The sequence below is a fragment of the Phymastichus coffea genome, unplaced genomic scaffold (assembly GCF_024137745.1).
Source record: "Phymastichus coffea isolate CEN01 unplaced genomic scaffold, Cenicafe_Pcof_1.1 PCOF00160, whole genome shotgun sequence".
Lineage (NCBI taxonomy): Eukaryota > Metazoa > Arthropoda > Insecta > Hymenoptera > Eulophidae > Phymastichus > Phymastichus coffea.
In genome coordinates this window covers 151,527-223,615 of record NW_026706971.1, presented here as the reverse complement: position 1 = coordinate 223,615, position 72,089 = coordinate 151,527, and the positions used below count along the sequence as shown (strand labels likewise).

General features: G+C 35.0%; 4 protein-coding genes across 4 annotated transcripts in view; 2 read left to right on the top strand and 2 right to left on the bottom strand.

Moving 5' to 3' along the window:
- Positions 1 to 8,485: 8,485 nt before the first annotated feature.
- LOC131672854 (uncharacterized) lies at positions 8,486 to 10,783 on the bottom strand. The gene has a single exon (XM_058950350.1). It carries the CDS (start codon positions 10,781 to 10,783, stop codon positions 8,486 to 8,488), a length of 2,298 nt encoding a protein of 765 aa, XP_058806333.1.
- A 32,369-nt stretch (positions 10,784 to 43,152) lies between these two features.
- Positions 43,153 to 48,927, bottom strand: LOC131672849 (uncharacterized). Its single transcript, XM_058950346.1, has 3 exons — positions 48,418 to 48,927; positions 47,970 to 48,106; positions 43,153 to 46,127 (listed from the first exon to the last, which is right to left on the bottom strand). Exons 1-3 carry the CDS (start codon positions 48,653 to 48,655, stop codon positions 44,010 to 44,012), a joined length of 2,493 nt encoding a protein of 830 aa, XP_058806329.1. The 5' UTR covers positions 48,656 to 48,927; the 3' UTR covers positions 43,153 to 44,009.
- Positions 48,928 to 49,074: 147 nt separating this feature from the next.
- LOC131672850 (uncharacterized) lies at positions 49,075 to 54,563 on the top strand. The gene is made up of 8 exons (XM_058950347.1): positions 49,075 to 49,510; positions 50,749 to 50,977; positions 51,449 to 51,841; positions 52,759 to 53,005; positions 53,295 to 53,437; positions 53,523 to 53,669; positions 53,814 to 54,057; positions 54,136 to 54,563. Exons 4-8 carry the CDS (start codon positions 52,765 to 52,767, stop codon positions 54,267 to 54,269), a joined length of 909 nt encoding a protein of 302 aa, XP_058806330.1. The 5' UTR covers positions 49,075 to 49,510; positions 50,749 to 50,977; positions 51,449 to 51,841; positions 52,759 to 52,764; the 3' UTR covers positions 54,270 to 54,563.
- Positions 54,564 to 70,569: 16,006 nt separating this feature from the next.
- LOC131672852 (uncharacterized) overlaps positions 70,570 to 72,089 on the top strand; it is a 2,520-nt gene continuing 1,000 nt past the window's right edge. Inside the window, exon 1 of the mRNA XM_058950349.1 lies at positions 70,570 to 72,089. This exon is cut by the window's right edge and continues 1,000 nt beyond it. Coding sequence (XP_058806332.1) covers positions 70,570 to 72,089 — 1,520 coding nt within the window.

Sequence of the window (72,089 nt, the reverse complement as noted above, 5' to 3'; positions counted from 1 at the left end):
TGTTTCAAACTATAGACGTACATCTACAGCAGCTTGTTTCAATGATTCATTTTGCTTAGAACAATCTATTACTATTAGAGGTGCATGCGTAATAAATTGTTTTCTATTCATAAGTGGATTGTACATACAGTCTCTGTTGTAATAATTCACTTGAAAATTAGCATACATGTCATGTAGCATAGAATATTGATTATTACTTATATCAAGATTTAAATTTCCATACGGATATTGCTGAGAATTGAGAAAAAGTTTAACATTGGTTACACTGCAATGATCAAATCTGCTGGGATTTTTAGTTTGATCAGACTTGCGTTTTGTTTGAAAACCGAATATAATATATCTTGGTTTTTCTAATTGATTGGATGTTTTTACTGTCCAAAGATGTTTTGACGTTTGTGGTAATGCTGGATACTCATAAAGTTCCCATGATCGAAAACTCATAGAAATAGGAATATCTTTTTGAATGAAATTGAATAACTGTATTTTACACTTATCTGACGTAATTACATAGGGCATCAACCATTCGATTCGTATGAGTTCTATTTTAAAAGGTTCATACTGCTCAGTATCATCAATTTTCACAAAGTTTTGTATGACTGCGTTTAAATTATCTCTTGATCGGGTAAGAATAAGTTCATGCTTTACATTCACAACAATTTTGTAATAGTCTTCAGCGAATCCTAAAATCATGGAAAGTGGTATCGACACATCAAAGTAACCATTGTTGTCAATTATTGTCTTAGTTTCTTCAATATCAAGCCATCCGGTATTTTCGAGGAATGCACTTTCATTTTGATTCAGTGAAATCAAACCTTTCATAGTACTTGTCAATCCAACATTTTTACATCTGTCTATCTCAATGGCATTAATTTCATAGCGGATATCTTCGAATAGATGGCATATAGCATTATTTATGAACTTTGTCTCAGTAACAGCATTACCATCACTTCTTCTTATTTTTCCTACAATGTGTAGAGAACTTTTCGATTGTAAGAGACATAAATCTTGATGTTGTATTAATATACGAATTTCATCGCTATTGTTAAATGTTTGTGTAAGGTTGATGTGCATGAACTTCATAATGAGCTATAGATTCATCAAAGATGATTGGTGCTTGCACACTAATTGTAAGTATTTCTTCGATCTTTGAAATGACAACAGCATATAAATATACACGTTAATTTTTTAAACTGTTGACGTTTCTTTTTCTTCTTTTTGTTGTGACGTCTCGAACAATCTTCAGCCCGAGACTTTTCAGGAACTGAATGTTTCGACGTGTTAGACCTCTGACTATCCGTCGATGACTGACTTTTTGAGCGCATAACGGTGTTGTTATATAGCCACTCCCTACTTTAGCATTATAAACTATTCCCATTATACTCTCTTTATATGTAAATGAACCGTGATTACTTCTCCACGAAAGTTTATTAAATTACCGTCTTGGTCAATTAGTCGTAGCTGTAAATGATCAATAACTCTGAGTTAGAGGTAAATATATAATCTGTTTAGGAACTACAATGATCTTTTATCCTGGTGGTACAGCTAGAAAGAATTCATGAATGATATGACCTCTATTTTGATTAATATAAGCTCCAGATGTTATATTACATTCAACGCGTAGAGCGTTTACTTTGAGAATGGTTACAGGCATGTCGGAGACATTATTTATATTGGTTGGCAACAATCTTTTAGTGAAACCTAATAAACGTCCTATAGAGTTTGTTAAAAATAGAAATGCGTAATTTTATTATTAAGTATTTATGTATTCCGTATCTATTGTAAAGTTATTTGTTTGTAATAAATTATTTAAAAACTAGTCTAATCAACAGCAATGTTGTATAATATTATAAAAATTTGCCTCGTTGAATTCACGAGCTCAAGCTAATCTTGAGGCTGCGTGTTATTCCGTGTTGTGACCGGAAAATATCGATTTTTCTGAGGGAATCTTTGAAAAATTAAATTGAAAGTCGTACTTTCCATGCCGTGTCGGGAGAATATAAGTTCTCAAAAGCTGCAGTGAGACTGTCAATTTGATTTGAGATTTTGGCCGAAAGAATCGAGAATTTTCAAAAGCTGAAACAATATCATTAAATTTCAGCAACTTTTATAATCATGGTTTGAAAGTTGCAGGTCAACAAGGTGAATAAGATATGTAGGAATAGAGTAATAAACAAATGAATTATTGATTTACAAACAAATTAAACTTTCGAAATATATATATATATAATTGTAAAGAGTCACAAATTGCTATGGAAATAATAAAACAATTTGTAAATAACTAGAAACAAAAACTATATAAACAAGTAAAACAAAAATAAATCATTGTTATCTCCATAGCAACAAAAGGATATATAAGAGAGAAAAAAACTGGCGGGAGCCAGTTTTTGCTTTGTATATCTCAGAGGCAGGTTGGTTATGTTATTTAAACAAATAAATTCTAAAATAAATTTATATCATGATAATGAATTTCATTTGCTTAGATTTAAAATAATTCTTCGGTTATTTATTTAATTATTTTCAATGGTGCCGAAACCCGGGACATTATCGACCGGATAAAAAAAAAACCGAGAATTATTTTTAGAAGTGTGAATTATAATAGAGTGTAATTCCATTTATTTTATTTTGAGTTCGAAATCAAAATGGCTCCAAGAAGGACACGATCTTCAAATACTCCAACGGATCAACCTCCAGCAAAACGGAGCAGACAAGGTGTACAAACACGGACAAGCAGAAGAAGGCCTTCTCGCGTTATTATCGCTGAAAATAATAGCAGACTTGTCAGCAATGCAACTTCATCTGCACCTCGTCAATTTTCACCTGAACCTCAACAACCCTTACCATTATCAGATGACGAGGCCATCAACACTGAAGAATTGGTCGATGTTCACGAGCGTCATGAAAACTGGGAAAATAGTACAACTTTGCCGTTATCAACACCAGCGTCTGTGAGTCATAATGACGTAATCACGCGTTTAGTTACTGCGCTTGAAAATACGTTTCAATCTATACGCGAATCGTCAATAAGCGAAGGCAACTCTCTTTTAGTAAATCGATTAACGACTGCTAAAGCTCTACCGCCTTTTAATGGAGACCCGTTAGCATTTTTACAATTCAAAACTATTTATGAACAATCAACATTATCTGGTGGGTACAGCAATAGCGAAAATGTAACTAGACTTTCTGACGCTATCAAAGGAGAAGCTCGTGAAGCAGTCGAAGCTTTAATAGCAGTAAACGCAGATCCGAAAGAAATAATGGAAAGTTTAGAATTAGAATATGGAAATATTAAAGTAGTGGCTGCTAAAATCGCGTCTGATGTAAAAACTTTACCACACATCGACTCCGAAAAGGGGAGTATTACGCGTCTTGCAACAAAATTAAAAAATGCTACAACTGCTTTTAAGTCGTTCAAATTATCAAGCTATTTATACAATGAAGAATTAATACTTAGCGTTGGAAATAAGTTGCCTTCCGCTTTGAAATATGCGTTTAATCGATATGCGGAGGAACAATCTGATGAAAAATCAGATTTAGAGAAATTGAGTGATTTTTTGTATATTGAGGCTAAAAGAAAGCAGCCAAAACAGGAGTTTTTAGTCTCGGAAAATCAGCTGAGACATTATCAAATCGTTCGAATACACCTCGAGATACAAGAAACAAAAAATATGCTTCATCTTTCGTTATAGACGAGTCAAATAAGACCGAAATTGAGAAAATAAACTCTCATAAATCTCGTATGTGTGCAGTATGTAACAAAAATCATCCAATTTGGAAATGTGACGATTTTCTCCGAGAAAAAGTAGATAGACGCTGGATTTTAGTAAAACGTAATAAATTATGCATTAATTGTTTATCGCCTGGGCATTTAAGAAAAGTTTGTAAATATGGAAAATGTAAAAAATGCGAACAAAGTCATCATACATTATTACATTCTAAAAAGTCCAATAATAATTTTAATTCGATTGAACAAATTAACTTTGAAAGCGCAAATACAGCGTCAGAAATAAATCCACCTTTATGACTAGAATCATCAAAAGTTTTATTAAAAATTGTTCCTTTAAGAGTAATCGGTTTCAAGAAAGAAGCAAGAACATTTGCTTTACTCGACGAAGGCTCTACGATTACGTTAATTGATAAAAGGTTCGCAAAAAGCATTGGTTTGAGAGGGAAAATTACGAGTTTAACATTAACCGGAATAAATTCAAAAACAGTATTACCGAATTGTGAAAAAGTTAGTTTTGAAGTATATAGAATTTTTGGAAAATATGAAGTCGAACATGCTTTAATAGTGGAAAACTGTAAATTTCCCACTCAAACTTTAAGTAAAAATTTAATGTTACATTTCAACAAATTAATAAATCATATTGATTTACAACCTTATTATGATGCACAAGTTGACATTTTAATTGGACAAGACAATTTAAAATTAATAGCAACTAGAGAATTTATAGAATTAAAAAAAGATTTAGCAATTTCTCGTTCTCGGTTAGGATGGACTTTACACGGGACCACTTATCGCAATTGCAAAAAAACTTGTATAACGTCAATTGCAAATAAAATATCAGTTTGTAACTCTGAAAATGAATTCATAAAAGAAAATGAACAAGTAGATGAAAGACTGAATGAATTAATTAAACAATTTTTCGATTCTGAAATAATAGGTGTAAATGAGAAGTCTAAATCAAAGAATAATAACGAAAGAGCTATAGAAATTTTAGAAAAATCAAGTCATTTTAAGGGAGATTCGTGGGAAACCGGACTTTTATGGCGAAATGATATAGCTCCTGATATTGACAGTAAAATTACTGCCTTAAAAAGATTATTTATTTTAGAGGAAAAATTAGATAAAGATTCTAAATATGCAGAAATGTTTTATAAAGAAATGGATCGAATGTTAGAGAAAGGTTATGCAAAACAAATTGATAAGAATACAGAAAGATCTAGAATATGGTATGTACCAATTTTCGGAGTTTATAATATTAATAAGCCAAATAAAGTCCGTGTGGTTTTTGATTGTGCTGCAAAAACAAATGAAATAAGCTTAAATGATCAACTTGATGCAGGTCCAGATTTGCTTAGACCATTGCCAGGAATTTTAATTAGATTTAGGCAATACGCAGTAACAATAAAAAGCGATATTTCAGATATGTTTTTAAGAGTTAAAATTATTGAACATGACAAAGCGATAAGATATTTATATCGAGGGAGAGATAGAAATAGAGAACCCGATGAATTTGAATGTACTTGCCTGATTTTTGGTGCTGCATCGTCACCAACATCTGCCATTTTTATTAAAAATAAAAACGCACAGAGATATGCGAAATCTAAACCTCTTGCAGTTCAAGGTATAATCGATGACAGTTATATGGATGATTTAATTTCAAGTCAAAAATCAGACAGCACAGCGGTCGAATTTATTAAAGATGTAATAAAAATTAATTCTGAAGCAGGTTTCCAAATGCACGGTTGAGCTAGCAACAAATCCGAAGTAATAAATAAAGCTCTAAATATTGAAGATTCGACGAAAAGTGGTCAAACATCTCTCGGAAAAACTGAAAATGAAAGGGTTCTCGGAATGTATTGGGATACGGAGACGGATGAATTAAAATTTAACGTAAAACTTGCAAAAATTTTACTACGGATACAAAGGGTACCCCCCATTAACAATGGTGAAATGCCCTCTTTCGAAAACCTCAAAATAACCTTTGGCTATCTTTAATATAGTGTTTAAGAAGTGCTTTGCCCATATAATTAGCCTCCGACCTCCCCCCCATATATATATATATACAAAAAACGATTTTTTTACGAATTATTTTTTTTCTCGAAAAATAATAGCGATATCAATACAAAAAAAAATCATGGATATACTACTTGCCAAAAGGAATATACCTGATTTTTTTCACATCTTAAGGTGGTGATTTTCTAACCTAAAAAAATTCCCGAAATTTTCAAAGTGCGATAACTTTACTTAGAAAAGTGATTACAGAAAATTTTTTTTTTAAATTATGTCTTTTTTTCTGATGAATTCAGTGGTATCATTAGAATTTCGAAAATCGTAGTGGGTCATTGAGAAAAAGTCAAAAAACTGAGTTTTTTCGACTTTTTTCGTGGTTTTTGGTCGCTAATTCTTCGCAGTCGATTTCTATGCCAAATCTGATTACACCATTCGATTCTACAGGAAAAATTACATCGAAAACATGTATAATAACATAGAAAATAATATTGGATCATCGTTGAAAAAATTAAGTAAAGAAAAAAATCAAGAACATCGGACGTATTTACTTGAAATTTTTGTCTTATTAAAGAAATTAATGACCCTACATAATATATATATATATATATATATATACTAGTGGGGCTCCGCCCCCCTGCTCGCTCCGCTCGCCAACCTCCCATTTTAGTGAATGAAAATATAAAAGAAACATTACTGATATTTTTTCCACACCACCGTTGAGGTAAATATCATGGCGCATTTTTTTTATAGTGGTGACCACAACTGCAGGATGCAGGAACCCCCCGCGGAACTGCCGCTAGGTATTACTTCGCGGGGGTGGCAATAGCTGATTAGCTCTTCCTCCTTGTTGTCCTTCCCTACGTCCCCCGATCGTCGTTGATTGATCGAGGGTTCAGGTTTGTCAGACTCCTACGTCGTCTTCTTCTTACAGCATCGTCCGGTCGTCTTCTTCTTACCGCATCGTCCGGTCGTCTTCTTCTGTGTTTTTTTCTCATCCGAGAAGAATCTGTCAAGTTAACTACAAGGGAATCGCATTAGTGCGAGCACCCTGGGTTCGTTGTTCTTTTCTCGTCTTCTCTTCTTTTCGTAATTCTTCGATTACTTCTCTGGCATAGTCCGCTGTGGCATTCCAACTGCTCTCGGATCTTAGCATCTGTTCGACAAGGTTTTCACGTTTGATCGTCGTGTCAAGTGTGCTTTCGAGCCTTCGTCGTTGTGTTTCAAATCTTGGGCATGTGAAAAATACATGCCTCGCGTCCTCCTCTATTCCTCGACATTTTTGGCATTCTGGTGAGTCCTCATGTTTATACTTGTACAAGTATTTGCGGAAACATCCGTGCCCAGTCAGTAACTGTGTCAGGTAGTAGCTGGGATCTCCATGTTGGCGGTTCACCCATTTCGCTATCTCTGGGATAAGCTGATAGGTACATCGGCCCTTTCCGGAGCTATCCCACTGTGCCTGCCAACGTTGAATGCTTTTCTGCCTTTCTCTTTTCCTGCAGTCATCTATTTCTAACTGCCTGGCTTTCCGATGCTCGTACAGCCGCGTCTGTTCTTCAGCCAAAATCTCGATGGGTAATAGCCCCGAAATTACATGTGCTGCGTCTCTGGAGACAGTCCTAAATGCACTGGTAATTCTTAGTGCCATTTGCCTACCTACTGGATATATTCTTCTTTGGCACTCCTGCAGTTGTAATACAACATTTTCTCAATATAAACAAACAACGACTGTTGTCACGAGTCGAAAGCATGAGTAGAATAGATATAGTAGTAAATATAGGGACTACTTACGTTTAATAAATACTTCAAATTTGCCAATAAATAAGTGATATGAACTAAATTTATAGAACTATAAAAACACACAACAACAACGGCTGTTGTCACGAGTCGAAAGCATGAGAAACTATAGTGAAACACATCAGATTGACGGTAGCACATAGCGATCACAGCGCTTCCCGCGGCAATATCTATAAGTTTAGTAAACTTTAAATTTATGAATTCGTGCAGCAATTAAAACATTGTGCTTATTAAATATTTAAAAAAAAAACTGATTAATATTACAATACTCATTGAATAACCAAACTCGCTAACTGAATTGAGAATAAATTGCTATAATATAAGAACAGAAATTCTGAAACAAATGTTATAATCAATTACATGGTCATGTATATAAATTCATGAATGCCATGAAATTGAAAAAGAAAGGGACAAAAAAAGTTTTAAAATCGAGGGGGAGGGGGCCAAGTTAGGGGGGAGAGGGGGGGAGGGGGCATAAGAAATAAAATATTTGTTTTAGTTTAGCAAAAATCAACAAAAACACGGTAGAAACACCGTAAATATTAAGTTTTTAGTACAAAAATACCAAAAACGTAATATTGAAAAGGGGAGGGGGGAGGGGAACAAATCAGGGGGGAGGGGGGGGGAGGGTCTACTTCCGAAGGCGGGCGCTATTACAACTATATATATATAGTTAGATATATATGAGTGTGTAAGCGAGTGAGTGTGTAAATGCATTTCAGTGTTATCAGAGTACCTAAAAATTAATCTTTTGAAAATCAAAAGAAATTATATAGAAAACAACTTATGGAAGAAAACGGTTAATCGTAAAAAAAATTTATGAAATAAAACAACTGAAATTATTGGACATATTTACTGATAATTGTTATGATTTATTAGCTGAATAAACCATTAAAATTACAATGTGTCGTAGTATTTACAGATAATTGTTGAAAAGCAATACTGAAAATCACTTTAGTCCTCATCACTGTCTTCATCGATGACAGGAACTGTACTATTAACATCAAACAACTTAGTTAGTTGTTCTGCTGGTTTCGGGATGCGTGATAAATATCGGGCATGAGCCAAGTAATAAATAATAGATGCCACATGTGAACAACAGCCAACGGTCCTGTTGCCGTTAGAACAATTACAACAATATCTTTTGATACCTTTTATGCCATAAGTTTGAGGTTCGTATTCTACATAGGCCTTGTACGTCTTACTATTGATGTGTCTTGATTTGACTTCAAATCTAATGATACAATTTTCTTCTATAGAACACTTCAGATTTAAAGATTCATTCTCGCCCAACATTTCCGCTAAGTAACAAATAGCTTGAGATAATTGATATGTACCCGTAAAAAGAATTTGTAGCTCATCTACAGTCAGTTCTGGAAAATCTAGCAAATCGTTTGACGAAATTATTTTGAAAGGTTTAACTTTTTTATTCCAGTTGTTCTCTTCAACAAACTCTGCTAGAGTATTTTTAACATTGATCATTTTAAGAATTCTAGCAATTATCAAATCACTTTTGCCAACATCTGAATTAAGTCGTTTACAAAATAAGTTAACGAGAAAGCATGCAATTCGACAGTACAATCCAGCATTGGGCAACCTGGCATTATGAAATTGATTATGAAGAAGTTTGCATTTTTGCCCTACTATCCCATGAACAGCTTCGACAACCCATCTAATTTTGGTCACCAATCGCGATTGATTTGATTCTTCAACCGTCAATTGATTTCGCTTTCCTTTTAAAGCTGGCATAAGTACATTGAAACCTTTACTCGTCAGGAATGGAACCACGTCACGAAAACCTCTATCTAAAATGAAATAATCTCCTTTTTCTAAAATGTTGTTAAGACCACCAGCAGAGCACAAAATTTCTTTTAAAATTGCAGCATCATTGAGGTTAGCATTGTATGGTCCTTCGACATAAACTGTAAAGCCATTTGTAGTTGTTATTGTAAAAGGTTTACATAGTGCTGTTTTCTTCTGCCCAGAATAGGATTTCCTTTGGTACATATTGTTACTGCTTTTTTGATGCCGTAAATACGTACCATCACATACTAAACCCAGTCTATCTCCTAAATTAAATAATATTTTAGCTATTGGTGAGGTTTGGGTCAACAAGAACTCTCTCGAATAAGCCCCATATCCAAAATTTTTGGGTAATACTTCTTCTTCAAAACATTTTAAAACAGCACTAATTGATTGTTGCACTACTTTTTCTTCAATTTCCAGTATAGCAGATATACAAAGATCCGAGTTACCAGTTCTTAATTTAATTAAAAATATGACTAGAGCTTGTGTAACGTTTCGATTACCTGAACTACGCATAGTTATCATCATTTCCTTAAGAGTAATTATGTTTTTCCACGTATAACCTGTTAATGCTTTTATTCTTTCCTCAGAAATTGCGTACTCACCAATTTTATCATGCAGACTAGAATTACTTGAATCTGATAAGGCTTCAAGGAATCTGGGCAATTCTTTGGATTCAATTTCACATTCACTGCTAGCACAGGTTATAATTGACAAATCTTCATTATAAAATCGTTTTTTAATTAAATGCTTCTTACAACATCTGTTTCTCCTTGGAATGAATATTCTCCTTTTTGTGAACACGTATATTCGGGCATCGAATGGTACGTCTTGAAGATCCTTAGTTTCTTTACACATAAAACAATACTGGTGAGATATAATTGTCCTTGGAAAAGGCATGACTGCCAATTCAACTTCAATAGTATTAATAAGCACATATGTTGGATCTGTTCCGGAAGAATCTGATGTTTGACTATAATCTGTAGTTGTATCTTGACTACTTTTACTTTCTCCAAGCTTTGTATCCCATGAAGGTGTATTACTCTCTGTGTTACTTTCTTGAGTATTTTCCAGTGAAATTCTTGACGTCTGTTCTTCAATTTGAGACTCAGATTCATCTTCTTGAACAGTATTTTCACCTAAAACATCTGCTGAAGAAGTTGCCGTCGACTCTGACGAATCTCCAGATTTTTGAGCTTTATACTTCTCGTTGTCAGTATTTTTTGAAGATTTCGAAATTCGCAATTTTGCGTAACACTTGGAACATACTGTATCATCCACAAGGACCAATTGTCCATACTTTTTATTAAAATCCAAAGCTTTTTCCCGACTATCAATATACAAATGGGATCCACTCAATTTTCTTATATGTTTGTCGCACGAAATACATTTTGATTCATCTCTTGAACGAGGCTTTTTGACTGAAGACTCATCATCAGAAGACATCTTATGTGTCTGTAATAACAAAAAGGATCATATTTTAATTTTCATAATGTCAAATTACTAGATTTTAATATCACAACAAGTACAATTTTAACGAAATATTTAGTAGTAAACATTTCTGTAAATAATCAAAAGCTCGAGACTTCTTTTACTATCTTTGAAACATTCAAATGCTCTAATACTTATTTTTCTAACTATTTGGAAAATCACCACCGGAATTTTCATAGCATACATATTTTTATATGGAAGTTTGTTAGAGATAATTAAAAAGAAAATGAAAACAAACAATCAAAGTTAAATATTCATTCCTGTAGATCATGAAAGTATAAATTGCAGAAAAGGGAAATCTAAAACATAATTGCACACGTCAAAAACTGAGTATATTTATTATGTCAAACTCTTTTTCCATGGTCCAACATGAAAACATATAAATTATGTTAAAACGAGGAAGAAATAAAAGTTCTTACGATAATCAGCTACCATACAAACGATAAAGTTAATTTTGTACAAATTACAGAATATTATAAAATCTTAAGCAATTTCAATAGTTCTGTTTGACTATTTTACAACAAGTGTATCACAATTTATACGATTGCAAAACCAATTACTATTAAATAATCACACATAGTTATGGTAGCACTCATAGTAATATATTGCTTGAAAAAATCTTTGCTTTATTTGATGTGTCAAAATAACTTGCAAAATCTATTGGCTATTAGTTAATTTAATATAATTCCAATATTTAAAAAATACAAGAAAATTAAAAAAAGACTCTCGTAACAACCTTAAAGTTAAAAGTAGATGCAACAAATTTTATAATATAAAGTTTAGGTAAAGAAAAGTTTTTTGATATATTATCAAACTTATAAAAGATGCGAAAAGAATTTTTCGATAGAATTTTTTATTTGATGAAAAAAAAATTATTCTATTAAAATATGCAGTACAATAACTGTTAACTTATTGTTTACTATAAAAAAAATAATATTGGAATAATACAGTTTTAATGATTTATATTCAGAAGTAGGATTACAATTTCATATTCAACTATGGATAATGTAAAAATGTTTTGAAATTATCCAAGGAAATGAAAACAAACTCAACTAATAGTACTATAGCCTGAAGAGTACCAGAAATATGTATTCCAAGGTACCTAAAACTGTTGAAATAAATTAATAAATAGAATATAATTAATGGAATCGTAATTTCTTTCCTACAATAATTTAAAAATTATCGTCTGCCATTCAAACTATATTGATACCAAGTTTTGTGTGTGATGGTTAATTTACTACATTAACCCATTAACGTCCAAAATGTCAAAATTTCTTGCACGTTTTCAAAGTGATTTTTTCCTATGTAATTGGCGTTGAAAAAATTCTTGAACCACATATTCTGATGTAAAATTGCATGCTCTTTCAGAATCCGTTGCCAGAATCATGATAAAATTCACAGGAAAAGAGATATGCTCGATTGAAACATAAAAAACACCTAAATTTTCGAAAAAAAAAATTTTTAGGATTTTTTTTCGAAGTGTTACGGTGAAGATATCACCTTGCGATCGTGATCAAAGGTGATCATGGGATTTGAAGTTTAACAGGGAATTTTTTTGTTTACCTTGAACCATCGCTTCTGTACAAAATGGCGGAAAAAACGAATTTTTTTTTTTTCAATCTTCATCAACTTTTTTCTCAAAATCTATGGTCTTTAGAAAAAAATTCATAAAAACAAAAATGCCTTAGAATCGCTCGAGGAACATTCTCAAATTTTTTCAGAATTTTTTGAGACAATTTTTGATTTTTCGGGAAACTTGGGAAATGGAATTTTCAAAAATGTCTCCAAAAATTCTGAAAAAATTTTGCGATGTTTCTCGAGTGATTCTAAGACATTTTTGTTCTTATGAATTTTTTTCTAAAGTCCATAGATTTCGAGAAAAAAATTGATAAAGTGAACATAGCGGCCGTAACGAATTTTTATTTTTTCAACTTTATCAATTTTTTTCTCGAAATCTATGGACTTTAGAAAAAAATTCATAAGAACAAAAATGTCTTAGAATCACTCGAGAAACATCCTAAAATTTTTTCAGAATTTTTGAAGACATTTTTGAAAATTCCATTTCCCAAGTTTCCCGAAAAATCAAAAATTGTCTCAAAAAATTCTGAAAAAATTTGAGAATGTTCTTCGAGCGATTCTAAGGCATTTTTGTTTTTATGAATTTTTTTCTAAAGACCATAGATTTTGAGAAAAAAGTTGATGAAGATTGAAAAAAAAAATTCGTTTTTTCCGCCATTTTGTAAAGAAGCGATGGTTCAAGGTAAACAAAAAAATTCCCTGTTAAACTTCAAATCCCATAATCACCTTTGATCACGGTCGCAAGGTGATATCTTCACCGTAACACTTCGAAAAAAAATCCTAAAAAATTTTTTTTTCGAAAATTTAGGTGTTTTTTATGTTTCAATCGAGCATATCTCTTTTCCTGTGAGTTTTATCATGATTCTGGCAACGGATTCTGAAAGAGCATACAATTTTACATCAGAATATGTGGTTCAAGAATTTTTTCAACGCCAATTACATAGGAAAAAATCACTTTGAAAACGTGCAAGAAATTTTGACATTTTGGACGTTAATGGGTTAATGTATTAATGTATATTGAATAATTAATACTGATATTAAAGTCGCAAAAATTGACATTATCATACCTTTTGAATTATATATACTTTTCAATCCAAATATCCAAATGTCTTCAGTGTTTTCACGTGGTATGTCTTTTTTATATTGGGTTGTCAACTTGGCAAACTAACTGACAAGTATAATTTTTGGTTATTTAATTTCAAGTTTCCTATTTAATTTTCCTATTCAAGTTTCCAATTTAATTCCTATTTAATTTTAAGTTGAAAGTTCAATCGGATCAGTGCTTTTTTCAATAAAAAAACATTCAACATGCAACGAGTGTCAAAAGGTGAAACCATCTAACATCCGAGATTTCTATGTTCTGATTCCCCTCTCTATTCCGTTCCGGATTCCGTAATTAGATTGCTCTGCTATGGTTATAAAACAGCACCATGACATTGCATGACGGTATCATGACTGCTTTGCTATTGGCCCTTCACGGCCGACATATTGTCAATCTGTAAGTCCATCCAGCTGCGCATAGTTAATATAAATATACATATATATATATATATATATATATATATATATATATATATGCATATATTTATTTATTTATTTTATTTATTTATTTACTGCAATACTTAGTTCATTTCTGAACTCTGCAGAGGTACACTAGGTACCTGTACGCAGCTTACTGAATTTTTTCAACGATGATCCAATATTATTTTCTATGTTATTATACATGTTTTCGATGTAATTTTTCCTGTAGAATCGAATGGTGTAATCAGATTTGGCATAGAAATCGACTGCGAAGAATTAGCGACCAAAAACCACGAAAAAAGTCGAAAAAACTCAGTTTTTTGACTTTTTCTCAATGACCCACTACGATTTTCGAAATTCTAATGATACCACTGAATTCGTCAGAAAAAAAGACATAATTTAAAAAAAAAATTTTCTGTAGCCACTTTTCTAAGTAAAGTTATCGCACTTTGAAAATTTCGGGAATTTTTTTAGGTTAGAAAATCACCACCTTAAGATGTGAAAAAAATCAGGTATATTCCTTTTGGCAAGTAGTATATCCATAATTTTTTTTTGTACTGATATCGCTATTATTTTTCGATAAAAAAAATAATTCGTAAAAAAATCGTTTTTTGCATATGTATATATATGGGGGGGAGGTCGGAGGCTAATTATATGGGCACAGCACTTCTTAAACACTATATTAAAGATAGCCAAAGGTTATTTTGAGGTTTTCGAAAGAGGGCATTTCACCATTGTTAATACGCGGACAAAGAATACCAACGAAACGCGAAGTATTAAGTGTAATTATGTCCATTTATGATCCTCTCGGCTTGATAGCACCTTTCACGTTAAAATCTAAAGTATTAATGCAGGCTAATCATCGAAGCGGAATTCACTGGGACGATAAATTGAGAAAAGAAGAGTATGCTTCTTGGTTAATTTGGCTATCAGAAACCGAAAAAATAAAACATTGTAAAATTAATCGATGTTACACTCCCTCAGGTACCAATGAAGAAGCGCAGCTTCATGTTTTTTGCGACGCAAGTATGATAGCTTTCGCAGCAGCGGCATATTTGCGCTTTGAAAAACATGACGGAAAGGCGCATGTTGCTTTAGTCATGACAAAAAATAGAACGGCATCTTTGAAACGAGAAACTATTCCGCGATTAGAACTTCAAGCAGCATTATTAGGAGCTAGACTAGCAAATTTTTAAAAAAATGAACTTAGAATTAAAATTACTCGTCGCGTTTTTTGGTCGGATTCATCTACTGCAATTCAGTGGATTAGATCAGAGCCCCGTGAACATAATATATTTGTTGCTAATCGTTTAGGGGAAATTGCTGAACTTACACAAAGCTCTGAATGGAAATGGGTACCGACTGCAGACAATCCAGCGGACGATGCTACGCGACTAGAAAATGATGCATTGAGATTAAATAGTCGATGGTTTAATGGACCAAGTTTTTTATCTCAAAATGAAAAAACATGTCCGGTAGAAAAATTTTTAACTAAAAATGAAAAGAATGTTATTAAAAAATTGGAACAAAGAAAAAATTTTATTTTCATGATAACTACAAAATTCTCTGAACTTCCAATTACAATACGATTATTAGGTTGGCAAGGATTGCTAGTACATGCAAATCGAATACGTAAAATATTTTATATTTGGAGAAAAAAGGCTCATGCCAACTCGAGTAACAATTACTTTCGGAATTCTTACGAAAATTGGAACAAATTTGTTCAATCTAAATCACTTAAAGAGCGAAATAATGAAAACGAAGAATATTTATATCGAATAATTCAGGCAGAAAGTTTTCCAGAAGAATTGCAAAAATTAAAACACGGAGAGTCAATAAATAAACAAAGTAAAATAGCCATATTAAATCCATATGTAGATAAAAATCAAATTTTACGAGCTAAAGGTCGAGTGACTTTATTACCCGGAGATTTTAATAACGAACCTATTATTTTAAATGGAAAACATTCAGCGGTGAAGAATTTAATTACGCATTTTCATAGAAAATATTATCATAGCAGTTCCAATACTGTAATAAATGAATTACGTCAACAATATTATATTATTGGCCTACGAGGCATCTTAAGATCAATAATTAGTAAATGCATAATATGTCGACTTCATCGTGGGAAAGCGTGTGCTCCGTTGATGGCAGCTTTACCGCAAGCTCGAATAGCTCTGAATTCAAAGCCGTTTAGTCATTGCGGAGTAGATTACTTTGGTCCGCTGCTTGTTAAAATAGGACGCAGGCGAGAAAAATGATGGGGAATACTTTTTACTTGTCTTACTATTCGCGCGATTCACCTTGAAATAGCGTATACTCTCAACACCGGTTCTGCGATTATGGCTTTGCAAAGACTTGCAGCTCGAAAAGGTACTCCATGCGTTATATACTCTGATAATGGAACTAAATTTAAAGGAGCAAGTAAAGAGCTTACCGACACAATCAAACTTTTGGATAAAGAACGACTCGTGAATTCAGCAAAAACTCGAAATATTGAATGGCAATTCAATCCTCCAGATGCCTCACATATGGAAGGAGCATGGGAGCGATTGATTCGATCAGTCAAAGTAGCTTTACATGCTATTTTAAAAGAACAAGCCCCAAGTGAAGAGGTTTTATATACTGTATTTACAGAAATCGAACATTCCGTTAATTCGAGACCGCTGACTCACGTTTCGTTGGATCCTAGAGATAACGAAGCATTAACGCCAAACCACTTTTTGATCGGATCTTCATCAGGAAATTTAAAATTAGACAAATATGATTTTTAAAATTTAAATTTAAGAAAAAAATGGAAGATAGCTCAAAGCTTTGCCGATGCATTTTGGAAGCGATGGCTAAGAGAATATGTACCAACTTTACTTCCACGACAAAAATGGAAACAAAACGAGGAACCGCTAAAAAAGGGTGATATTGTTTTAATTATAGATTTAAACACGGAAAGAAATCTTTGGCGAAAAGGGATAGTAATACAAGTATTCCCGGCTAAAGATCAGCAAGTAAGAATAGTAGAAATACGCACACCAACAGGAAATCTTATACGACCAGTTCATAAGCTAATAAAATTATTAAATGAGAAAGAAATTCAAAATAAATGACAGAGAATTAATAAAATTACGGGGGAGAATGTTAAAAATAGAAATGCGTAATTTTATTATTAAGTATCTATTGTAAAGTTATTTGTTTGTAATAAATTATTTAAGAACTAGTCTAATCAACAGCAATGTTGTATAATATTATAAAAATTTGCCTCGTTGAATTCACGAGCTCAAGCTAATCTTGAGGCTGCGTGTTATTCCGTGCTGTGACGGGAAAATATCGATTTATCTGCGAGAATCTTTGAAAAATTAAATTGAAAGTCGTACTTTCCGTGCCGTGTCTAATATAAGTTCTCAAAAGCTACAGTGAGACTGTCAATTTGATTTGAGATTTTGGCCGAAAGAATTGAGAATTTTCAAAAGCTGAAACAATATCATTAAATTTCAGCAACTTTCATAATCATGGTTTGAAAGTTGCAGGTCAACAAGGTGAATAAGATATGTAGGAATAGAGTAATAAACAAATGAATTATTGATTTACAAACAAATTAAACTTTGGAAATATATATATATATATATATATATATATATATATAATTGTAAAGAGTCACAAATTGCTATGGGAATAATAAAACAATTTGTAAATAACTAGAAACAAAAACTATATAAACAAGTAAAACAAAAATAAATCATTGTTATCTCCATAGTAACAAAAGGATATATAAGAGAGAAAAAAGCTGGCGGGAGCCAGTTTTTGCTTTGTACATCTCAGAGACAGGTTGGTTATGTTATTTAAACAAATAAATTCTAAAATAAATTTATATCATGATAATGAATTTCATTTGCTTAGATTTAAAATAATTCTTCGGTTATTTATTTAATTATTTTCAGAGTTAGTTGGTCGAAAATCGACAAATTCATTGCAAATTATTTCACTGCATAAAGTATTGTTATTAGGTTTTATTTCAATTTTTATATCTGTTGACTTTAACTTTTCTTTCAAATATCGATCTATGTCACCAATTTCATAACTACCTGTAGGTAGTTCAATTTCCATATCACCAACTTTGAATTTATTGTGTCCGACGTCAATATTTGGTGTCGAATTAAATGTAAGTAATTCTACCAAACCAAGAGTATAAGTTTTATCATTCACCAGTTCTATAGGTGGAAAATAGTATGTTTCTAATACAGATGATGTACCAGACAAACTGAGGGTCAATGATTCAACCATGTCAAGTGATTGTACACAACTGAATTCTTTATTCACAATTCTTACTATTTATACAAATGATAATTGTCATGATGTTCTAACAAATTACATAAAAATTTTAAATATAAATGGCCACAGGTGTAAGTATTATAATTTTGATATTTGTTATAATTGTACTTGATTTGATCAACTTTGAAATATTTCGAGAGGTCTAGAGGTGGTCGTAAATCACCAAAACTATCAAAGTAGAAGACATTTTTACCATTTTTTCGGTATGCCACCCAATGTGTACCTGGTCCAGAATTATCATCAAGGTTTATAACTGCACACTCGTTGATGCGTGGTCACGTGGATAGAGAGTTTCTCAAAAAAACACCACGAAAGTTTGGAATTCGTAATTCATGAGCATACTTTTTTATATCGTAATCTGTTAAAGGACGACGTAGCAGTTTTAAATCAAAGTTTTTTTTTTTTTTTTTAAGGTCTTTGTAATTTTTTTTTTCTTAATAACTTTATTTTTAGGCTTCTTGACTTTACTATTTGTACTGAAGGCTAAACCAAAACCTTTTTGATATGGTCTCAAATATAAACCTTTACCAAGAGCTAAAGCTTCAACGCGTTTGTTATGTCTCGACTGTTCTTCTAATTGTTTTTTAGCAGCGTTCGCTCGGTTTACAGCTTGTGCTATTCCTGCTGCACCACCTGCCAAAGATCCAAGTGCGCTAAGTCCCGCGAAAACAGGAAGGAGTGCTGGTAGGAAACCTCCAACTTTAGGGATTGGAAGTATTCTTGGTAAATTAATATTTTTCTTTCCGCCAACATTTTTTATGCTTTTTCGTGCTGCGTTTAAAGCACTCTTGATAACAATTTTCGAATCATTGCTAGGAGTTATACATTTTTTTGTCATGCTGATAAGTTTTTTCATTGTTAAAGTCTTTCTTTTTTTAGAATTTCTTTTCGACGAAGTCTTCCTTTTCTTAGGACGCTTCTTGCTAAGTCCCATTCCGAACATTGATTTTGCTTTCAAGATGTTTGTAACGGCATATGCTGCAGCTCTTTCACTTAAGTTAGCGTCAGAACTATGTACACGTTGCCAAGCTTTTTCAGCCAATACTTTGTCTGCAATGTTTCATGCTTGAATATCCTTATTTTTAGAGTAAGCAATGTCGTGATCTTTAAATGCAGCGTCCAGTGGATCAATGCCAGGGTCTCCTCGATTTAATCGCTTATATAGTTTTGTACCAGGTTCGCAATATTGATAACCTGGTATGTGAGCCTCAAAGGGTAAATTATTTATCAAGTTATTTACTAAACCTCTACCAGTCTTCCTTTTATTTTTTTTCTCGTGGGCGATCATGGTCGAGTGTTTAGTAGTGAATGCGTAAAAACTTATAAATACAGTCTTTTATAGCATTAATTATCAGTTGTGATTTAGAGTTTAGAGTGAAATGGATGTAGAGGAACAGTCTCTCAAGCGTCCTGTGATAAACTTTGACGCGTTGACAGACAAAAGTGAAAAGAAAAGTAAAAAACATGGGATCTATTGCCCGACAGCATACGTACATTATGCTGTGGTGCATCTAATTGTGGTAAGACGAATGCGCTCTTAGCTCTTTTAACCCATCCTAATGGTGTAAAGTTTGAAAATATTTACATATATTCTAAGTCGCTTAATCAACCAAAATACAAATTTCTTGGGCAACTTCTTGAACCCATCAAAGGTGTTGACTACTTACCATTTAGCGAGCATGATGTCGTTGTATTACCAGACGAAGCACGTCCAAATTCTATTATGATTTTTGATAACATTGCTTGTGAGAAACAAGATAATGTGAAAGCTTTTTATTGTATGGGAAGACATAGAAATGTTGATTGCTTTTACTTATGTCAATCATATGCTCAAGTACCCAAACACTTAGTGAGAGAAATGTGAATTTTTTAATAATTTTCCGCCAAGATGATATGAATTTAAAACATATCTATAATGATCATGTGAATACTGATATGTCATATCAATGTTTTAAAGAAATCTGTTCTTCGTGTTGGAAAGAAGATTACAGCTTTTTTGTAATTGACAAGGATCGAAAAATAGATGCTGACAGATTCAGAAAAGGTTTTGATAAGTTCATTATAAATGCGAATCACTCAACATAAAACAGACAGTAGACAACAAGATTGCAAATAGACAACATGACTGAGTTAGGTTAACAGATTGGTATTCTTCGTCAAGTGGAAAAAGCTCGTGAAGCCATAAAACATAAATATAATCTATTGAAGTCTGACAAATTAGCAAGTGAAAAATTTGTCAAAGAGACTTTCAAGCCTGTGATTTATAACGGGGTTTTGACCCAGCGCTGGTCACTCGTTATATAAATTACGAGGGAATTAAAAACAGCTCGGTGTAGGCCTCGTAATAGGCTGCGCAAAGCCTAGCCCAGCAGCAACAGGAACGTCGTGGTGCAGCATCTGTTACCTTGGCCCGCGGAGAGCGTCGTGTAGTCCTATGGGCGCTTTGGAGCGATCACGAAATTCAGATGCGAAAGCCGGACGGAACGGGATTGTTTACGATAGGTTAAAATGGAAGCGCAGAGGAAGAAAACAGATATACGAGCAACATTGAGTTTACTACAGAGATTAGTACAAAGTTAATACGCAGCGTAAGCGGGAGAGAGAGCGGCGAAAAGCTAGCGAGAGAGACACGTATTCGAGGTGGTACTTACAATAACGTCTCGGAGTCAGCCCTGGAGACGGCGTTCTCGACCTCGCACGTGGTCTGCGAGGACGCACAGTACGCAACTCGAATGCGGTCAAAAGGCGGGCGGCTTTGAAGGCTCGCACGCGTAGTCTCTGGAAATAGCTCGCCAAAACTCTGGGGCACTCTCGGCACCAAACCTCGCACCGAGTGGGCACTCGCGTACTCGCCAGAAACACCACGGAAAAGTCGCTGATCACAAAAGGTCGCAAGCGCGTATATCTGCTCGTCACACGTCCACGTGCTTCGAAGTCGCCGGTACAAGAGAGAGTTCTTATTGCGGGGCTTTTTCCTGCCCCACTCTCCTACTCGCGCGCGTCGCGCCGGCCTCCCGAATTCTCTCTCTCTAGCTCGCCCTCTATTAGCGCTCTCTCTGACTTACCTTTGGCTGCCATACATGTGAAATAATTATATGACAAATATATATATATATATAAAAATAATTATAATTATGTGTGGGGAGAGAGAGACACAACGAGGGTCTGGCCGCTCGTTATAGATTGAACCAGTTGAAAAGTTGGTTGATGAAACAATACTTAGTCAGCAGAGAAAAACCAAACGTAAAAAATTATTGCAACCTAAAAAAGAAGAAAAAGATAGCTATGACATACGACAATTATTTAAAAAAGAGGAAAAACCATTTGAAAAATTATATGATAGTGGATTGGAAGAAGCATTGAATGCTAATGAACAACTGAAAAAAAATGATGTTGATGTATTTCATACTCCTGAAAGTGATTCACTTAATAAGTATTTATCAATGTTGCGGAAAAATCAAGTAGCAACATTAGATACTATCTGTGGAGTACGTCAAAATAAAGATGGTACTCTTAGAATTGGTGATAGGTCAGTGAATTTTGAAAATAATAAAATTATTATAGGTAAAGATACTTATGAAAAAAGCTCTGGATTGATTGAACTGTTATTCAAAAAAAAGCCTGATAGCTCCATTGTAACTCAAGACGATTTAGGTACCTATGGTCGTATTATAAATAAAACGAATGCATATAAAAAGCATTACAAACCTGACGAGGAAATACGCTATCAACCAAGTGAAAAATTTCGAGATATCATATCTCAGTTGATCAGAGTTACACCTTATAATTCACCAAGTGGCAGAGGGTTTTCTTTGAAGTCACCTTATAAAATTGCACGGCCTAATAATTTTACTGATTATATATATTGGAATGATCCCAATGAGCTTGTAGAACGTCTTAGATTATTAATTGCAGACATCGGCAGGCAATCAAAATCATGTGAATGAAATTCAGTCTATAATCGAAGAATTAAGAGAAGATGAAATTATATATTAATAGTATTAGTTAGCTTTCAAGTTCATTATCATCATAAGCATTGATCTCTTTGGATTGAAGAAAAACTTTTGCGTTTGAAAAAAATGAACAACAAGTATAAAACAGTTGTAGATGAGCTTCATAAGCCAGCTCGTCGTAATTATTTAAGAAGATCATTTGACATTCGTGATATTGACGAGACATGGCAAATCGATCTTGTTGAAATGATACCATATCAACGAGAAAATAAAAATTACAAGTATATCTCGTGCGCTATTGACTGCCTTTCCAAGTACGCTTGGTGTGAGGCAGTCAAACAAAAAACTGGTAAAGATGTTGCAAAGGCTATGAAAACCATACTTGAAAAAGGACGTGTGCTAAAAAAGATATGTCTTGACAAAGGTCGTGAATTTTATAATAAAGATTTTGAAAGTTTAATGATCAAATATAAAATTCATATGTATTCTACATATAGTAAATTAAAAGCATCAATTTGTGAACGATTTAATAGAACTTTGAAAAATAATATGTGGAAAAGGTTCTCGCTGAATGGTAATCGTAAATGGTTGGATATACTACCTGATCTAGTTTCACAATACAATAACCCCAAACATCGAACAATTGGAATGAAACCTATCGAAGTAACTACTGCTAGAGTTTTAGAAATATTGAAACGACTGTCTGCGAAAAAAACTCTACCTCTAACGAAACGTGCAAAATTCAAAGTTGGTGACAAAGTACAAGTAAGCAAAATTAAACAGATTTTTGAGAAAGGCTATACACCGAATTGGTCAACAGAAATTTTTACAGTTTATAAAGTTATGAAAACAGTTCCATTTACTTATCGTTTGAAAGATTATCAAGACAAACCTAACGCTGGTGGCTTTTACGAAGAAGAATTACTCAAGACAAAATATCCGGATATTTATTGATAGAAAAAGTTGTAAAAAAACATGGTGATCATTATTATGTACAATGGTTAGGATTTGACGAATCACATAATAGTTATGTTTATAAAGATGATATGTAAACGGTATTAAATAAATAAAATGATAAAATATACTCTGTTTTTTTATTTTTTCATTTCTATATTTTTTCATTTTTTTACGAGTACAGGTGTAATAATTTCACTCAAACGATTAATTCTCATTTTAAATCGTTCTCTATCACGAGCCATCTGCATCCATTCTCCATGACGAGCAGTTCGATATGCGTATGCCCATGTAATCATCTCATGTATTTGAATTTTTTCTTGAAAACGTACAGACTTGGATGATTTCTTTTTCTGGTTCAATCTGAAATTAAACAAAACTGATTAAGACTAATTACGCATCTGTTCCATGATTATATATTAAAAAAAATATTAATATGTTTTTTGACTAACCTAATTTTATAATGTCCATGTGCTAGAGTGTCAGTACTGTTAGGTAATAGATATCTCTTGTCATCATAAGGATTCAATGCAATTTTTCTTTGTTGAATAGTTTCAACATTGTGCAATTTAGATCTGATCGTACATTGCTGTCTTTTATGAATATGTAAATTTTGTAAACAGTCCAAATAATGATCAAATTCACCTGCAGCAGTCAACATCTATGCTAAAAAATAAAATGGAAATTTTACAAAACTGTTTGGAATCTTATTCTTTCTAAAAACCTACGTGATGAAATAATTATAGAACGATGGAAAAAACAATGTGTCTTATCTTTGCGAACTTTGAAAAAAATTTTGAAACAGTCATCATCGCTTAGTGTGCCACAAAAACAATCATTCCTCAGTACCATTGGTAAACTTGAATGTATTTATTTAAGACTAGAAAATTGTAGAGTTTATGGAAGAGGTTTGAATGATAGTATAAAAAATCGTATACAATGGATGGACTTGGAAAGCGCATTCGAAAACCGTTTGAAAACTAGTATTATAGCCAATATTCAACACATTGATATTGAATCATTTTTAAAAGATGCTTGCGATTTATTTGCAAGACATGTCAAAAGTATTTTAAGAGTGAATAATGCTTGTAAAATTAATGCTATACTATCAAGATAAATTGAAAAAATCTTTTGACACAAAGCATTTTACTACTCGAAATATTGAAGTATATCCTTCAAGCTCTCTCAAGAAATGGTTTGATGATAATATTAAAAGTCCATTATTAAAAGAGGTGAAGGAATTTGAAAGGAACGAGTCAGGTTGGTCTTTGGATTCTATTATTAATCTTCAAATTAATATTAATAAATTAAATCCCATGCGAAGTGGAAGTTCTTATATACCTCTACCAACATTTTTAAAAAACAAGCATGCTTGTATCAATGTAGAAAATAATGATAAGAAATGCTTTATATGGGCAATCTTAGCAGCTTTATGTAAAATTAAATATACAAATCATCCTCAAAGAGTAAGTCATTACATATCATACGAGAATAAACTCCATTTAAATGGTATATCATATCCCGTCTCTTTGAATCAAATTTCAAGATTTGAAAAACAAAACAGCATATCAATCAATGTGTTTGGTTTAGAGGGTAAAAAAATAATTCCTCTTTATCATACAGATGATAAAAAATTAAATCGTGTCTATCTTTTATTGATAAATGATGAAATATCAAATAATTATCATTATATTTATATAAAAGACCTTGCAAGATTAGTAGGAAGCAGTTCATCGCGCTGCAAAACTAAAAAATTTATTTGTGATCAATGTTTGCATTATTTTAACACCTCAGAGAAACTCGTTGCACATGAAAGGAACTGTAAGCAAATAAATAAGTGTAGTGTACAGATGCCAAGAAAAGGTCAAGATGTGATTGAATTCAAGAACTATGGATTCAAATTAAAATCACCATTCATTATCTATGGAGACTATGAATGCTTATTGATAAAACCAAAAGTTGATGAGCAAGATGTTCATAAAAATACGATTACTATTCAACACCACGAAATGTTTAGCATAGACTACTACTTGAAATGTAGTTATGATGACAGTTTATCAAGATATAATTCTTATCGCGGGCCTAAGCCAGCGAAATGGTTCGCAGAAGAGTTAAAAAATATTTCTTATTACATAAAAAATATTTATGATGATCCAAAACCTATGAATGATCTTACGCCAGAGGAAATCGCTCAATTCGAGGTAACAAACGTATGTCATATTTGTGAAAAATTAATTAACGAATCAATGAAAGTTCATGACCATTGTCACTTGACAAAAATATATCGAGGTGCAGCCCATCAAAGTTGCAATCTGAACTATCAAGATTCTCGTATAGTACCTGTAGTTTTTCACAATCTTAGTGGTTATGATGCTCATTTTATTATTCGTGATATATCCAATTACTTTTCTGAAAATATTAAAATTTTACCTTTGACGTAAGAAAAGTATATTGCATTCACAAAGACTGTTGCAGACACTGGAATCAAATTACGATTCATTGATTCATTCAAGTTTATGGCTTCGTCACTTGACAAATTAGCTTCTTATTTGGATAGTTATGAAATTGTGAATTCAGAATTTCAAGATACTGAAGAAGAAAAAATAAATTTGTTGACGCGGAAAGGAGTGCATATGAATACATCGATTGCTGGGAAAAACTTGAAGAAATCAGTTTGCCTGAAAAAAAAATACTTTTACAGTTGTCTCACTGATTCAGAAGTATCGGATGCTTATTACGAGCATGCCCTCCAAGTTTGTAAAGCATTCAACATAAAAAATTTAGGTGAATATTGCGATTTATACATGAAAATCGATATTTTATTACTCGCAGAAGTTTTTGAACAATTTCGCGAGCAATGTCTAACAGCGAATGGTCTAGATCCAGCCCACTATTACACAACTCCAGGTTTTTCATGGGATGCAATGCTCAAGTTTACAAAGATATCATCAAGACTTTTGACGGATATAGTTATGCATTTATTTATAGAATCAGGTATTCGTGGTGGTTTGAGTCAATGCTCAGGTCGATACGGTGCAGCTAACAACAGATATATGAAAGAAAAATTTGATAGTAGCGTAGAAGAGGAGTACCTCGTTTATCTAGACGCTAATAACTTGTATGGATATGCGATGACACAATATTTGACACGAAATAAAATTAAGTGGGAAGAAAATTTTGATAAAATTGACTTTCTACAAGTTGCAGATGATGCTCCAACGGGTTATATTTTAGAAGTCGATTTAGATTATCCGCAATCGATTCACGATGAGCATAATGATTTTCCATTTTGCTCAGAGCACATCAAGCTTTATGCTTCTAAGCATGAAAAATTATGTGCCACTCTCATGAATAAGAGAAATTATGTGATACATTATCGAGCTCTTAAACAAACTGTTGAACATGGACTCAAACTTGTAAAAATTCATAGAGTATTGAAATTCGAGCAATCTGCATGGCTAAAACCATACATCGACCTGAACAGTTCGATGAGAGCGAAAGTTAAAAATGAGTTTCAAAAAAATCTTTTCAAACTCATGAATAATAGTATATATGGTAAAACTATGGAAAACGTTCGCAAACATGTTGATGTAAAACTTTTAACAAAATGGGATGGACGATATGGTATGGAAGCTTTCGTTTCAAAACCTAACTTTCATAGTAGAGCTACTATGCCGATTTTGGATCTTCTATTTCCGTTTGTGTTCCAATTTCTCTAGTTTCGCGTTTATAAAAATTAAGTGGCTAAAATAATAAAGAAATCACTACACTGTTAAAACTACTTTTGAAAAAACATATATATCAATCTATGAAAATTAACAAACTTACAACATGCATATGTAACGGTGATATCTCTAAGTGCTGAAGTCGTGGATCCATTAAATGTTCATGTGCACGATCACAATTTTCACTTTTACATATTTCATGGATGAAATAACGCGTCGAATAACGCGACATTTTTCACTTTCAAATTCAGACGTTTGGACAGCACCACAGCTTTACACTGACTGAGATTTTTTCTTTCTTTCTTTCAAATCGAACTATGCACTAAAAATGAGATAAAGTGGGTGTATTTTTGTTTTGAGAATTTGTATTATACATGACCTACGGCGCGACGTTTCAAATTTTTACGACTATGGATCAGCTAACGTAACCGAGAGCACTCGTTACTATACACATGTATAGCAATGAACTAAGTGTATTAGACGTATGAATTCTAAGAAAAATGATTGAAAAAATTTTAATTTTCAAAAAATTGTCAAAGTCAAGTGAGGATATTAACACTTGTAATTTATCAATCAATGCATAGCAAAAGAAAAAATTTTAATTTTCAAAAATTGTTAAAGTCAAGTGAGGATATTGACACTTGTAATATATTGTAAGTCTAATATGTTCGCGCGCGACTAAGTCCCTACATATCAATCAATGCATAGCAAAAGAAAAAAATGATTGAAAATATTTTAATTTTCAAAAATTGTTAAAGTCAAGTGAGGGTTGATTGAAAATATTTTAATTTTCAAAAAATGTTAAAGTCAAGTGAGGGTATTGACACTTGTAATATTTCATAAGTCTCGAATGTGCTTGTATGTAACTAAGTCCTAATATGTTCGCGCGTGACTAAATCCCTACATATCAATCAATGCATAGGAAGTCAAAGGCTACTTCAGGATGGGGAGCTCCACGCAGAGTCATTTAACTCTGAATTCTCGCAGCGAGAGGATGAGGTCATTCGGTTGTGGACTTAGAAAATTTTCGTGCATGGTGTTTATGCTCACTCGCGCAACTAAGACCACTTATACTCGCGCGCGTAGCTATGTTCTTTCATGCGTGCACGCGCAGTCATTTAACCCTTTCGCGGCGAACAGCGCCAGATGGCGCTCAGCTATAGATGCTCATTCTCAGCGAACAGCGCCGTATTTTGTCCGCGCAGTCAATCTGGCATCGGCTGCTTAGAGCGCAACTCTTACCAGAGCATTCCGCCGCGAAAGGGTTAAATTTGAGCTCTCGCAGCGAGAGGATGAAGTCATACGGTTGACTTAGAAAATTTTCGTGCAGCCGGTTGTGGACTTAGAAAATTTTCGTGCAGTTTATGCTCGCGCAATTAAGACCACTTATACTCGCACGCGTGGTTATGTCCTTTCATGCGTACACTCTTCTAACTATCACGCTAACTACTTTTTTCCACGCGCTACATGGCTAACTTTTGGGAGAGGGGAGAGTGTGACGCATTGCACTGCTCCACGGCTAAGACCATATTACGTTCACACGTGTAAGTTCTCATATGACCGAAAACTTATATTTTTCAGCGTGCGACATAGCTAATAGAGCTAGGTCACTCCGCATGCACACGATTTTAAGTTTTTTTCTGTTTTGTATGCTGTAGAGACTAAGTGTCGATAGCAGAGAGAGATAGAGAAATGAAACTTAGCCGCGTGCGCATTGGAAAGAAAGGCTATAGTATAAGTCATCTAGCGTCAGCTCGTTTAAAGGGACTTAACTTTATTCGCTCGGAGCTAGAGTTCTTGTAGCATATAAAAAATAACTTAGCCGCATTCATAAAGACTCTTGATTGGACATAGACGTGTGAGCGAATTTTGATTTTCAAAATGTAACACTCACACTCTAAGTTCTTTTCTGTTTTATATGCTGTAGAGACTAAGTGTCGATAGCAGAGAGAGAGAAATGAAACTTAGCCGCGTGCGCATTGGAAAGAAAGGCTATAGTCATCTAGCGTCAGCTCGTTTAAAGGGACTTAACTTTATTTGCTCGGAGCTAGAGTTCTTGCAGCATATAAAAAGAACTTAGCCGCATTCATTTTAAAGGGACTTAACTATATTCGCTCGGAGCTAGAGTTCTTGTAGCATATAAAAAGAACTTAGCCGTATTCATAAAGACTCTTGATTGGACATAGACGTATGAGCGAATTTTGATTATCGCGCTGTTACTAACATATGAAAAAGTGGGAAGGGTTAAATGTATAAAATTCGTGCCAAAATCGATGCTACATCATATTCAGTCGAGCACTCATCGGTTCGAGCGATCATGGCACGTTGCAATCCTTTAACAAGGTATTGGAAAAATCAATGAACTAACATATGATTTAAACTATATTTCTGTCTAATATTTTTTTTTTTCATTATAGATTTGGCATGGAAATTATCGTTTATATACAAGCTTTTAAGAACGATGATCAACCAATTTTTAAAGAACTTGCAATGATAAATCTCAATGACGATATAGAACCCGCTCATTGGATTTTCAAGCCACCATGTCCTTGGGAAGAACTTCCCAGTCATTCAAAACGTGAAAATTCATAGCTTACAAATAACTACCATGAGCTTGATTGGAATACAGGAAACTTACCATACGACTGCCATCCGCTTATTATACAAGACCTATGTCGCTTAGCAGCTGACACTGACAAAGTTCTTATTTATGTAAAGGGACCTATACATCCGACGAACGTTTAAAGGCATGGCCTCGACTGGCTAGCACTGCGCCGCTGTTGCGGTCGGCCGCCGCTACCAGTCCCGCTCTGACCGCCGCTCTGGCCGGTTGCTCCGTTTGTAGCTGCGCTCAATAAACCCAATTCCTAAAGTATTAGCAGTTGGCTCTTTATTTCTCTCCTGATCTATACCGAAGACCTTCCTCTGGACGACCCGGACGCAACATTGGTGACCCTGAACTACAACAAGCAGCCTTCAAGAAATCCTCGAGGCGAGCAAAATTCCCTCGAAAAAACGGAGCGGGAGAGTCGTATACTCTCTCCGAGCGAGGCGTGTACGAACAGGGACGTGCACATTTTCTCGACCGTCGGCACACAAAAAGCTGCGTTCGAAAAATTTCGCAAGGAGCAACGGCGGAAGGCCGGCGCAAAGCCATTTCCCGAAGAGGGTGTTCCTGGCGCGAAGTCAGCACCTGAAGAGGGTATTCCCGACGCGAAGTCGATACCCAACGGAGTTAAGGCGCGACGTCATCATCGGCTCTTCACTCAGCTCCACTTCTATCCGCTGTCACAGCCGCACCGATCGCACCATCGTCGAGCATCACCCGCAGCGAGTACGGACATCATCTTCAACGGCATCGGCAGCAACTTCAAAAGGAAACGAGCGAAGGTACACACGCATCGCGAGTGTCAAATTGCGAGCGTGCGTATACATGCGAGCGAAAAAGCGCGTTCGATCGTGTACAGATTTCGTGCAAACCTCCGGTTCCGAGAAACAAGCGACGGTTAAGCACGCGACAAATCGCCTACCACGCCAAGTTCTTCAAACTTTCGGCATTATTTTCTGGAATGTGATATTTTTCTGGAATTGCAACTTTTGATCGTTTTTTTACAAAACCGTTTCGCGATTTTCTTCGATAAGCGAGTCGAGGAATCGTTTTTTCTTTTATTCGAAAATTAAGATCACATTTCTTTTTGAAAAACCGAAATATTTTCGTTTTTTTTATTTTTTGTTTTCGCGCACAAAAAGGAGAGATTAGTTCGCGGTCGCGGCGGCATGTGTTGGACACATATCAGTTTTGCGTTATTGTGAGGCGTCTGTGAACGCAGTTGAGGGCAAGTTGTGAACCACTCACACGCATTCGGCGTTTACTAGGTCGCGGGCCCACTGACAGTCCCGGGCTACCCCTCGATTTTGCGACTCTCTCCTTTTCAACATGGACGACGCGCCATCCTTGCAGCAGTTCCAAGACCTGCAAAACCAACTGGCCGCAGCGAATGACGCTATCAATGCATTACGCGCCGGTCCACTAGGACAGCAGCAACTCGCGGCAAATAACAATGCAGCGACGGTTTACGCGGCGTACCGGCAACCAAAAATCCCGGCTTTCTCACGCGACGATCCAAACACGTGGTTTCTGCAAGCCGAAATTACATTGCGCAACGCTGGCATCACCGCGTCTGCCACCAAGGCCGATTTCATTGCGGAAAAACTCGACATCGAGGTGCTACAGGTAGTTTCCGAACTACTGCAGCAAGTCCCGCGACCGAACGACCTTTACAAGCTTGTAAAAGACAAGACAGACGGAAAACCATCGCTCATTATCACGCGTCTAAAAGCTCTGAATACGGGTGCCAACGATGACATCATCCGCTCCGTTTTTCTTGAGCAACTTCCAGGCCCCTGCCGCGCAGCGTTATCCATGTCTAACTTACCGACCTCGACACTTTAGGCACAATGGCCGACAAGTACGCAGAGTCGGCGGACGTTGACACTAGCTACATCACGGCCGTGAATCGCCCAAAAACTCCGCCACCTTCCACTAGCATGGAAAAGCGAATTGCCGAATTAACAGCTCAAGTAGCGAAACTACAAGCTAGCTACGAAGCTTCCAACCGCGGTCGATCTCGCTCCCGTAATCGTGGCTCGCGGAACGCGAATGGTCAAAAGCCTCCTACTTCGGAGCAGGCCACAGGACTCTGCCGCATCCACAAGAAGTACGGCGCGGACGCTCGCAAATGCGTCCAACCGTGCTCCTGGAAAAACTCTCATCCGCGCGTCGAAGCTGCTGACGGCAACCACTCGTCAAACCGCTTCCACATCCAGGATCGCACATCGGGCACGCATTTCCTCGTTGACACCGGCGCGGAAATTTCGCTATTGCCTGCCGCAAACACGGGCGCAATACCCAGCACCCTGCAATTGTTCGCAGCAAACAACACGCCCATTAAGACCTTCGGTGAGAAACAGCTCACGCTCGACCTGCGTCTGCAACGTCCCATCGCTTGGAAGTTTCTCGTTGCAGCAGTCACGTCTCCCATAATCGGAGCAGATCTGCTCAATCACCACGGTCTTGTCGGCGACACCCGCAACCGTAGGCTGATCGACCCCATCAGAAACATTTCAAGCGACGGTTACCTCAAAGTTTGCGATGTTTCTTCTGTCAGCGCTCTCGACCACAGCTGTCGTTTCGCCAAAATAGTAGCACAATTCCCAGAGGTGTCCAGCTCGACACCCGGTAAACCCATAACTTCACTTAAAGTTTTCCACCACAATAAACGACGGGCCCCCCAGTCGCCGAGCGAGCCAGGCGCCTCGACCCCGACAAGTATAAGGCCGCTCAAGCCGAGTTTGACGAACTTGTCAAACAAGGCATTTGTAGGCGTTCTAAAAGTCCTTGGGCGAGCCCTATCCATATGGTGCGAAAAAAGGACGGAAAAAGGCGTATTTGCGGCGATTACCGTCGGTTGAATGCTATTACGCAACCCGACAAATTCCCAATACCTCACCTTCATGATTATTCCATCAATCTTCATGGAAAAAATATTTTCTCGAAACTCGACTTGCATTGAGCGTATTATCAAATTCGAGTCGCCCTCACTGACGTCATCAAAACCGCAGTCACTACACCTTTCGGTTTGTTTGACTACGTTTTTATGCCCTTCGGCCTTCGCAACGCCGCTCAATCATTCCAGCGACATATCAGACAGGTACTTCAGGGCCTAGACTTCGTCTTTCCTTACCTTGATGATATCCTCATCTCGTCCGTCAACGCCGACGAACACGAGAAGCACCTGCGCATAGTTTTGGAACGGTTGAAGCTTGCAGGTTTAAAGCTCAATCTTACCAAGTGCGAATTTGGCAAAAGCCAACTCGTCTTCCTGTCGCACCTTATCAATAGCAAAGGCTCGAGGCCCACTGACGAAATGGTTCGTGCGATCGTCGAGTTTCCGAAACCCAAGACTATTTCTACGCTTCGCTCATTTCTAAGCCTTATCAACTTCTACCGCCGTCACCTTCCGCACGCGGCTACGGAGCAAGCGCCATTGTATGAATACACACACAACGCGCGCAAAAATGATCAAAGGCCTGTTGCGTGGACCCCCGAAACCGAGCGAGTTTTTCAACAAATCAAGTCTGACCTTGCCAATGCTACGCTTTTGAGCCACCCTTCGGCTAAAGCACCAACGCGCTTCGTGACAGATGCATCAGCCGAGGGCATGGGCGCAAGCTGCGAGCAGCTTATCGACGGTACCTGGCAACCTATAGGATTTTTTTCGCGCAAATTCAGCAAAGCGCAGCTGAATTACGAGACGTATGATCGTGAACTGACCGCAGTTCACGAAGCAGTGAAGTACTTTAAAGACTTCCTGGAGGGCAGGGAATTCAAGATCGTAACTGATCACAAACCACTCGTGTACGCATTCGTACAGAAATTAGACAAGGCATCGCCGCGTCGCCGACGCCAACTTGGCCTTATCTCGCAATTTACGACGAATATGAAGTATATTCAAGGCTCCAAAAACGTCGTAGCCGATTGCCTTTCTCGAGTCGATTCAGTTCGTCTGCCTCTTGAGCTTAACATACTCGAACTAGCGAAAGCTCAGAACGAGGATTCCGAACTCGAAGAGCTTCGCAAGTCTGCCGAAAAGCACCCCTCAAGCTCATCTTCCTCGAGTGGGGCCAGGGTCACAACCGCGTTTGTGTCGATCAATCCGGAACCGTTCTTCGACCGTACATTCCCAAACCTTTGCGTAGGCGCATATTCGACCAGTTTCACTCTCTCGCACACGGTGGACCAAAAGTTACCAGCCAAGTCATTAGGCAACGCTATGTCTGGCCTGGCATGCACAAAGATGTTAAACTTTGGTGCAAAACTTGTCTCGACTGCCAAGCGTCTAAAGTCTCTTGGCACGTGAAAAACAACCCCGCCTTTTTCGTCACTCCATACGGTCGTTTCCAACACGTCCACTTGGACCTCGTTGGACCTCTCACGCCATCAGAAGGCTATACCTACTGCCTTACAATGATCGACAGATTTTCGCGCTGGACGGAAGCGGTGCCGATTCGCGACAAAACCGCACAAACAGTTACTCGCGCTTTTTACGACAACTGGGTAAGCAGATTCGGAGCCCCCGAGCAAGTCACGACCGACCAAGGCTCCGAATTCGAGGCACAGCTCAACAAGGCACTCCTTTCGTTCATCGGCTGTCATCGTATCCGTACAACAGCCTGGCACCCAAAAGCGAACGGAATGATAGAGCGCTGGCATCGTACTGTCAAAGCGGCTATCATGTGTTACAACAGTGAGAATTGGGTGCGCACACTCTCGACTGTTCTTCTCGGATTGCGCATCAATGTTCGTGAGGAAACCGGCGTTTCTCCTGCAGAGTATTTGTACGGCACTGTATTGCGCGTGCCAGGGGAATTCTTCCTCGAGGGAGAGTTCACAGCTGACCCGCAGATGTTTCTCGAAGAATTTCGTGAGCACATGCGTAAAGTTAGGCCAATACCAATCGCACACAAACACAAGCCCCGCGCGTTCTTCTTCAAGGACTTGCACACATGTTCACACGTGTTTTTGCGCACGGCTGCAGTCAAGAAGCCGCTCGAACGTCCTTATACCGGTCCTCACAAAGTCCTTAGGCGCATCAATGACCTCGACTTTGAGATCAAAGTAAAAGGCGCTCCGAAAATCGTGTCAACCGAGTTACTTAAACCAGCACATTTCCTCGCCGAACCCGAGCCCGCTTCAGTACCTGCGTTCTTGCAACCAATTAATACCGCTGTAAAGCCCCTCGATAATGACTCTAATATCACTCGTTCACTTATCGTGCACTCATTACCAGCTACTCCAAAATCTCCTGCTCCGCAGCAGCCTACACCGGACAAATAGAACCTTCTTCCGAACGCGACATCGCCGCGACAACTCGTTACTAAACCCGCCGCCCCGAGCAGCCAACCTGTGCGAGCGCCTGCACCACCTCTGCAACCTGCGTTAAAAACTTACCCAGCTAGAAAAGCTGTACGCAAAACTGTCAACATTGACCCTACTGCGAACGAAATTTTCTTTATACCTAGAATTAATAACGGACATTAATTTTACTATACTTTATACTTTTATCTACTGTAAGAAGGAGCTTTCTCTTTTGTGCGAAGCTTTTAAAGAGGGGGAGCGTGTAGGGACCTATACATCCGACGGACGCTTAGAGGCATGGCCTCGGCTGACTAGCACCGCGCCGCTGTTGCGGCCGGCCGCCGCTACCAGTCCCGCTCTGACCGCCGCTCTGGCCGGTTGCTCCGTTTGTAGCTGCGCTCAATAAACCCAATTCCTAAAGTATTAGCAGTTGGCTCTTTATTTCTCTCCTGATCTATACCGAAGACCTTCCTCTGGACGACCCGGACGCAACATAAAGTGTTCTCCACTGGCGTAGTACCGTCCGGCTTAGTCACCATACGACGAATATGAATCATACTGCGTGATGAAAGCAGAGATAAATCTTGATGTTGAATTGCTATATGGATTTCATCGCTATTATTGAAATATGATAATGAATAAGGCTGATGCGCATGAACTTCATAATGAGCTATAGACTCATCGAAAGCGACAGCTGAATGAATGTATAGAATTCCCTCCATATTGTTGTTGTTGTTGTTTTATACAACACACTAATATGCACAATATTTTCTTCCACGATTTTCGACGACTTTTAGTCTCAAGCTTTTCAGGAATTGAATGTTCAGAGGTGTGAGCGGTCTGATAGCTCGCTGTTGACTGGCTGTTGTTTCACATTTTTGTCTTTTAATATAGCCTCGGCCGCTCTTTATATTGTAAATGATACCCATTACTAAGATATGGTCTTTATATGTACTCGCACTGTGACTTCTCGAAAGTTAACTAGATTTCCGTCTTGATCAACTATACGAATTTGAAAATGATCAATTCTCCTCACAGCGACTGGAAGGTAAATGACGTGAGAGGGGACTTCTATAATCTTATATTCAGGTGGGACTGCTGGGAAAAATTCATATATAGTATGTACTTTGTGATCGTTTATGTAAGAGCCTGTAGTAATATTACACTCTACACGTAATGCGTTGACTTTGAGTATAGTGACGGGTAAGTGAGAACTATGTGTTTCGTTTTTAACGAGCGTGCGTTTAGTGAAGCCTAAAATTGATCCAATAGAATCTTCTGGTTCAAAATGTATTTTTTGACTGCACTGAATGACACTACGTTATGTATTATTATTTGGTTTCAGGCTAAACGATATACCTTTAGGTGCTAATGCTTCTTTGAGAAAGCTTTCAATATCTTCTATTTCGTAGCTACCAGTCGGTAAAGTGATAGCTTCTTGACCTTCAATGTAAAATTTATTATTACCAATGTCAATGTTTGTTACTGAATTAAATGTTAATAGCTCAACTAGACCAAGAACGTATTTTTTGTTTGGTATCAATTCGATCGATGGAAAATAATATGATTCGAGTACGGATGATGTTCCCGAGAGACTCAATGTCAGTGTATTCTCCATGACAGATTCATATCAAATGATAGTCATTCGTCGAATGAGTAAAATACATAACCTCATCACCTTTCTTTTTATATGCTACCCAATAAGTACCCGGTCCACGTTTATTATCTAAATTTACAATAGCTGTCTCTTGATATCGAGATCCATCGGTAGGTAGAGCATCACGCATGAAAACACCTCGAAAATTTGCAATTTTTAGTATTTTAGCATATTTTCTTATATCATGATCTGTCAGGGCTCGATTACGTAAAGTTACTTCGAGCTTTTTTTTTTAAACCTTTTCCACTTGAATATGGTTTCAGATTAAGACCGTAACCTTTACGATGTGGTTTCAAATTAAGTCCTTTACCAATAGCAATAGTTTCCATAGTTTTATTGTGTCTATGAGCTTCTTTCATTTAATTTTGAGTGGTCTTAGCACTGTTAACGGCTTTTGCTATTGAAGCAGCTCCTCTAGCTAAAGCTCTAGTGGCGCTCAAAGCGGCAAATAATGGAATTAAATAAGGAAGAGCTCCACCCACTTTACTAGGAATTGGTAGAATACGAGGCATATTTATTTTTCTTCTTCCTCCAGCCTTTTTCACAGCTTCTTTAGCGCCTTTTATAGCCAAACGAATGACAAAGAGTGATTTATTACTAGGTACAACACTTCTCGAGGCAGCGTTAATAATTGTTCTCAATGTAATTGATAGATTTTTACTTTTTACATGTGTCTTTCGTCGCTGTCGTTGTTGTTGACGATTTTTTAATCCCTTACCTCGTTTCTTTCCTCGTTTTAAAATTTTAACACCCATACCAAGTTTACTTTTAACTTTCATTATGTTGGCTACAGCAAACACAGCAACTTTCTCACCAAAACTACTATCTTTCGCTTGCACTCTATCCCAGGCCTGTTTAGTTAGAATTTTGTCGGCTTCGTTTCTCGCCTCAATATTCTCTCGATTCTAAGAATAAGCAATATCGTGATCTTTACAAGCAGCGTCTAGCGGAATTTTTCCAGGATCACCACGAACAAGTCGTTTTTTCAATTTAGTTCCCGGCCCGCAATACTCATAACCAGGCAAATGAGCTTCGAATGGTAAGTTATTAATGACCTTATTCATTAAGCCAGCACCACCAATCTTTCTTTTATGACAAATGACCATACCTCATCAGAAAACATAGTCTTAATGAAACTAAAAAATATATAAACAGTCTTTTTATAGTTAGTAGTCTCATTCGTCGTTCGATCGGTGACTTGAAAATAATATGGACTTCAAAGAGCAACCATTTAAGTTGCAAGTCATAAATTTTGATAATGTGGTTGAGACGGAAAAACGAGAAAAAAGACATGGTGAACTACTGCCTGACAGTATACGAGCAGTTTTCTGTGGTCCTAGTAACTGTGGGAAAACTAACTGTTTCCTAACACTAATCACACATCCTAATGGACTTAGATTCGAAAACGTTTATGTTTATTCAAAGTCCCTCAATCAAAGTGTAAGTTTTTAAAAGATATATTGGAACCCATTGATGATATACAGTATTATGCATTCAGCGAGCATAAGGCAGTTGTTTCACCGGATAAAGCTAATCCAAATTCCATCATGATTTTTGACGATATAGCCACTGAAAAGCAGGACAACGTGAGAGCATTCTTCTGTATGGGAAGATATAAAAAAGTAGATAGTTTCTATCTCTGTCGATCATACGCTCGCATACCGAAGGACTCATTCGAGATAATGTGAATTTACCAGTTTTGTTTCGACAAGATGACGTGAATATTAAACATATTTACAACGATCATGTTAACTCAGATATGACTTTTGAGAAATTTAAAGCAATTTATTCAAAATGTTGGAGAGACGATAATCATGGATTTATAGTTATTGATAGATATAGACCAATCAATCATGGACGGTATAGAAAAGGATTCGATTCTTTTGCTATAGATATAGCGGAGAGAACGAATAAAGATTATTTAACTTTAGAAATTACAAGCGTCAACATGGCTAATTTTGAAAAAGAAAAGAAGATGCCCGAGCAATTATCTGAGGCTCGTGATACCATCAGACGTAAGTATCAACTAATAAAACGTGACAAAGCTGATTTAGAAAATACATTGAACGAAACTTTTAAACCTATGGTTGATCCATTGAAGAAACTTGTGGAGGTAGCTATTGATAAAACTAACGATAATACTGAACAAGAAACGAACAAGGAGAAGAAAATTACGTTCGATAAAGTTTTCAAGTCAAAAACAACAGCTGACACTCCCTATAAATCTCGATATTTCAATAGTACTGTTAATGAATTAAATTCTACATTACATCCGCTTGATTTTACATTTGAATCCGCTATATCTATTGCTGATACTGCTGATGATGGTGATAATAATGCTGATGAAGACGAATTTAGTAAGACTAGTGAATCATCACTTGATAGAACTGCAATAAATTTAGACAATGTTAGTTCAAATGTAACTACAAAATAACAAAAACAGCTATTGGATGACTCGATTGTAGGAAACTATATTCGACTATTGCATGAACCGCAACAGAAAAGTAATTTAGACAAAACATTTGGCGTTCACTTGCATGAAAATACACATGTCATAGGCAATTCTCCAATTTCTTTCCAAAACGATAATGTGACTGTGAATGATAAAGCATTCAGCAAGACACCTGGATCAATGGAACTTCTCTTTCGTAAAGAACCTAATTCTAAATTAATCAGTTCATCGCATATTGAAAATTATATAAAAATTCTTGAAATCACTAACACTCATCGTAATAAATATGAAACAAATGGAGAATATCGCAATAAGCATGTAAATAAATTCAAAAAGTATATTGGTCCAAATTTATCTTTAAGTGGTAGTGCTAAGAAGCGAAAATTGACTATTGATGGAAGAGGTCTTTTTCCTAACTATAAAATAGCAAGAAAAGGAACATTATTTGATTATGTATATTGGGATGATCCAAACGAGCTCGTTGATCGATTGAGATTGCTTATCGCCGAACAAACCGCTAGTAATCCTAGTCATATTAATGAAATTCATTTAATCATTGAAAAATTACGTGAAGCTGGCTATATATATTAAGAGAATCTTAAATATTCCTCAGTAATAAAATGAGTGTCGATGTGTGTGGACGTATATTGAATAAAAAGGAGGGTAATCGAGGTCCTCCTGGTGTAGGGTATAAAATTACTAAAGACGGACAATACGACGTGGATAACAAAAGAATTTCTAATATATGAGGGTCGTTTGAAAAGTCCGTGCAAAGTCAGAGAGATGGCGATACTAGTGCGTATCAAGGTTATTTTCAGTTAGTGGCATATCTTGGAAGAGCACACACCAAGTTTCAGCCAGATCGGTCAATTACTTTGCGTTTTACATTCGTTTCAATCAAAGAAATCGAGTGGTTGTAAAAAAATGGACGAAAAAAAATTTCGTGTATTGATTAAACATTACTTTTTCAAAGGCAAAACGCCTCAGGAGACTAATCAGAAGCTTGATAAACATTATGGTGATTGTGCACCTTCGATTAGAATGGTTTATAAGTGGTTTCAACATTTTCGGAGTGGCCATATGAGCACAAAAGGCGCTGAACGTTCTGGACGCCCTGTTGAGGTTACCACTTCAGAAATCATTGGTAAAATCCATAATATGGTGATGGCTGACAGAAGAGTGAAGGTGCGTGAGATTGCTAGTACTGTAGGCATCTCCAGCGAACGGGTATATAATATTTTGCACCAACATTTAGACATGAAAAAGCTATCCGCTAGATGGGTGCCGCGATTGCTCACGATTGACCAAAAACGAGATCGTGTGAAGTGGATCGTCTAAGGGGGAATCTGCTCCGAAAAAGGCGAAGATAATTCCTTCAGCCGGGAAGGTTATGGCGGCTGTCTTTTGGGATTCGCAAGGAATAATCTTTATCGACTATCTAGAAAAGGGTAAAACCATTACAAGCGAATATTATTCATCGTTATTGGATCGTTTGAAAACCGAGTTGCTAGAGAAACGTCCACGATTGGCCCACAAAAAAGTCCTCTTCCACCACGACAATGCGCCAGCTCACGCCTCAGCAGTTATGGCCGCAAAACTGATGGAGATAGGGTTCCAACTCGTTTCACATCCCCCCTATTCTCCAGACTTGGCTCCGTCGGAATACTATTTGTTCCCTAATATGAAAAAATAGCTGGCGGGGAAAAGATTTTATTCAAACGAGGAGGTGATTGCAGAAACGAATGCCTATTTTACAGACTTGGACAAATCCTATTATTTGGAAGGGATTAACAAACTAGAGCAGCGTTGGATGAAGTGTATAAGCCTAAAAGGAGACTATGTTAAAAAATAAAAAAGATATATTAAAAAAAATCAAGCAGTTTTTATTTTTGCACGGACTTTTCAAACGACCCTCGTAGTTGATCCTCAGGAGAGTAACGATGCTGTAAACTGACGAACGTTGCAAAAAACTAGTGAAGCTAACGTCGCTACGCTTACGACTACAATAAATAATCTGCAAAAAACTAGTGAAGCTATTGTCGATACGCTTACGACTACAATAAATAATCTTAAAAAATCTTTAAATATAATAAGAATACAATTACGATCGTATGGAGAAGTGTTTCAATATTTACAAACAAATAATAATGATAATAATAAGGAGAAATAAATAAGGATTACACCGTCTGACAATTATAACAAATAGATTGAAAAAATGAAACATCAAAGAGTGGCGGATGAGTTACACAAACCAGCACGTCGAAACTATCCTCGTCGAAAAGTCGATATACGCGGAATAGATGAGACGTTGCAAGCTGATCTTGTTGAGATGCAAAGCTATTCTAGAGAGAATAAAGGTTTTCGCTATCTATTAACTATTCTAGATACGTTCTCTAAATATGCTTGGGGAGTTCCAGTAAAACAAAAAACTGTTACAGATGTCACTAACGCAATGGAGTCTGTATTAAAAAAGGGACGCATTCCTAAAAATCTCCAAGTGGATAGAGGCAAAGAGTTCTACAATACAAATTTTCAAAGTCTAATGAAAAAATATAAAATAAATCTTTATTCTACTCGTAGCAATCTTAAAGCATCAATTTTTGAACGTTTCAATCGAACACTAAAAAATATTATGTGGAAAAAATTCAGTTTAATAGGAAATTATAAGTGGATTGACTTTTTCCCCAGTTTAATAGAATCTTATAATAATCGAAAACATCGCACAAAAAATATGAAGCCTAAAGACGTGACTAAAGAAAATGAAATGCAGGTCTTGACACGATTCTCTTACGATCATCGTCTTTTCAAAAAACTGAAATTTCAGGTAGCAGATAAAGTGCGAGTGAGCAAGTCTAAACACGTTATTAAAAAAGGATATACGCCTAATTGGTCTGCAGAAATTTTTACTATTCATTGTATTTCGAGAACTAAACCTGTAACATATCACCTACTAGATTATCAAGAAAATCCCATTGTTGGTGGTTTTTATGAGCAAGAACTACAGAAAGCTATGTATCCTGATATTTATCTTGTAGAAAAAATTCTCAGAAGACGGGGTAATGAAGTCTTCGTAAAATGGCTTAGCTTTGATAATACTCACAATTCTTGGATAAATAAGGAGACTATACAACAATGAATTACAAATATAAATTTATATGTATCTAGCTTATATTTAAATAAATAATTATTTTCATTTATAAATATTACATTGTTTTTTTTTATTTTAAGGATAACAGCCCCAACCTTCGCTCTTACCTGTAAGGTCATTTTTTATATTCGACTGTAACGGTCCAGTCTGATTTGTCTCTTCTTTCCCCCTGTAAAATAGCAACCCGTCGTGCACGTGATAATGAAAGAAAAGCCGTAATTGAGCGAAGGCGCTTTTCTCACGCATATGCAAATGTGTTAGGGCAACTCTGCGAAAACATTACCATATAAGGAGCGTGACGTCACGACCGTGGGAAATATATTGTTTACAATGCAAAATCAACAATTATAAAGTTTTTCGAATGAACAAAGGCACTTTCTTACCCTATTGAAAAAATCCAGCTGGAAATCCATGCTGGATTTCCATATGGAAATCCAGCTGGAAATCCAGCTGGATTGATATGGATTCCATATGGATTTGACCTGGATTTCCAGGATGGATATCCAGCTGGAATCCAGATGGATTTCTCGACAAATCCAGGTGGATTTCTCGACAAATCCAGGTGGATTTCTCGGCAAATCCAGGTGGATTCCTCGGCAAATCCAGGTGGATTTCTCGGCAAATCCAGGTGGATTTCTCGACAAATCCAGGTGGATTTCTCGGCAAATCCAGGTGGATTCCTCGGCAAATCTAGGTGGATTTCTCGGCAAATCCAGGTGGATTTCTCGGCAAATCCAGGTGGATTTCTCGGCAATTCCAGGTGGATTTCTCGGCAAATCCAGGTGGATTCCTCGGCAAATCCAGGTGGATTCCTCGGCAAATCCAGGTGGATTCCTCGGCAAATCCAGGTGGATTTCTCGGCAAATCCAGGTGGATTTCTCGGCAAATCCAGGTGGATTCCTCGGCAAATCCAGGTGGATTTCTCGGCAAATCCAGGTGGAGTTTTTCGTAATTACAGATGGACTTGCGAACAAACCTTTTTAGTTAAATTCCGGGTCGATTTTCTAAAAAAAAAGGTGAATTATTTTACTATCCCTGATGCTTTTATTAGAATGTGAGTTTTTCTATTTTATTTTAATTTATTTCTTTATTTAATCCACAATACAAATCAGTATATTACATTCGTTGAGACAATACATTACCCAAGTAAGCATTATCAGTAGAAAAACATTCTACTCGCTGGAGTGGTATGTGAACTAACATTACAAACTAATTTCTAAATACTTACATACTAATAGTTATAAAAACAAAAAATTAAAATACTGAGCGTTTTTTTTTTACATCTATAGTTATTTATCTTTAGAAAATTTGTGTAATTAATTAATAAATTGTGATCTTTATGCAGTTATAGGTTTTTTTTTTAAGTTTTGTGTTTTTATTTCATATGTATATATAATCACGTGCTAACATTTAGTTTTCATTTACTTCCTGTTTGCGCTATAATTCTATAAGACAATGAAATTTCTCAATCTCTATCACTAACTGACCAATCAGACTCAATAGAGGCTTTACCCTGAAACCATTCTCTTTCTTAACAAGACAACGATAATATTTACTATTTATTTTGATTGAATATAATTGAGACAAACGTTAATAAAAATCAACAATTTAAAAAGAGAGAGATAGCTGCCAATGAATTAGCAGCATTTTTTTTACATCATTTCGGCATTAAAGCTGATTAACTTATTTGTAGGTTATGCGTGAAGGTGCGCGAGTGTTCCCCACCGCCTTCATCGTCTAGGTTATTATTTCCAATACATATTAGGAAGTGATGAAATATAAATGGCATTATTAGTATTCATATAAACACACAATTTCTGAATATTTTTAGTTTCTGTTATATTAAGATGTAAATATGTTCCAGTAACTTTCTTGAAACAATGTAATTCATCACCTATTAAATTATCATTATCGACTTGAAGCATCCTGTATATTGAATACTCTTTTTCATCTTAAAAATTGATGATAAAATGCTCGATTTCTATGTAATTTCCATTTTTCAAAACTGCATGTGAATTGTCTGATCTAAATAACTTTTTTTTAGAAGACATAAATAAGCACCTATCTTTCACCATTTTTCTAAAAGCTCTTACTTGCTCTTTGGGAAGTTGGAACAGCTCAATAATTTTGTCGTCAACTGCTGTTCTTCCAAAATATCTGTATGCAAATTTAACAGTATTTTCAACAAATCCATTATCTAAGTATTTGACATACTGTATACATGGGGAATCGTCTTTTGCTTCCACGTGTTTTTGCAATATCCTAATGCTTTCTTTAAAATACAGATGACGGCACACTTGACTCAAAACACCTTTAGCAGCATAAATTGTCTGTTTAATTTTTCCATTACCTGATTCGAATACGTAACCGCTATGTACATATAATGGACCCCAGTCAGCAACACTCTGTGCTAAGTGTAACAGTTGGTGAACGTTATATGTCATCGCATCGCGTCCATAAAGAAGTTCCGTTTGGAAAACAAATTGTTTTAAAAGGGAATCTGCTCTTTTTAACTCTGTTACGGTTATTTCGGTTTGTAACAATATATAATATGCCTCTACAAAAATAAACCAATGGTTCATATATCGTTCAAACTCTGGAAAATCTTCTGATATTAATTTTAATATTGGCGCACTATAAAATAGAATCCAGTTTAACCATTCAGCTGCTTTCCAAAACGCTCGATCACTTAAACTACGTGATAACCGTATTAGTTGTGTAGGCACTTTGAAGTTGGATAGAAGTTGATTGATTCTCTTTATTTCACTCTTGGGTACAGTATAGGGCTCATTAGATGAAGCAAACCAATAATTGCAAAATTGATTACCTACACCCCGATCAACGCAGTGCATTGGGCATGGAACGAAACCATAAATTATATTAAAGCTATTCAAAAGCAACAAAGGAGTTGCATTTTTTACACCATAAATTGGAGCGTTTGCTTCAACGGATCTCCGTATGAGCTGTAATGTGTCATCTGCGGTTCGTCTTTCAGGATGTTCGTCAAGTATAATATATTTCATTGAATATCCAGTATTATGACGAACAGACGCACCTGGATGCAAACACCAACTACATCCAAAGTAACCATTAAATTGAACAAAACCTTGCATGGGTGCACGAGCAACAGTATCGACGCAGCAGCATAATACATACGAATGAATATTTTTCATTTCATTTCTCAATTTGCATGGTATTCCATTTTCTGAAAGTTCATTCATTTTTTCCACAAAAGGTCGTAAGAAATAAGTCATGTTTGGTTTATCACGTCCAAACCACAATGCACAAACAATGGTTTTTTCAGATCGAACATGTAATGGAAGTTCATTAATAAGAATTTGTATTGGCCAAATAGAACATTTCGAACTTTTAAAAGTTGGCGACCCATCACTATTTAAAGTAAGAGTAATATAATTTTCTTTACGGTCATCAGACAACGATACCAGGAACTGTTTATATCTTTGACCATCGAAAAAATCCTTAAAATTAACACTCACTTCTTTATTTCGTCGAGATACGACATCAATGTAGAAGTCTTCATTGGATTCGATAAGATCTTGGATTTCGCTTACTACATCAAGTATTACAAAATAATCCCTAAAGAGAGGATCTTTCAAGTTTACATTCATATCACAAACTTCGCAAAACATTAAACGTTGTCCTTTTTTAAATATTCCTAGATAAACCTTGCACACTGGGCATACAGCGTGATACTCCCTACCTTTTTCAGGATTAAATAACATATCGAGTTGATAACGATTATCTGGGAACACCTTTTTATCCACAAACATATTTAGCATTTTAAATAAATCTACCATTCCTGTCGTTGGAATATGATATTTGTTGCAATATTTCATAACAGCTAATATCATTTCTATTCGACTAACACCTATCGGTAAGTGCAAAGGCTCGTTGTAGTCTTCATCATTAATAATTTCATCTAATCTCTCAAATCTATTTTCAACCGTTTCATTATCATTGATTGCTAAGTTATTGAAATTATTAAAATCTTCATCGTCGCTACTATCCGTCAAACAATCCCCCATATCTTGTACAATGTCAAAAAAGTCCTAAAAGAAGCAAAAAGTAATCATTAATAATTTATCACAAAAAATATTTTTAGAATTAGTAGAAAAATATAGATAATGTTCATTAATATGGGTGATTGTCAAAAAAAGTCAGAAGTTGCTTATCCAAGGCTTTTTCAACTGGTAATTTTAGACTTAGTTAAAATATTATTTTTATGCATTTTTATTACCAACGTATAATAATAATATGTTAAATTTCATAGCAAATAGCAAGTTCTGAAACTGCCATTTTCGTTGTATGTCCATTTCCTACATTATCAATCTATTTAGTAAATTCATCCAATGAGAGTTGAATTTGCTGAAATAAAATACATTTTTTGGTTCTACATACCAAAAAAAGACTTTCTACATTGGTCCTAAGATTTCAAATTCCTCCTAACAAAACTCCATTTCATTTTCATGAAAATCGGTGAGATCGACCTCTTAAGCCCCATATCTATAGTCCAATCTCTCAGAAACATCGATTATATCGTAAAAAAAAAACAATTTTTCAGAAAGAATATGGGTGAAAAATTGTTTTTTTACACTGCATTTTGCAATAGTAAAAAAATTTTTTTTATGGGCACCATCGGAAAGAGCAGATTTTAAAATTTCAGAATATGACCATCTCAATTTTTTTTTTATGTTTTTAACGTCAATTACAAGCTCTCAAAGACAGGTGTACCGCGAGTGGAGTTCTAGGCCGAAACGGGGTTAAATTAAATTTAGCAATATTACCTCCCTCAGTGTAGAATATTCAATTTATAGTTTTTATCATAAAGATTAAGTAACGTAATTTTCATGATTCTAATCTCATTTGTGAGAATGAACTATCGATTCAGCTGTCGAAAATTTATTTGGTTAAATACAACTTAAAGACAGTAAAATATTATTTTTCGTTATTATGAAAAAAAATAGTTAGACTGAATAAAAAAAAGTGACATAAATTTTGAGTCGAACTCCAAATATTAAGTTTGAGTCTATCAGTGATTTATTTGCGTCTCTGTTTTCGATTATTAAATACAGTGTATAATTATTTTCGGGCTTTTCTCTACGAGATTTTTATGCCTTAGTCGATAAAAAAAAATACAAATACAATTGATTGTTGTAATTGGTGCTCTACCAACCGCTGCTGTATGGATATATATATATATATATGTGTGTGGAAAAATTATTTCTGTTCACCACGTCCCTTACAAGTATATTGAATAACATCTACATTTGCTATAGTTTAAGAATCTATCATTAGTTGGTAAAAGTACTTAACTTTAAACTAATACATATTTACCAAAAACTTGAAGTACGACAAGGTTTAGATTGAAATATTTTCCATTAATCAATGCCTTTTTTTAAGGTGTCTTATTTTCATGCCCGTCTTTGACAACACAGCTGTATCAGCACAAATACAATTGATTGCTGTGATTGGCGCTCGACCAACCACTGCTGTATGGCTATATATATAAATTTTTTACATGAGAATAATATCTTTAAAGGATGGCCTTGCACTCAAGGAATGCCCATGATCAAGTTATGAAAAGCATTATATATATATATATATATATATATATATATATAATATATAATGAGTCCTTCATGGCCAAAATTAAGCTGCTAAAAAATTGGACATTTTCTAAAATTTTAAACATTTTAACAATTTTAAATAAATTTTGAACCGTTGAACTGATATGAAATTGTCCATGTAAATGAATAAATAAATAAATAAGTGTCAAGAAAATTCCAATGTGAAAAAAAAAATCAAGTGATATTCTTTTATAGAGCCATCATGGTGTATCTAATAAGTGACTGTTCACTCTAAAAAAATATTATCACCAATTGCAAACTTACATTATTTTGTACATTGATTCCATCTCTATTTATATGACAGTGATGGTTTATATCTGAATACGCACAGGATTGATCGTTGACATCTGAATGGGTTTGAGATTGATTAACATCTAAATGTATGTGAGATTGATTGAAACCTAAAAAAAATAATTAATTTTAATATTTTTCAATTATTTTGAATATGATTTCAAGGAATTATCTAATCATTATTTATCCAATATTATTTACAAAGTTTTAATACTTTTTTATGGCATGTCTAACTGAATAATTTTGAATTAAATTGATTCAAACGTAGTTCAATAGTTTTCAAAAAATTAAAAAGTCAATGTGTCAATGAAGTCAATGTGATTTTATTATACGTATACTTTTCAATATTTTCAATTATCCAAGTAAAAAGTATATGTAGCTATGAAAAAAATAGAAATCAGTGATAACTTGATTGTATTACCTTCTGAATTGGATAAGACGTCCACATTGAAATCTGATTGTTCATTATTATCTGTAAATGATAGTTGATCAGACTGCCTCAATCTTAAAAATAAACTATCAGTATCATTATCTGAACTGCATGAATGAGCTGTTATATCTGAATGAGAATTGGAGTGAAGCATATTAATTGAAAAAGTTTCTTGACTTCCTGTCATAGATATAGTATCCATATTACTAGAAGAACTATCTATATCCATCTTTGACACTATGTCTAAGAAATTGTTCACAATAAATTCTATAAATTTATTGAATAAAGTAAATGTAGAATCATACAGCCATTATAATCCACCTTTCTGAATTGTTATTGCTATAGTATTCCAATAAAACAATGCAACTGCACAAGAGTGCACAGCTGTTTATAAATGTATTATTATAAATATACCTATATTCACATTCACACTTAATTAAAAAAGGAAATGCTTTTACAATAACTCAACGGATTTTTATTGTTATCAGATTGCTCCCTCGAATCAAGACAGCCTCATGGCAAGCATTTTGTGCACGTTGCACATGCGCACTTAAGTATTAGCTAAGCAACAGTAGGTACAAATGTAGATCAGCGCCACCCGGCTTTATATCCGTTGAATCTGCGACCAGTGTCCAGTTGGCAGTTAACCAGTCCTTTGTCTTTGTTAATTCAATCAAACATGGCTGTCCTTACTTTGTTCTTCTGCCATTTATAATATTACTATTTCAGTATTATTAATCAGGATTACGTATTGATCTTAAAACTTTTTGTATTAATTTTTATCAGCAGTATTCGAGTGTATCGTTCATTAATTTCAAATTTATTTGGGAGAAATTAGTTATTTACTTTAGATATAATAAGCATTGCAACCTTTTTCAAGCAACCATGAAGCCTGGTTATTATGCCAAAATTAAATATATAGACGACCACATTCGAGGAGTACTCCCAGTAACACAAATATTGGAAATGCAATCAAACCCCGAAAATGTTCAGTTTGACAAAGATGGCATATATACAGTTATGTGGCAAGATGATAAAATTCCAAAAGCCATTGAAGTGGGAATCCAAATTGCTGACATAAAATGTAAGTAGCTTTTGTATCAATAATTTTATAGTAAAAAAAAAATAAATAAAAAAATATACCATGAAAAAATTTGACAATTAAGGGGCCAATTAATCAGCCAGTGTTAAAAATAAAAATTGTAAATATTGCACTAAAATTAAATGAAAGGCAGTATACTATGTACAGCTAAGCAAAATCAAATGACAGCTGTATGAAATTGAGCAAAATTCAGCTGTATGAAAAATCAAATGACACTAAATTAAATTTGATGAATGCTTCCTATTCTTTTTTGCATATTAGTCCACCTGAGCGTAATACTTTGAACAAGAAAACAATTCTATTCTATTAAAAAAAATCATTTACAGCTTATTTTTCACTATTCAAACATATATTTATTTGTAATAAATTTTTCCTTCAACTTATGACACATTTCTTAATTTTGCTGCGCTTTGATAGATCCATTAAACATATTCTGGAGTTTATGATCAAATTTCAGCTCAATCATTTATATGTATTATAATAAGTCACTTTAATATTTAGTTTTCTTGAAAAATATACCATTTCTGAACATTCAGATGACTTGGGATTTCAGAAATTTTAATTCTTCTAAAAGATATGTTTGGTATTTTCAGTCATTATAATTACTAAAAATGATGCTTCAATTCTCTGTTGAACTATTTGCTTCAACTGTATTTGCGACCATCTTTATAATTTTTTATTAGGAGCATCAACCTGTAAACGAAACAAAATATCCACAAAGTAACTAGTTTTTGTTTTCTTGATAATATATACATACATCTGTGTACAATAAAATCTCAACTGCTTACATTGCTACTGCCTAGCAGAAGAATGTATATGTAAGAAGCATATATGTAAGTCACCGGTCTGCAGTGCAGTGGCCATTTTATTATTTGAAAACATTAGACTACATACAGCCTGGGAAAAATCTAATGACTAAGTTAATTTTGATAAATGCTTCCTACTCCTTTTTGATATAATCAGTCCAATTAAGCGTAATACTTTAATAAAAAAAGAAATTTATTCTATTCAAAAAATTCATCTGCAGCCTACTTAAATCAATTTTTTTCTTCCAATAAATTGTATTGAATTAATTTTTTTCAAAACTAATTCAATAAAATAATCCAACTAATGTAATTCATGAAAACTGTCAATGTCCACTCTCGTAGTAATAAATATTTATTTATATTGTTATTATGAAAATATAATATAAATTTGTTGGTATCATACTTCATTTTCAGGGTTGAAAACTGAAGACGATTTAAAGGAGTTTGAAAAAAAAGAGGTGTTTTTAGTGTCCTTAACCAGTCTATTATAGACAGATATTATGACTCTGAAGATAAAGATTCATGTGACAGTAACAATGATAATGAAAATGGTATAAACCAAAATAATACTCCACCAAAATTAAATGTAAAAAAAAAAGTGAAGAAAGATACGAAAGAGCAAGAATTGAATGTACGAAAAAAGGTGAACTTTCATATCTAATAATTTAATGTATTCGTTAGAAATTTATTATTATTGATATGATTATGATGATCATGATTATTATTATTTATTATTATTAAATTATTTAAATAGTCTACAATATTTTTCTGCTATCTATTTCTTGGCCAGCCTAGAGGCCTCATACTAGTTAGTTTTCCCCTCTAACCTTAACCTTAAGGGTGTCCAATCTCAAAGGACTTCAATCTCAGTAACCGTTCTTCTATCCGCAACCTGAGGATGCACTACGTAGTGGTGATAGGAATCCACCGAGTAGTTTATAAATCTATTAATGTTTTTATTTTTCATTATTATTAATATCTATCAATTATGAACACTATTGTTATTTAGTTTATAAAATTATTATGAACTATTAATTATAATAAAATAAAATAACAAAAATAAAAATAATGTTGCTTTTGTAAAATAGTATAATGAACTAAATTCAATTTGTAGATATACGACAAAGAGCTTCAAGATAACCTTTTAAAAATTAAAGAACAACAATTTACCAATGCACCAACTTTGTTAATAAGCAATGAAAAAATAGATCATACAGTTAAAAAGAAACACAGTGCTGTACAAGGGAATTCATATGATTTCAACGTAGGAACTAAAGATTCTGAAAAAAATAGCTTCGAAAATACAATTCGAAATTTGAGAAAAGAAAATGTAGATTTACAAATACAGCAAATAAAATTACAAAATACAATTGATCTACTTAACCAGCGCTTAGAAACCTACAGAATCATTAATGAAAGGTTGCAGATAAAAAATTTGCATTTAGAAGAAACATTGAAATTAATTGATGAAACAAAAACAAAAAACTATGAACAAAAACCATATGAGGTAAAAGTATTTCTGATTCGTAATAAATTTTACTAATATTATTTTGAATAATTCTTTCATTTAAAAATCACAGACTTTTAAATGAAAATAACAATTTACTTAAACAATTGTTTTTTATATTTCCAAATAGTCCCCTCCCAATTCGATACATTTATTCCAGCGGTATTCAATCTTTTTTAACCCTTCCAAAAAGTAACTTTTGTCGAACTCCTCAAAATACTCATTTGTGGCAGCCATAATTTCTTCATTCGATGAAAATCTGTTACCACCATGCTAAGTTTTCATGTTTGGAAACAGAAAATAATCAAACGGTGCTAAATCTGGAGGCGGGTGAGGAAAAAATTCATACCGTAATTCTAATAATTTGGCTATTGCAATAGCGCTCATGGGAGCTGGTGGAAGAGCCCTTGTATTCATACCACTATACAACGAAATTCAGTAAACCACTTGTGAACCATTTCATGTGATGGAGCAGAGTTCTTATAATATTTTTTAAGCTTTTCTTCAATTTCCTTAATTGTTTTTCCACGCAGAAAATAATGTTTAATAAGCACTCAAAATTCGCTTTTTCCCATGCTTGTGTAAAAACAATGAAACACTAAATTCAAAAGACTATTAAACAATGAAATTTCAATTATAAGTATGTATAATTGAATCTCGCTATAAAATACTCAAATATAAGTATTTTATATATATATATATATATGAAATACTAACTGGGTTTCCCCCGTGTTCGCTTCGCTCGGCAGCCTACCTATTTTTGTTTTTGTATCATACTTATAATTGAAATTTCATTTACCAGTTTGTGCACTCAGTTTCTCTTCCAGGATAACTAATTACCCACCCACCCCCACTTCCCCTATAATGCTTACATTATTTGTTCAATTGATAATGATCTTTTTTAATAATTTTTCAAGATTGACATGACGGCAATAAGCAACACGTCGACTCCGACAAAAATGTTGCATATTGACATTACAAAGGAAAATAAAGATCCTGAATATGCTAAGTCGAATGTAGATGATTATTGTGCAGCTTCACACGACAATAATATAAAAATATCCTCAAATGATGAATCTGAAGTTGTCGATGAATTTAATGATTCACAATTAGATGACTCAATTGATCTTGCATCGATGAAAAAGCCACATCTGGAAGTGAAACGTAATAACAATATATTATGTATTAATTCATAGATAAATTGTCATTAATCGTTTTTAAAAAGTTGTAAACATGTTCTCCAACCTATAAATTTCTAGAAACTATTATACTCGATTTACTTCAAGTTGTCATTAAATAGCATAAATTTTTATTGTTCTTCATATTACTATCCAGGCTAGAACTGCTTGAAATATTATATACTTGTGCTGACGTTTTTTTCAATTCTTAAAGCACTTAAAAAAATTTTTTTTTGTAATTTTCTTGTATAATATTTTGAAATAAACTTTTTTAGGAAAATTAGATTTCAAAGATGAAAAGTCTCTGATACCAGAAAAAAGATCAAAAGATAGGAGTATATCAACATCCATAGAGAATGAAGAAACTCGCGATTCGGGTATTTCAGATTATACAAATTTTGATTTTCACCAAGCAGACGTAAGTAACTCTTCTGAATGTAAGACTGAGCTGTCCAACCAAGAAATTGCTATGTTCACACGAAATTTATTGAAAAAAAAAACAGAAACCAAAAAAGATCTCTCATCAACATACTAGCGAAAAATCTAATGATGATGATGAGAATAGTCAGATCAGTATTCCCGATGAAATGTCAACATGTTTTTCCAACTTTGGCCACAAAGAAAACATTACCAATAATGATGGAGTTACGGTTAGTATACACTATATAACTTGTCGTTGATTGCGTTCTAAAAAGTATTTTTGAAGTCTCTGCAGCCTAGTTGCATGCAAGTTTTATCTTTCTTGATCATAATATTGCAAAAAGAAATGCTAAAAGTACTACTTTTATTTTCAGACAACGTACATATTTTTGAATGAAAGTTTCAAAATATTATACGACGATTGGAAAAATTTCCTAAGTGTAAAAGATGCCTGTAAATTTACGAAGCACATTCTTAGAGCAATGAACACAAAAGATGATGGATCTTACGTAGAGGAGCTGAGCAGAAGATGCATAGCTGCAGACAAACCTTCATTCACGCCAAGAGGAGTGAATCGAAGGATTCCAATCACGCCGTTAGAACACATGACAATAGATAGTAAGAGCATCAGATTATTATTAAGGTATTGAATAGAGTTGTCATTTCTGTTTTAACTGTTAATTTTTTGTGTTACAGAATGTTTATCTTATTTTTGTCAAAAGAAACTGAAACTTAATAAAGAAGCGACAAAGAAGGTAACAGCGAAGAAAAATAGCTTCATAACTGAAGACATCAACACATGTATAAAAAAAAATGAAAAAGTTAAATGAATCATAATTATTCTAAGTAATACTTTCTTATGTACTGATCTTACTAAACTTCTTCATTTCCTTCGTTACTTCCTCCCTTTACTAAACTTAACACTCTTCCGGTCATGGATTTTGTTCGAACTTCTCCTACGGCCTTCATTTGTATATAAATATAATAACTTCGAAGGATTCTGTTCATGGGCTATTAAAAAATTAAAAAAAATTGTTTCGAAACGAAAAAAGGCTACAGACCACGCCTGAGCAAAATCCATGCCCAGAAGATCTGGTTACCGCTTGTTAGTTTACACGTACAAAGAATCATTATGTAAGTAAATTATAACTGTATTTATAAATGTAAATTATAAATGTAAGTAAATTATAAATGGTTTTCATTCAATCCATTTCCCTTATATTAACTAATTCTAAACTACCGGAGTTTTCTAGAAGGAACAATTGGATTTAGCAAAAAAACCACTTGAATTTTCCATAAAAACCACCTGGATTTGCCGATAAAAATCCACGTGGATTTACCGAAAAATTCAATTGGATCTGTGAACATTCCGCTTGGATTTGCCTAGAAATCCACCTGGAATTGTTAACAAAATCCACCTACATTTACCAAGAAATCCACCTGGATTTTCCGAGAAATCCACCTGGATTTGCGGAGAATCCACCTGGGTTTGCCGAGAAATCCGCCTGGATTTGCGGAGAATCCACCTGGATTTGCCGAGAAATCCACCTGGATTTGCGGAAAATCCACCTGCATTTTGCGAAGAAATCCACCTGCATTTGCGGAGAAATCCACCTTGATTTGCGGAGAATCCACCTGGATTTACCGTGAAATCCACCTGGGTTTGCCGTGAAATCCACCTGGATTTGCCGAGAAATCCACCTGGATTTGCGGAGAATCCACCTGGGTTTGCCGTGAAATCCACCTGGATTTGTCGAGAAATCCATCTGGATTTGCCGAGAAATCCACCTGGATTTGTCGAGAAATCCATCTGGATTCCAGCTGGATATCCATCCTGGAAATCCAGGTCAAATCCATATGGAATCCATATCAATCCAGCTGGATTTCCAGCTGGATTTTTTCAATAGGGTAGTCAATTTTGATGCGCTGATCCTGAATTCATATCGTTATAAGTCTCAAGTCGGTATTTACTAGTTTAATTTAATTTACAAGTTAATATTGTTAGTTATTTTGCAATAAATAATCATATTGTTAATTCGAATATGCGATTACGTCCGCGATGTATTGAAACAGAGAAGCAAGAATTTGACTCCTTGGTAACTAATTATTCACTAAATTATCAATAAATAAAAAATTTATAATTTTTTTAAACAATTAAAATTGCGTTGTTAGATAGCGAGTCGATCGTACACATCTGTAAAATTAATGATTATGAATGTCACTAATTTACTGATTTTTAAATGGCTAAAAAAGAAATTTGCAAATTCTTTTTTGAGTTATTATTCAAAATTAGATAGCTATATTAATCGTTTTTAATTTGAATAACGTTCCGCTAATTACAAGCGATTGTTTTATGTAAAAATTTTCCTTTAATTTATTGTAAAATTGGCGTAATTTGATTATTGAATTGTATTACTTATAACTCAAAAAGGCGTTTTTTCCTCGAAAAGCGATTTATGTTAAAAAATTCGTTATTTCATATTTAATTTTTTAAATCATAAAATTGCAATTTCGATCGAGCCATTTTGCAACAAAATATATGCAAAGTTTGTATCAATTTCAAAAATAGCGTTGTCGGGGCTACCAAGCGTAGAAAGGAGCCCATTTCGCAAGTATAAATTCGCTCGTCCCTGCGGTAAGAGGATTCACTATCCTACCTTGCTTTGCAGCGCGAACACTGTTTGGAAATAAAGCCTCAGCATTTTCCTAAGATAAATTTCTTTATTCAGTGGTTAGCCTGCTAATTCCTCTCCTTTCGATATCTAACAAGGGAAGGCAGGGAGGTGTCCGTCACCGATTTTCTATAAACTTTTCATACGATTAGAGTATCAAAAAATATTAGACACGTATTTTTTTTAGCGGCCCATACGGTAATTTAGGTGGTTAAAACAGGGTTGCCAATTATAATTATCTACATACGCTTGAAGTGCATAAGTTGACGAGACGCTAAATTCAAATTATCATATCTCGATGAAAGAAAAAGATATCTGAACGATTCAAAATTCATTTTGAAGGGAAAGACTCATACTTTAAGATATATTAATTAGTTTGACCGAAAAAAATTATCTTATGATCTTACATAACCTCAAATATGTGTAAAAGTCGTGTTTTTTGCACTTGAAAAGATTTATAGTGTTGTTTCTTTTCTAATGTTTTTCGTTCTTTCAAATGGGAAACTCAGTTTTTTGGGTCCAATTCCAAAAATTGGCCCAAATCTGGCTCAACTTGAAAATTTCAAATGAAAACTACTGTTGCTTATGGCAGATTCGAATTATGGAGGAAATTACTAGTTCAAACATGATATCAAATTTTACCGAAAAAATTTGTATTTTGAGTCCCAAAGTGGCACCAAAAATAAAAACCTATGGTTTTTGGGACTTTTTGAATTTCACAAACTTCGCTTGTTTTTGTTTCTTAATTTTTTTCTATTGTTTATTATAAATATTATGCAAATTTTTTTGAAAAATGATTTTTACGTAGTTTTTCTGGCTCAAAAAATAATTTTATTTTAATTAAAAATTTTTCTGAAAAAACTATTACCAACCAGTTAACAGTTTATTATGATTTCTGTTATTATTATTATTGTTATATTGTTATTATTAGGAGATGTATTATTATGAATTGTTATTGATTTTCTTATGTTCCTCATCGTATTGTATACCTATAATCCATGTATTATATTGATGTGCATATAAATATAAAATCTTATCACCAAATAAATAATTTTGTATTTTGACAGCATTAATTATATATATAACAATAATAGGAATAAAAATATTGCAGACACTTTGTTGTTATTCTTTTATTGACCACTGCAAATGCGGAAACCGCGATTGATTAATCATATTGATACTAATATGCGGAAGCAGTGCCGCAATAGTTAATCACTGGATATTTTTGACAATGTTTTTCGGTTTTTGTTATCTTTATAATATTATTTTATTTTGCTCATAAGGAAAAATATAAAAACACGTTTTATGAAATGTCGAGTTTAGTTTAAAATTGTACTTGTGTCACATAACACCTGTATATATTCAGTAAGTGCCAATGAATTTAGATATACAATTCATATAAAAGATTGTTCATAAAATTGTTAAGACTACTTGAAAATGATTAGTTTTACTATCATCGAAAATTCTGTGCTCAGAATTTGATTGCATGACTTTTCAAATAAGACTTTTCACTATTTGTACATATTGGATACTATATATATTTAAAAAATGCCTGTTGATGCAAAAGTTGTAACAACCTTACTTTCAATGACATTTGATCGGAGCAATAATGGCGAACCAAAGTTTTTAATCAGTGACGAAGAAATGCTATTGCACAACATACTGGAGAAAATAATAAGACAGCATGTAGAAAATTCTGATGTTGATGTTCAAGAAGAAACGACATTGTATTTTTGCGATGAAAATGAAATTTATCCAGAAGCTATTGAGTATATGAAAAACGAAGAATCTGAGGATTTTCTAGAAGAATTAAATAATCCATGTGAGCAAGACAAAATTGACTTTAAATATAAAGAAGAAGCAGTAAAGTTTTGGTTCAGTGGAAAAGGTAAGCCTTATTCATTTAATAGTGTAAAGCACAAATACAAACAAGTAACTAGCGAGCGACAATTAAGACGATGGAAACAGCAAGTTGAAGCAGGAGGCAGTAGATATGATAAATTATTCAAGATATCAGAATATGTTTTTAATAATTTTAATGAAGCTATGATATCGAAGATGACTGTACATGATATTGATTTGAAAAGATGGGCTCTACAAAAAAAAGCTGAAATAGCTATGCTTTTGTTCAAAGCATCGAATTGGTGGATCTGGCAATTTAAATAAAAACATAATATAGTATCTCGAAAAATCACTAAATTTGTTACAACAGATTCATTGAAAAATATTGATGAAATTGAAAATCAATGTGAAACTTTTAGAGTTGAAATTAAACAATTGCTTACAAGATACGGTGCAAGCAATGTATATAATTCTGATCAGAGCGGATTTAAGTTGGAGATTCACAGTGGTAGAATATTAAATTATAGAGGACTGAAAGAAATTCAAGGCATAGCACAATCACTGTCTTCCTTAACACACAGCTACACTATTTAACCTGTTATATCAGCAGAGGGTAATTTGCTTTCACCTTTATTTTTAGTATTAAAAGAAGCAAGTGGAGACTTTGGGCCTCGAGTATTAATACCAGAAAATGTATTAATACAAGCTTCTACATCTGGAAAGCTTTCTAAGCAACTGCTTCAGACGTGGATGCAAGAAGTATTTTTAAAAAATACTGGGAATTCATCGGTCTTACTTTTAGACTCTTGGAGTGGGCAATGTAATAATACCGTACAAGAAGTTGTACCAGAACAAGTAAGTTTAATGGTAATGACAATACCGCCTGGCACTACAGGTAAAATTCAGCCTTTGGATGTTTATGGTTTTCGATTCTGGAAGAATTTTGTAAGAAAGCTATCTGATTTTATTATTTTAATGCAATACAATATCAATTTACACGAAAGAATTTTTATCATAAAAATGCAATCCCTCGTACATAATCAGTTATCTTCTCCGAAGTATTATAATACTTTTAAGTATGCATGGTTCAAAAGTGGTTATATTGATAAACCTCCAAAATTTGATAATCCTGTTGAATTTTGCTTTGCCATAAAAGAAGAACCTGTATGTACCTACGAAAATAACATTGCAATTATAATTTGTAGTTGGTGTAAAAAAAGTTATGCTTTAATCATTTTTATACAGAGTATCATTATTGTAAGAATTATATACTATAATTATATAAAATCATTCTCAAAAATATCAAACATATGTATGGGATAAATAGAAAGTTGTATTTTATATATGTTAATATGTATATGAATGTAATTATTAAAAAAAATAAATAAATAATATTTATAATAAACAAAATATATAATAAAATATTTTTTTACTGCCACTTTGGGACTCAAAATACAACTTTTTTCGGTAAAATTTGATATCACGTTTGAACGTGTAATTTCCCCCATAATTCGAATCTACCATAAGCAACAGTAGTTTCCATTTGAAATTTTCAAGTTGAGCCAGATTTGGGACAATTTTTGGAATTGGACCCAAAAAACTGAGTTTCCCATTTGAAAGAACGAAAAACATTACAAAAGAAACACTATAAATCTTTTCAAGTGCAAAAAACACGACTTTGACACATATTTGAGGTTATGTAAGATCATAAGATAATTTTTTTCGGTCAAACTAATTAATATATCTTAAAGTATGAGTCTTTCCCTTCAGAATGAATTTTGAATCGTTCAGATATCTTTTTCTTTCACCGAGATATGATAATTTGAATTTAGCGTCTCGCCAACTTATGCACTTCAAGCGTATGTAGATAATTATAATTGGCAACCCTGTTTTTACCACCTAAATTACCGTATGGGCCGCTACAAAAAAATACGTGTCAAATATTTTTCGATACTCTAATCGTATGCAAAGTTTGAAGATAATCGGTGACGGACACCTCCCTGCCTTCCCTTGTAAGTGCTCAACTCATAAGACTATCTCTCTTATGAGAAAAAAGTAGCCTTAGATATCTCCCTACCTCTAATATAATAATTGTTAAGAAATTAAGTTGAGTATTGGTTGCGGCGCTGTCGGGCCTCTCCCCGATAGGTGCAATCACGCTCAATTGCATTTCAAGACAATTCATCGACTTAGAAAACTTTGGGTTTACTACTCGAAAAATTTTCATATTTCATTTAGAATTTACACGTGTCAACTTCTTGCTACTCTCGGAAACGCGATTGCGAATACAACAGAAAGAGTCCGAACTATTGTTTTGATAACGTGGGAAAGATTCAAACGTTACACGACACTAGTGAGTCCATTAAGACAAGTCGAAACCTGCTTTAATAGAAACACTAATGACTCATTTACCTCTCCAGAAAATAAATTTATATAATACAATCTTTATTGAGATATAATAAGATATACAAAGTCAAAGTCATTTTTTGAATAGGAACCTATATTTTTGATCCCAGATTCAGAAAGAACGGAAAATTCTACGTTTAGGTAACGTATTATGTGTGGGGTGCGGTTAACCCCCCCCCCCTCGCCTAAGGTCATGTAGGGGTCAAATTTATGATTTTCTTCATCTATGCACAAGGATGATCAGGCAAGGGTAAGGTTAATTGTAATAACCCAATAACTCGATAACCCCAATAACCCCAATATCCAAGAGATATTTTGAATAAGGACCCCCATTTTTTATCCCGGATTCGAAAAGAGCGAGAAATTCTACGTTTAGATAAAGTATTATGTTCGGGGAGCGGTTCACCCCCCTATCCCACCACGGCAAGGTTAAGGTTAATAAGGTATCGATTGCCCAGCCAATGAAGGCAAGGTAACAGAATATCAACAATTTCGTTTCTCGAATAATCCGGCATACTCCCTCCTTTTAAGTAGACTAAGAAAATTACACTTGAACTATCCTGAGAAGGACTGTTCGCGAATCACTATTGTCATAAACAATACAACTAAAAAAACTAAAAACATAACAACAACAACTAAAAAAGTGTTATTAAACAATTTAGTTGAAACTTTGTAGACTTGTCCGGAATCACACTAGAAAAAAGAATGGAAATAACATGTTATCCCACAGAATGGAAAATGACACTTCTCATGAAGGCTTTGAATACATGAAGTCGACTTTGAAAATCAACCTGAAGTTTAAGCTCAAGGTCATTGTTGTTTGACCCTACAATTTTTTTGGGATATTGGGGTTATTCAATTATTGGGGTTATCGGGTTATTGGATTATTGGGTTATTTGTGTTATCGAGTTATTGGGTTATTACAATTAACCTTACTTTGCTCAATCATCCCTGTGCATAGATGAAGAAAATCATAAATTTGACCCCTACATGACCTTAGGCGGGGAGGGGGGGGGTAACCGCACCCCACACATAATACGTTATATAAACGTAGAATTTTCCGCACTTTCCGAATCCGGGATCAAAAATAAGGGTTCCCATTCAAAAAATGACTTTGACCTTCAAATGACCTTGAAAATGAATCTCAAGGTCAAATCGGATTTCACAGAAAGGTTGCCCCCATTGTCCCAAATAACTGTTATCTGAACAATTTTTTTGTACAACGTCAACCGTCGAAAATTTCGGGGTGGTTCCTTAAAAATGGGACACCCTGTATATTGTATTAAATCAACAAATGACGTCCTATCACGTTCGCCAAATGTGACGTTCGTATCACTTATAAATAATAATTCGAACTCTCGTATCTAGCTAATGAGTAAGAATTTGTTTCTAATAAAGTTACTCTACTTGTTGAAAAAATAAATAGATAGATCAAATAGACTCCACTAATAATAACAAATTGATAAATCAAATATATAATGAATATGTATAATGTTTGAAGGAAAATCAGACTATGCCCTAGTTTCTTATGGTGCGAATTGTCCCATAAGCAGGGCTAAAGTCTTTCTTGGATAGAATATAATTCGGCCCAAGTTTCTTATAGCGCGAGATGTTCTATAAGTTGAGCTCGAATTATAGGAAAGGAAATGTCTTGCTCAGTTAATCAGAATGAGAGAAAGAACTTAGGTATCAGCCAAGTTTATTCAGACTCATGCGCTCACTTTGCAAGGCTAGAAGTGAATGCCAGCCTGTGCAATAGTGGGCGTATTTATACACAAATTTTCCCGCCTATTTTCGCAGGAGCGTTTTCTTCGAGAAGTTTTCGAATATTCGAGAAACATTCGCGAATTTTGAGAAATGAATTATCTTAATTTACAAGTAAATAAACACTAATAATGAGCTTTTAATACATGTAAACTTTACCGAATTCGTCATTTGTTGATTTAATACAATATATAATTATCGCAATTAGTGTCGTCAAAAATTATTAACTAATAAAGTCAATTAACGTAATATTATAATTTTTACAATAGAAAATTATTAAATTTTTACATCACTTTATCGTTTATTAATTTTAGAAGTAATTTCTAAAAAGAAATACTCAAATTAGTTAATAACATTTGAATTATAATAAATTTTTATATTTGTAACGGTTTTTTCTATAATCTTAGAACGCAATTATTAGATTAATTATCTAAGATTCATAAACCATATAGCTATCATTATTAAGTATAAAATTAATGCTTTCGTTCTATATACAACTTATTGTTTAAATAAATTATTAATTGTTTATTTATTAATAACAGTTATTATTAAGCTGTTATCAATGAAACCAATTCTCCCTGCTATAAAAGTTCCATTGAAAACCATTGAAGAATTTCTGAATGGTTTTCAATCTTCGATCTGAACACTCCAAATGACCATTGAATATGATTCCTCATCCAACAAGAAATGTCAAGATATTAAATACTATTGGTTCCAATAATATAGATTACTATTGATTCCTAATCGAGATTAATCATTATCAATAGAAAAATATACTATTAAAGTAATGGTTTTCAATAGGATTCAATGAAATTTCTCATGTATGTTACCCAATCGATTTCAATGGTAAAATTCGTGGTCAAATCGAAGATTTGAAACCATTCGAATGCGATAATCAATTTGATTGAATTGATATCAATGGTTTGTTATTGCAACATTCAAGTCTCGTATCGTTGAATAATTTTCAATAGTTTTGAATATGAAAGTCCTAACATTTCAATAATATGCAATAGAAAATATCAATCTAATTGAATGGGTATTAATGGTCTTTTATCGCATGATCAACATTTTTTCTGACGTTGAATAATTTTGAATAGTTTTTAATGTGAAGATCACATCAATCCAATATTATGCAATAACAGAAACTAATCTCATTGAATAGGTATGAATAGTTTGTTATTGCATAATCAAGGATTTTTGTGAAAATTCTCGAACATGACGACGATTCATACATTGTTGTACAAACGTACAACGTATTTCCAGAATATCCATTTGAAGGCGTGACTCATATCCGAAAAATTCAAAGCGAAAACGAGATTGATCTCATCAAACCCATTGGTGAAATAGATTGCAAAATAATTTTGGTAGACGTTAGAAATGCTAGATATTTATGCAAAATGCCCAAATACGCACATAGCGCGAAATCCGACGTTTGGATAAGGTATTGTGTTGAGTTTCGCGCTATGTGCGAATCCGGGGTCAAAAAGAGGGGTTTCCATTACAAAAAACACTTCGACCTTGAAATGACCTTCAAAATGAGGTTAAAGGTCAAAGGTTTTTGGTGCATTGGGTGGCCCACTCTATTCTGAACAAATTTTGTAGAGGTCATTTTTCGATATCTTAAAAATTAAAAAAACGCTTTTAGGCAGTTTTTCAAGCATTTGACCTTAAATCGACCTTCTCTAGGCCATGAAAAAAAATTTAAAAATACCGTTTTGGACGTAAAATTTCCCGCTCTTTCCGAATCCGGGGTCAAAAATGGGGGTTCCTATTTAAAAAAACAAAGTTGACCTTGAAATGACCTTGAACATGACCTCCAAGGTCAAATCCAAGGTCATAGAAACATGGCCGCCTCAAAGTTGAGTAACTTTTGTCTGAAACTTTTTTCGATAAAACTCACTCCAATCTAGATATCTAAGTGGATCACTTAAAATGGGCCACCCTGTATATCACGTTCCTTATTTTGGTTATAAAATTAAACTCTTGTACTAATACAATCAAATAATCGGTGAGGTGGCGCCGTTTAATGTGCTGATTTGAGTAAACAGATAGATGCGTTTGATGGGTTGCGGTGATTCAGTGATATAATAAACTAGCTCATAGATAGAACCGTTACAAAATATATGGCTTTCGTCTACAGGGGTTGCAACCCCCTAAGTCGACTGAAAGAAAAGCTATGTTTTCAAATATTTTCTTGCAAAATATTTTCAGAAGAAATGAAGTTTATGAAATTCCGTTTAAAATCTAACACAAAAGTATACAGTATACGTCACCAGGGGCTGCTACCCCTTCATTGGAGAGTGAAGAGAGCATTCATTCGTTACCCTGATCCCCTACCACCCCGAACCCAATTTCCTTAAACCTCGAGCTAGTTACCGTGCCACGCTATAACCTATAACTCCTACACCCCAATTTCATCAACCCTCGAGCTGGTTACCCTGCCACGCTCTAACACCGAACTCCTATACTCGAATTTCATCAACCCTCGAGCTGGTTACCCTGCTCTTTCCAATTTTCTAGTCCAAAACCCGGGTCTCTGTTTTGTTTTTTTTTTTTTTTATTTAACGTCGCTCTATTTATGCTCCATCAGTGCTAATCAGCGACGGAGGCTTGCAATGTGTTTGAGAACAAAGCACGTGAAACTTTTTTCAGTGGTGCTTGTATCAATCAGCAGGAACTGGGAATTTAACCCGGGCCTACCGGGTGCGAGTCCGTCGCCCTACCGACCGAGCCATTGCAGGCCTCAAGTTCTCTGTTATTCATAATCCCAATTTCGACATATTTGTAATATCTCTGAAGAAAAGGACATAGGCGAAATACTTGTAGAAGATAACGTTAAATTTATTTTATTTTTATGTTATATTTACGTTATATTAATTCGTCATTTCATCTGATATTGAGATTACATTTTTTGAATATAAAAAGACGATCCGCGCTCATTATTGTGAACACTATTGTGAATACTCACTCACATTTGTGAACACTAATGATACTCTATAAATAAATGCTGTAGACATTTTAGTTTCTTGCACCATGCACATTTTATAATTGTTATTTTCTCACAAATCTCGCAGATAGTCTGTTCTGAAATTTAGAAGCAATATTCAACAGGATTGTCGAACGAATCAGGTTTTTTATCCAAGTACCTACTTTTGTACCAAGCATATTTAAATACGCTTTCGAATCTAGGTGAAGATAATTGATTATGTGTGATAGACTATAATTTTATAATATTATTCCTCTCATGTAAACTGATGTCTGATCCGAATAAAATGATGGCATCAGATATTTTTCTTACAAAGTTTTTCCAAAATCGGCAATCGAATACATCCAGTGGTTGAATTTTCCCTGTCGTACCATTAGGAATTGTCATCAATCGAAAATTTGTATCTGCTGGTGTCACTTCTCTTACAGTTCGTTCACACTGTCCACTCCATGAGTCTAGTAATAAAACTGCTGTTTTTCCACAGTTAGGAAAAAATACATGTTGCAACCATGTTTAAAGTAATTCACTCGACAGCTTTCCTGATGCACTTGCTCGCATATTAGGTGCATTGAGTAGTTTTTTTGAAACAATGGGTCCAAACTCTCCGTTTATTTCTTTTAATACCATAAAAAGGGGTGATAGCATTGTACCTTCTGCAGATATTGTCGGTTGAATCGTATAACTATACGTAGTCGATGATACTGATTATACTACTGATTCGACTGTCTTCTTACCTTTTTCGCTTAATGTTGTGCCAGTATGCATTTCTAAATTGAATCCACTTTGATCGGAATTATATATGTTACTTGCACTTTTGGTTGAAAATTCTGTTTTTATGAGGTTGATACAATTTTGACAATCTAACGTTAAACTAGCCTCATTTTCATCAGATACTTTAGTCACATATTTAGTTATTTTACGCCATACAATTTTATGCTTTTTTTTGAATAGTAATATCCAATTGGGTGAAGCTTTAAACCAAGGCATATCTAACTCATACTTTTTTGTAAAGCCCATCTTTTAAGATCTAAATCATGCACTGTTAACTTCCGATCTAAAGCATCTTTAAATTGTTGTAAAGTATATTCTGAAACTTTAAACACATTCTCTCTTTTGGTCCCGCCTATCAAAATTTGCTGTTTCCATGTTCTCAACTAACGTTCCGACGAAACTTGTTTAGATTTACTCTGGACGGAACTTAAAGACAGTTTCTTTTTTTTACCACTTTCCAAGTATTCAACAGCTTTTCTTTTATATCCATCGTAGAGTACAGTATTTGTTACCGTACAAGTAGGTACCTCGGCATAGTCTACACCATGTATTTCTTCAAATTGATCGTCAATTACTTCTGGATTAATATCAAAATCATCATCCAGGAAACATAAGTTCTCACTTGTCTCATATTCAATATCTGAATTCGTATCAATGCTTTTTCTCAATATATCTTCAACATAATCGTATAGCTGCTTCTCTGCATCGTAAAATATAGGTATGCTTTCTACAACCGCACTTATGTGGAATGTTTTCAGTAATTTTTGAATGACGTTGTGAATTTCAATTGCCATTCTAACACAATTTTGATATTCAAAAACGTAAATGTAAAGCAAAGTTCTATTACTAATTTACTGAAATATGCTGATCGAATATGCTTATATATACTGTAAGTGAACAAAATATGTTTTCAAGTTGGCACCACACAAACCGATATCAAATCAAGGTGCCCGAGGTTCCTCCACTGTTAGATCTTGGCTTATCACATACGTCAACGATTGCGATTTGTATCAAGGAAAAAAACAGTTGCAGTTCCAATCTTACTATTTGAACCACATAAACCGCATTCGTTGATTGTGGTTTCTATCAAGGAAGAAAACAGTTGTAGTTTCAATCTTGCTATTTGAACCACATGAACCGCATTCGTTGATTGTGGTTTCTATCAAGGAAAAGAACAGTTGCAGTTCCAATCTTGCTATTTGAACCACATGAACCGCATTCGTTAATTGTGGTTTCCACGTCATGCCACAGTTTGATTTTGTTTTACCACGCACATACTCGAGTATGTTTAAGGTGGAAAATAAGAGTAACATTATCTCATGTCAATATTTTTATATTGGCTAAAACCGGCTCGCGAAATACGTACATATACTTATTCATATGGCAAAATCAGTTTGTCTAATAAATTTTTTCGCAATAACATAATAATCGAATTTCCTCAGGGATTGTAGTAATATTTGCTGAACATAATGATTTAAAAATGAAATTCCCCGTAGCTATTTCGAACTTCAAATATTACATGATTTCGTAGTTGCATTTGCTATTTCCTACCTATACGTACATAAATATACGTAATTAATTAAACGTTATCTTCTACAAAAAATATGCATATGTCCTTTTATTTGAAGATACTATAAATATTTCGAAATAGGGATTATGAATGACAAGGAGCTGGGTTCCGGATTTCAGAAAATTGGAATGCAAGAGTTCGGGGTTACAGCGTGGCAGGGTAACCAGCTCGAAGGTTGATGAAACTGGGATGTAGGAGTTACGGATTACAGCGTGGCAGGGTTACCAGCTCGAGGATTGATGAAATTCGGGTGTAGGAGTTCGGGGTTAGAGCATGGCAGGGTAACCAGCTAGAGGGTTAAGGAAATTGGGGTAAAGAGTTTGGGTTTACAGCGTGGCAGGGTAACGAGCTCGAGGATTGATAAAATTCGGGTGTAGGAGTTCGGGGTTGGGTTAGAGCGTGGCTGGGTAATCAGCTCGAGGGTTAAGGAAATTGGGGTTAAAAGTTTGGGATTACAACGTGGCAGGGTAACCAGCTCGAGAGTTGATGAAATTCGGGTGTAGGAGTTCGGGATTAGAGCGTGGCAGGGTAACCAGCTCGAGGATTGATGAAATTCGGGTGTAGGAGTTCGGGGTTAGAGCGTGGCAGGGTAACTAGTTCGAGGGTTAAGGAAATTGGGGTTAAGAGTTTGGGGTTACAGCGTCGCAGGGTATCCAGCTCGAGGATTGATGAAATTCGGGTGTAGGAGTTCGGGATTAGAGCGTGGCAGGGTAACCAGCTCGAGGATTGATGAAATTCGGGTGTACGAGTTCGGGGTTAGAGCGTGGCAGGGTAACCAGCTCGAGGATTGATGAAGTTCGGGTGTAGGAGTTCAGGGATTAGAGCGTGGCAGGGTAACTAGCTTGAGGGTTAAGGAAATTGGGGTTAAGAGTTTTGGGTTACATCGTGGCAGGATAACCAGCTCGAGGGTTGATGAAATTGGGTTGTAGGAGTTACGGGTTATAGCGTGGCAGGGTAACTAGCTCGAGGTTTAAGGAAATTGGGTTCAAGATGGTAGAGGATCAGGGTAACAAATGATTGCTCCGTTCACTCTCCAATGAAGGGGTAGCAGTCCCTGGTGACGGATACTGTATACTTTTGTGTCAGATTTTAAACGGATTTTCATAAACTTCATTTCTTCTGAAAAATCTTTGCAAGAAAATATTTGAAAACATAGCTTTTATTTCAGGCGATTTAGGGGGTTGCAACCCCTGTAGACGAAATCCATAAATTTAGCTGAAATTTTTTAAAAGAATTTTTTAGAGTTTGTTTCGTCGAAAACTGTGCATAAAATACGAAAATTTCGCTATAAAATGGTGTTGAGGGGTAACTTTAGGGGGTAGCTTTCACCCTCTAAATAGTTTATTCGGCAGAACAAAAGTATACTTGTGTTTGTCTTTTTTGAGCGTCATAGAACTTGAAATAACCAGCATAATATGCGATTAGCAACTGATTTTATTGTATTAATAACATTAAGGGGTAGTTCACCCTCGAAATAATAGTTAATAAGAAAATCCTGAAACACGTTATTTTTGTTTTATCATTTTCTACTGGAATATTATTTTTAGAATTTTTTTAACATAATTTGTTGATTTCGTAAGGTAAAAATACACTTAAAAATACAGTTTTTCCTCTATACAACGTAGGAGTTTCAACCCCCGGGGAACCAAATTGATGTGTGTCTGTTACTTTTTTTATAAGTATCTTGTGTTTTTTTGTTTCATAAAAAAATATTCATTATAACTAAAGATATTGCTGTAGAACTGCTTTTGGGGCTGTTTTTTGGGGGTGGGTTTCATCTCTTAGATAGCTTTTTCCGCCGATAAAAAAAAATACGGGTCTTTTATTTTTTTACGAACTATAACATATCTCAATTGCAGAAAATTTAGAGGCCGAGGGTTGGGGGTCGTTCCCTAGTTAGTAAGATCGCGCAAACGTTTCTGAGATATCCCTAAAACCAGAATATAGTTAAGTACTGCAATGTCTTCGCAACATTTACGAAACTATGAATATTTTTGTCGACTACCACTATAAAATCGACTATTAAGATGTTAAGTCTTAACAATTTGTAAGGGCTAGAGCCCCTAAATCTCACGCGGTGGCAGCACTCGACGGTGCTGGCGCGGCAATCGTGGAGAGAACGCTCTCTTCTTCCGGCTTGCCCGGCAGTCGTCGACGACATCGTCTAGCGTGCGGAGCTCCCTCGCGAACCTCTTCTGTTCAACGGAACAGCGTGTATATTCTACACATTATCGTATCGTTATCTCATCATCTATCATACTATCATCGCATCTCTTCATTGTAAGAAGAAAAAACTGTGTGTGAATGTGCGAATGTGCTTCGAATAATTCAGCCGGTTGTGTGTTGTGCAACACGTGGGTGCATGCGTGCGCTCGGCCATTGTTCTCCCGCGGCGTCAGTTACTCTTTTTTCTATACTCTATCCAATTTCCTTCTCATTAAAAATTCTCTGTGTAAGTGTTAATTAATAAAAGGGTTTTTGTGCCGTTATAGACTTTTCCCTTAAAAAGGTGTTTAATTTATTTCATTCTCCTAACCAATCTAGAAAATATCAACAAATTCAAGGCATAAATCGTTCATATAAAACAACAATAAAAAAATCAAACGCGTGAACTATCACGCGATCATCAAGGAGTCGAGCGAAACAACCAAGTGCAGAGTAGTTTTCGATGCGTCCGCAAAAACCTCGACCGGTATCTCACTGAACGATGTTCTGCTCGCAGATCCGACTCTTCAGGACACTCTCGTCGAGCAGATCATGCACTTCCGATCGCACCCCTTCGTTCTTACTGCGGACATTGAAAAAATGTATCGGCAGGTCTGGGTTCACCCCGACGACAGTAAATATCAGAAAATACTCTGGTACTACAACGGTCGAATAATGATTTTCTACATTAACACTGTAGTCTTCGGAATCAAAAGCGCTCCCTTTCTAGCTATCCGCACGCTGCACCAATTGGCCATGAATGAGGAAGCTAAATTTGCACGAGCTTCGCTGCTTCTGTGTCGCGACTTCTATGTCGACGATTTTCTTTCAGGAGCTGAGACATTGGAAGAGGTGCTGGCGATTCGTGACGAGATGATCTAACTTCTGAGTTGTGGAGGTTTTATCATTCGAAAATGGTCTTCGAACCATCCGTCTCTTTGGACAACATCGACAAGAAAATCTTCAAACTGGATTGCGGGGTTCAACAGTCTGCAGTCAAAAAGACGCTCGGGATAGTCTGGGATTCTGAACGCGATATATTCACGTACTCGTGCGATCCGGAAAATACGGAGTTGGTTTCTACAAAAAGAAAATTGCTTTCAGAGGTTGCACGAATCTTCGATCCTCTAGGATTACTAGGCCCCTTAATTTTATATGCAAAGGGCCTTTTGTTAGATTGCTGGCGGTCAAATTTGACCTGGGACGAGTCGTTGCCGCAGGAGATCCACACGAAATGGGTTAAGTTTGCCGATCAACTCCCCGAGGTGCAGAAGTTTGCAGAGCCAAGGTACCTACGAGGGGAAACTCCAACGTCAACCGAAATACACGGCTTTTGTGACGCTTCGTCACGAGGGTACGGCGCTGGTGTGTACATCCGCACAGTCGACGCGGCAGGACGCGTTACTGTCAGGTTGCTCGTTAGCAAGTCCAAAATAGCTTCCACCGATCATCAAACAATACCGCGACTGGAATTAGCCGGCGCGGTCCTTCTGAAAAGGTTATACGTCAAGGCTAGGAAACAGCTGGTTTTTTCCGTTGACCGGGTCATCTTCTGGACGGATTCAACCATCGTTTTATCTTGGTTAAAAAAGGCGCCTCATCTGTTGAGGACTTATGAGAAAAATAGAGTAGCTGATATTCAAGAATTAGGTAATGAAGTCGAATGGAGACATGTCCGGTCGGCGGCTAATCCAGCTGATGCACTGTCTCGAGGACAGTTACCGGGTGAACTAGTGAGGAATTCCCTCTGGAATTGCGGTCCTCACTGGCTGAGGTTATCGGAAGATAAATGGCCTGAATCACCGATTCCACTTGCGAGTCACACGTTAGCAACGACCTTTTCGACTAGCTCCTTTTACCTCCGATACTCGGATTACGGTTGCTTAATCAGATCGATAGCGTACATGCTCCATTTAACGAGCAAGGAATTACCTCAAGGTGAGATTCCAGACACGGGCAAATCACAAAGAGGGATTCGTTATCTAACTCAAGCTGAAGTTGATAAGGCTGAACTTCGTCTCCTACTTCTGATCCAGAGGGAATGTTTTGCCTCCGAGATCAAAGCTTTAAAATCCGATCAAAAACCACCCAATGATAAATATCGTGATGAGTTTAGGAACCGAAATAAATTCAATCAAATCAGTCCATTTCTTGACAGCGATGGATTGATCAGAGTAGGCGGTCGTTTAAAACATTCCGACCTCACGTTCAACCAGCGACATTCAATATTGCTTCCACAATCCCACCACATCTCCGACCTGATCATTCGTGACGCTCATCGTCGAACACTTCACGGCGGAATCCAGATGTCACTTTACGCCATAAGAGAACGATTTTGGATTCTCGGCGGCAAAGACCAAATTAGGCATATCATACAGCGATGTGTGCCGTGCATTCGTCAGAAACACAAATTCCCTCACGCCAAGATGGCGGA

Excerpts from the sequence above, each read along its gene's own strand:
- LOC131672849 (XM_058950346.1), bottom strand. The coding sequence starts at position 48,655 with ATGGATATAGATAGTTCTTCTAGTAATATGGATACTATATCTATGACA. Across the intron at positions 48,107-48,417 it reads CGTCTTATCCAATTCAGAAG|GTTTCAATCAATCTCACATA; the intron begins GTAATACAATCA and ends TATTTTTTTTAG. Across the intron at positions 46,128-47,969 it reads GAATCAATGTACAAAATAAT|GACTTTTTTGACATTGTACA; the intron begins GTAAGTTTGCAA and ends TGCTTCTTTTAG.
- LOC131672850 (XM_058950347.1), top strand. The coding sequence starts at position 52,765 with ATGACGGCAATAAGCAACACGTCGACTCCGACAAAAATGTTGCATATT. Across the intron at positions 53,006-53,294 it reads GCCACATCTGGAAGTGAAAC|GAAAATTAGATTTCAAAGAT; the intron begins GTAATAACAATA and ends AAACTTTTTTAG. Across the intron at positions 53,438-53,522 it reads TTGATTTTCACCAAGCAGAC|AAACCAAAAAAGATCTCTCA; the intron begins GTAAGTAACTCT and ends AAAAAAAAACAG.
- LOC131672854 (XM_058950350.1), bottom strand. The coding sequence starts at position 10,783 with ATGTCTTCTGATGATGAGTCTTCAGTCAAAAAGCCTCGTTCAAGAGAT.